The following is a 72,089-nucleotide window of genomic DNA, read 5'->3' on the forward strand; positions in this document are numbered from 1 at the left end:
TTAATGAACTTAATTCAGATATATAAACGATAGTTTACTCTACAACTGTTTTTGTACGCAAATACTTTATTTACTGGCAACGTTTCGCTGCTTATAAAATATGAACACTGAACATTGAACAACCCTTCAGAGTCAAATTTTTTAAAGTATGCCTACTTTCTTGACTGCGTTAATCAATAGAAATGTAACCTATTCAAAAACATATAATGAAATCAAAGACTTTTAAGAATCTCTAAGTATTTTTTTTTAAATATCTGATATAACTTATAAATAACAAACTAAACTGTAATTATTAAAATGGTTTAAGTTTTAATATATCTGAACTTTAAATTAAAAAAAACATATGTGTAATAAAACTATCTTAAAGTTTACTTAATGTAACAACAAATTACTGTTGATATTAAAAGTTTAAAGTAAGCAAACAACTACAAAAAGGTTTTAAAGTAGTAAGCTAAAATCATAAAAAATCAAACATTAAAGCTTGTACAATGTTATTTTAATCAAAATAGTAATCCCTATATTATCAAAATGCTTTTTTAATTTTCTTATAAAAAATGTCTATCCCAATATTAAACATAGTTTTTAACATTTAGAATATATTTTAACGCTATTGAACTTTATTTTTATCCCTTAAATTTGAGTAAAACTGCTGTATTATTTTCTCATTTAACCCATTAAATTGAACCAAGCAAACATAGTTGTAAGACAAAAGTTCTTGCATAATATTCTACTTTGAATATAGCTTATATTTTTGCATATATGAAATACACTTTATTCTATCTAATATTTCCTAATAATACGTTTCAAAGTTTTCTCGTTTACTGTACAGTTAAATACAATTATAGTTTTTTTTTTCTCCAGTCGAACAATCGACATTATTATTAAAGGTTTTTTTTTCGTTTTTGTATTTTAAAGTTTACATAAGTCCTAGAAACTTTCAAATAACTTTTATGAACGTAGAGTAATGTACTTTTGCTTAACTACCCTTTAAGGTTTGTTGCTTTGAATTTTTATGGTTACTTTCAAGTTTTTTAAGTTGCGTGCTCCTCTATAATTTTGAAATCTTAAAAAAAACCTTGACACGGCTCGCTATCAAATTTTCTTATTATTAATGTTTGTATAAAACAAAAATATCATAACTTATAGTTTTGTATAAGTAAAAGTTTTGCTTTATTTTTTTCACTATTGCTACAGTGAATAAAGCTTGTTTGTATCAAGTTTGATTTAGCTTGGTTTAAACAAAGTTATATAATTTTATTTAAAATAAGTTTCTATTATTTAGAATATATAACAAGGTAGATATCTGAGTTTACACTTTTTAGTAAACTTATAAATAACATTGTTTCTGCTCAACTACTGATAAGTTTTACTATACGTTATGTTTACTAAATGTTTTTTCTTCAAAGTAAAAGCTTTACATGTATAAGTTTCATTTATATACATATATATATATACATAGATGAAAATGCTAAAGTAAATAAGTGGTGTGTATTTTGATGACCATATGGTCTTTCTTTCAACTTAGTAGATTAAGCATCGTTTTTCTTTAATAAGTTTGTTAGGTGCGATTTTAACTTCGTCCTAAATAGATTGTTTTGTTTTAGTTCGATAAAATTAATTAAATTTTAAAAAAATTCTTAAGAAAATAAATGTGATAAAGTTATAGTTTGCAAAAATACTATCTGACTATTTTTTTATTTCTATGAGCAGTATTAAATTTAAATGTACTCTTATACTAAAATTCTAATTATTTTGTAGTATACAAACAAGTATATGCTACATTTTAAATCGATCAACTATCTATAAAGTAATTAGCTGTAATTTTTATACAATATCTACTTAACAACTAATGTAAGAAAACTGAAAAGCTATTTAAATCATGAGTTAGAGCCGGTTAAATCATGAGTAAAGTTGTTTTATTAAATTTTTAATATTAACTTTCTTCAACAAACTATTTAAAAGTTAGTAAAAATTTGTGAAAAATCCTAGATTTTTAGCTTTTAGGTAACTAATTTGTAAAAAGAGTTTTCCCGAAATACACATATATATTAAAAGTAGTCAATTTACAAAACTCAAGTTAAAACATCTAAAAACAGCTACTTTTCCAGTTTATTAATATTATAAGCTAATGATATTTAAGTTGTTTAAGCAGTGCTTCGAACTAAAAATTTTGATATTTGACATAATATTTTTTGTCAATTTTTAACTTGATTGTAATTTTTTTTTAATCAATCTATGAAATTTTCATAGCTTACTCTTGGTAGTTTTTAATAACCCGCATTGGTTTGCAGCCAACTAAGAAATACGTTTGACTTTTCTAAAAAAGTATATTATAATCTTTATTCTTTTTACTGAAATAAATAAAATTAAATTAAAATACATTTTTTTAGAAAAATCAAACGTATTTCTTAGTTGGCTGCAAACCAATGCGGGTTTGGAGCGGCCAAGTTACAACTAGTTTACGTTGAAACTTTATGTCATAATTCATGTTTAACAGCACTTGCACCCTTGCTAATCACCATCCCGATCAGTTTCAATGAGTGCGTACAAGCCAACAAATGTCGCGCTCGTTTGACTTCGTCAACTTGATTGTTTCAAATGCTGAAGGTTTGAAAATGCAGGTGGTTCGAGCGAGGCAAGGACAAGTTTGTTGTTTTTGCCTGATGGAGTGACCTCAGTGAGCAAGAAAGTTGAAGAAGTTAAACTGTGGCGCCGTGAGACGTTCATGGTTTTGTGTGTTGTTTTAAACACTTCACTTTTTAAAAGTCTTGGTTGTCTTGAAGCTCGTTGTTTTTACAATTTTTTTTGTTTTTCTTCTTTTTAATTTTTTGATTGAATCGGTTTCCGTGATAAATATTTAAAACTTTAACATGCATAAGAAATTCTTATCTAGAATAAATAGTTTAACTTTCCAAGACGTTTTTATATTTTTGAAAGAATGCACAAGATATCAAACACACTAAAAGTACAAATATATAAAAACACCTTGTAGTTGTCTACGAACTAGAATTTATTAAAGTTTACAACCTATTCAAAAACTATCAAACAACCATTTTAAGAGCAATTTTTTGAATAGTTTGGTTTTGGTACTGGTTTAAACTAAAAATTAAAACATAAATCACTCATTTTAAAAAGGTTTATTAATTTCGTTTAGCTCATCATCAGAATAAACTTGCTAAAAACTAAAAATATTATAGTGTAAATTTAGTTATAAACAGTAATTTTGAAACACCTAGCTAAAAATTGTTACGTCATAAAGCATAAAAGTCTGTTTAAAATGTTTAAATTAGAGTTGAATTATACTTATGAATTTGAAGTTGTTTGTAAAAAAAAACTGTTTAATACAAAAACATTTAAGATAGTAGAAATTTTACCTAAAAACAAATTAAATAAAAAGTACATTACAAAATTACGACAATAAACGACAACAATAATACTAAAAACACGCTATTTATAAAATTTTAAATTGTAAAAATCTCTTTGTTTGCAAGTTTTCGGCTCACGAGTTCTAATAAACAAAGATTCTAGAACTGAGAGATGGTAAGTGGTTCTCGCTCTAAATAGAATTTTGAACCTACTTTCCAAGTAGTTCTCAGCACATACAGGGTTGTTGAGGAGGTGCTCTTGGATAGATGACTGTTCACCTTTCGGCTTAATGTCGTCATTGAAAATAAAACTTTTTAGCTTTTTCGTGACATGCTGCTCTCGCCTGACATGTAAACGTTGAGATGTTCAACCTACGTAGTCATTTCCGCAATGACATTTAAATATGTATACTACATTACTTAAATCATGGAAAGGTGTTGCATCTTTCACAATTCCCTTAAAAGGGGGGTTGGTGTTGTACACAACACGTAGCGAAACGCTATTAAAGGAGGATTTTACAGCTAACGAAGCTTGCTTAGCCGGTCTTATTGAGTTTTCACCCATATAAGGAAGGCGGAGGTAGACTAGGCAATTTTTTATTTACAAAAGTTGTCAAAATATAAAAGAAAAACTATTTAAAAATAGTTTTTTATAAATGGAGTTATAAACATTTATATTTATCATAAACGAACATACTAAACTTACTTTTGTTGATTAAATTTGTTTACACAAACAGTTTAATAGGAAAAGACATTTAATTTCATAACATCTTGATATAATACAATATAGTTTTTAACAAACAAGCTTTTTCATGTCTAGCTAATTTTGTAATCATTTTTTTTTAATCCCTCGTTTATTTTTATGACTGAATTTTTAAGCATTGTAGTTTTTAACAATATCTTTACACAACTTCCTATGCTATGTTCAACATTTCAACAATACTCGACTTGAAATCTGCATATATGATGTGACGTTAGATAATAAAAATAACTTTAAAATCGATAAATATGTTTAGTTACACTAAAAACTCATTTAGTATGTTCTGTATTAAATCAATCGTTTAAACTTTTTTTATTAAAGGACACCATTATCAAAACAAAAAGTAAAAAAAAATGTTAATTAGAATTATAAAGCAAATTTAATCTTTATTTTTGTTTAAATATAATTTTATAAAACAAGTAATTTTATTTTTTTATACTGTATAAAGTGTTTTCTTCTCTTGAAATTAATATGGTACAATAAGATAATTTTAAGCAATATTTATTTTTGTAGTATGTACTAAAGCTTTAAACAATACTGACAATAAAATTTAAGGTAATAAAGTCTTAGAACATACTTTTAATGAAAAACAATTTTAGTAGAAAAAACTATTGCAAAAGCCTTGAACAAAAGTACAACTTAAGAATTTCTTAACTACTAAAAAATTTTAAATTACGAACAACTTGTTTACTTTCTAATTCTCATGGACTAACTCGGAGCCTTAGATTAGACTTTCTACAAGTTAGATTAGGAGGCCCTTAAACAGATTAGTTTTTAGACTTCAAAAGTTGACTACAGAGATTATTAAAACCACAACACGTAATAGAAAGGTGAGGCGTATTCGAAATTTTGTAATTGTATGTGACATCATATAGAAGGTTAGATAGTATATATAATGCTCTTATTTTTTTGTAGTATTTCAAAATATTTTTTAAAAGCATGTTTGCATAGAAAAACACTTGTTCTTATTTTCTTTAATCAAGTCTGACTTTAATACATTTAATTTTTAATGTGAAAAAGTATTTGTAAACATTATTGTATTTATAAATTAACTTTTTATTCAAACTTTATGTAGTGTAAAATACATTCATAGCTATTTCTTAGTTAAAAAAATGCTAGTATTACCATACTAGAGCTAAACCTTTTTTTTTGTAAACGAGCTAGGCAAGCTTAACAGATAAAATGTTTAAACTTCACTTTAAAATTAAATAGGTGTTGCAAACTTTAAATTGAAAATCCAACAGTTCAGTTTTAACTTAAACTAATTTTTTAACAAAAAGTTCGATCTTTTTGCCATGTCAAAGTATTTATCAAGTATTTAACTTAATGAATAATTAAATGGTACTGTACAAACACTTAATAGTTGTAAAAGTAAAAAAAAAAGGCTTAATTACAATCAGCGAATTTTTATAAAACCAAAATAAAATTATTTAAAGCTCTTTCAACCAATTGATCATTAGTATTTAACTAGGTTTATCTAGTTAACTAGTTTTAACTAGGTAACGATTATCAACCTCTTAATATTTATAACTGCAACAACTAAACGGTCTAAATAAAAAATAAAGCATTTTTATTCTTTTGACGTAAATGATTTACATAAGAATTACCATAGTAGTAATTTTAAAATAATATTGCTTCATTTTTTAACTGACGTTTAAACACGTTAACAGTTTATAAATATACATATAAAAGTAAGTATTTAAACGAGTTTTAGATATTTAAAAATCTAAATAAGTATAATTAGTATAAAATATTGAACATAAAAAATAAATTTTAACTACACTGGTATGGTAAATAAAGTTATATTAATAGAAAAATCCGATTTCCTGGGCGTACTTTAAACATCTAAAAACTTTTGTAGAGCACCTACTAAAATAAAACCCAGCATACTTTTTATGATTTTCTTCAAACATTAAATAACTGGAACCGTTTCAACTGAAACTTGGCGCTTGGCTACCTTTTAACACGCTTTTAAAAGCATAATTTTTTAGTATTTAAATTATTATTTTTTTTTCATCTCTACCTTATACGGTAACTACGATAGCAGAACGTATTCAAAAATTAGGAGGAAAAAAACAGTTATTTTGAATTTAGTTTTACTTTTTTTAAAGTTGTGCGAGTAGTTTTAAAAATAGTTTTAGCATAAAACAACAAAGTAAAATAATCTAGTCATAATAAGTAAATATATATGTTATGTTATATAAAATTATATATTTTTTTTTTATTAAAACAAATAGTAAACTTTGTAGAACAATCATCCTTTTATTTATGTTCAATTAAAAACTTTTAGACAAAACCTTCTTTGTTTTCAAGAAACGTTATTTATTTGCAAAAAGTAGAAAATATTGCTTAAAACAAACTATTTATTTCAATAACAAACATTTATTGATTTAGTAAGAATTTTATTTTTAAAGTTTTTTTTTAATGGACTAAATACAAAACTTTTAATTCATTTATAAAACTTTAAACCATTATGTATCAAAAAGAACACTTGTTTTAATAAAACAGTTTAATAGTTGTGTGTTTAATTTTTTATACAAACACTTTTTTGTTATTTTTTTAATACTATTCTTAATACAACAGTTTTGTGTAAAAACGCTTTGTTAAAACAAAATTTACAACATACTTGGAATTTTACTCTTTTAAGTTTAGTGTAAGAGTTTTTTTTTATTTGATGACCCATTCTAAACGTTTTTTGTTTAAGTTTTACATTAAGACTTGATTAAGCAACTTGTTTATTGTGTTACAGAGTTATCAAAGTCTTAAAGTTTTAATCTAATTATTAAAAAGTACTTTGCTGTTATTTCTATGGTTGGGTGATTAAGAAGCTTGGCTGAAACCTTTTTTTTATAGTGTCTCGTTTTAAAAGCTTATGCTCACGCTTAAAACAATAACCTTACTACATAAGTCTTTGTTCAAGTGAATTTTAGGCATGTTTTATGTGAGATTTGTTCTTTTTAAAAACAGTTTTTTGAATTCATGTTTTGTACGTCTAACACTTTTAAAATGTGTTAATTGTCCTTAATTTATGTAAATTTATTTTTTTCATATGTAAAAGCTCTTACTATTAATGGATAAGAAGATTTACGAAAATAAAATATGTTCATTATACTTATTTTAAAATCTACTAACGTTGAACAGCATAGTTGTTTAAAATACAAACGTTTCTAAGTTTTATTTTTATTACTTTCTTTTCCACACTGTACACTGGAATTTATTGGTTTTTAAAGTTTTATAAAATAAAAAGATTTAAGCTGTGTAAAAAACAGTATTTCTGTTACATTTAAGCAGTTTGAAAAATTTTCAAAAACGGTTCTTTTTTTTTTTGTTCTAGACTGAGTACGAAAAAGTATTGAACTAAAAGCGAAATTAAAGATTTTAGAATACTTGTTTTACTCAGCTTTTTATTGATATATACTTGATATTAAAATATACAATTTTTCTTTTAAACAAAACAAACAAATGGAAAGTTTGCTTATCAAACAAGCTGTATTGTTCAGCGTTGTTAGCTTTGAGGATATCATCATTTAAGGCAAGGTCCTACTACTTGGTAGTATGTTAAAGTAGTCAAAGGTTTTTGTTTGTTGTTAAAATTTAAAAGTATGTGAATATTTTAAATTTGATTAGTTTTACTTAGATTCAATAAATTAAGCTTAGTTTAACTTTTGTAAACTTTAGTAGAAAGCTTTATTTTGAAGGAAGATGTAAGTAAAAGTTTAGATTTTGTAGGTAGCGTAAATGTATCATTTTATTTTAGATAAAAGTCGTAACTTTTAGTGCTGTTAATTTAAAAAATATATAAGTTGAATTGATTTTATTAGCAAGCTTTATTTTAAAAACAAAAATATCTACTAAACTGCATAATACTTTTCTTTCTTTATACAGAAAAAGATTTATATAAGTAGTTAGATGGTTCTATTGCATAAATGTACTAAAAACTAAAAAAATTCTTGAAAAGTGTTGAATTTTCTTAACCTTTGTTTGCTATGGATTTTTTTTAACTAATTGTACTTTGATACTTAAGAAAAAAATCAAGAACTTGTTTTAGACTTTTTGTCGGAAACTTGATCAAATGAGATAAAAAATTTAAGAATAGTTTAAAGTTTTCCTTTATTTACTTGAAGAAGTTAAGGATTCAACTTAATTCTTTATTCTTATAAGTTTATAAACTGTTTTTTTTATTTGCTATGTATAAACGAGGTTTAACTAGTAGTACAAACAAAATAGGGTTAAAAAAAAATATTTTTTTTACCTAATTTTGTACAAATATGTAGAATGTATTTAGATGGCATAAGATCATTGTTGTATGATTTATAAGACTGAATTTGTACATAAAAATGTTTATATGAAAAGTACAACCATTTATGCTTTAAAAAATGTTTAAAATCGAATAAAAAACACCAAAACGCCGAAAACTACTTTGTTCCAAAATTTTATCTTGAAAACAAAGCTATTCATTAAGCCACATTAAGCCTCGTAACAACACGAAAACAATTTGTTAAGCATTCAATAGCAGCATCAGCGCACGAAATGCCACCAATGAAGAAGGCAAGCTTCTCCAACATAGAAAGGTCATTGACCGTCGAGATTAAGGATGGAAATAAAAGCGAAGCCGTGTGACTAGTCAATCGGAACTGGCGACACTAAACGGCTTAAGACCGGGATAATCCGCTCGATTTCAGCGGAATGCCGCAAAAGGTTAAACCGATCGACGCGTTCCAAGTCTCAGTAATTATTTGCCTTTTCTTACAACTTGAATATTTTATTAAAATCATGTAGTATTTTAAAGACGAGGGTGTTCATTTTGTTTTATAAATGTTCAAGTATTACTTTTTGTCAAGACATACTTGTCTTTCGTTAAAACAGTAAAAGCAACTTGATTTACAAAAGTGCAATCGATTATTTTGCATGATAGTGAAATACATGAACGTTAAACATTTTAAAGAAACTGCCTCGTTTTTAATTAGCCTAGTTCAGTTTTTTTTATCATTGTTATTATTGAATAAAAATAAAATTTTATAAAACCAGCATAATTTACTTAAGCAGATTAAAGTTTATATAGGTTTTAGTTGAAGACTTATTACTAGAGTTATATATGCTGTACATAGGTTTCCTTAGTATATAAAACCAAATATATTTTTTGTTGAGGTTTTATAAAGTTAAGATATTAACTAAGTACTTAAAACCATACTGCAAAGCTGTACTGAATTTTAACTTTTTCCGCTTTTCTATTGATTAGTAAAAAGTATCAGTTTCATCTACAACTTTACTACTAATTATATCATTATTAAACTTAAATATGTTTATGATCAAAAAATAAAGGTTTTATCAGTTTACTGTTTCTCTAACTTGAAATATCTACAAAATTTCTAATCTTTTGTCCTGCTTTGAAATGCAACGCTTTAATAAAATCTTACAGCTTAATTTATTTTTTAATCTTACATAAAAAAATATTTTACATTTATCAACACATAACTTATTCTTAGACAGAACAAACTATATTTTATACTTTAAGCATTCCTTAGACGGTTAATTTTGTATTATTAGTTTACAGTAGGTTTATGTAGTGGCAATACTTTAACACAAGCTAATATACTTTAAAAGGGGTTTTCAAAGTTGGGCGATATCAAGTTTTTGGTGGTGATTTAGACTATCAGAGGGGTAAGTGAAAGTAAATTGGCAAAGTTAGCTAGAAAAGGGGTGATTATTTTTTTAATTTCTGCAAGGAGGCGATTATTAAAACGAGGTTGGAAAGCACTGTTTCAAAATGTGCTTGAAATAAACTAATTAAACGAGAATGTTATCATTTAAAACTTCAAAACCAACTTTACAGATTTTTTCATAAACTAACGTTGCAACACACCAGACAAACTCACAAAAGATGCGGAACATCTTCATCACCTGCCTGCTCCTCTCCGTCCGCTCCTCCTCCTGCACCCCGCTCTCCTCCTCCCAGCTCACCTTCGAGGAGCACGAGGAGCAGCTCAGGAGGGGGGAGGTGGAGCACCAGGTGCATCCCCAGGAGCACGAGTCGTGTGACAAGGAGCAGTGCGCGTCGATAGTGTCCTACTGCCTGATACAGGAGATGTGCAGTTGCGACACCAGCATGCTCGAGAAGTGCGGATGCTGCAGGGGGTGCGCGGTGTGTCTGAGCGACAGGTTCGATCAGTGCAGCGACTGCGTAGGTTGGCTGTTTATTTGTTTAAATGATTTGTATTATAACTGAGTGAAAAAATTATTAAATTAAAACACAGTTAGTCTAACCATCGGATAGTTATTTTTGAGCATCGATCACTTTATCGTGATGAATAAATACTTATGTGATTGTCAGGCTTCTCAAAAACAAGTCGAACTATTACTTTGCTAATTAGACTGTCATTTATTTCAATTAATAGATCAACATTGTTTGCCAGTAGAGCAACTGTATGAGTTGGTTGATTATAGTTTTTTGTTCTACTTTAATCCTTTGAAACTAAATAACTTGCCAATCATTTTTATATTTTTTGTTAGAGTTTTTACAAGAAATTTTTATATCATTTTTACTATAGATACTAAAAAATTAAATAACATAGAACGACTGTGCCTGTTTCAGTTAGTTTAGACATCTTTCTATCTTAATTCGATACTTTTGATTGAGCTTAACCAGTAATTAAACGTTAAATGATGAAAGTTATCTTTTTTCTTTAATTTAAAATCTTAGTTTTAAAACTAATACCATACAATACTGTTATACTCCGTTAAAAGGTTAAAGGCTTTGGACTTTACAGTAGCATTTTAATAACAAATATTCATCCTTAGGGTTATTTCTTGCACTTGCTAATTTACTATTTAAACTTTTTGTCAGTAGTACTATTAGTCTTAAAGTGTTCTCTTAATTCCTAAATACTTTTATTTGAAAATGTTTTCTTTTTTTTTTACTTGAAACTATAGTGTATGTAACTTAATTTATTTTAATAAGTATGTTACTATTTTTAAACGAACCATTTCGTTGTTTAAAGTAAAAAATATAAAGCTAGTCCGGTATTTTTTAAGTTTCAAGTGAATAAGCACATAGTTTTTTTTTAATTTTTGTTAGAAAAATTAAAAACGAAAGAAAAAGCTTTGAATAGTTTTTTTATATCAAACGGGCATTTAATCTTAAATACGTCTCTTTTGAAGGCAATTTACAATTTTTAATAAAAAAGTGAAACATTAACTATTAAATATCTCTCTATTTTTCGTAACAGCTTCTTGGAATATAAATTATTAAAACATTTTCAACATGCTTTCATGCTTAGAAAGGTTCTTTTTGAATTATTTTATACACAATAACCCTGAATGAGATTATTGAAGTGTGAAATTATTTCTAAAAGCTGTCATGTTACACAAAAACAGCTTTTAAATTTGTGTAAACAGGTACTTTTCTTGTAAATACAAGTTAACTCAAGTGTACGATGAATACAGAGTAGCATACACAAAAGTCCAATTCAAACTTACCTGTTGATGTATTATGTTACTTCTTATTCATACTGTACAAACAAACTTCATTATTTGCCATAAACTTGTTTACACAGTTACAGCCATCGGTTTAATTTGTTGTGCTTATGCGTAAAGGTCCTCGAACAATAGTAATACATACACTGTTAAAAGTTTATGCTCGGTTACAAAAAAGTTTTAATAAATCATTGAATTAAATCTTAACTATTTTTAATGAGTAATTAAAATAAATAAGCAACAGATATATACTAACAGCATAAACAGTTTACTTTTTTCAGTTTAAAAAAGAAAACTTCGTAATCAAAAAAATGTTATGAGATCAACTGTTTTACATTATATAAGCTAATTTTTAATACCTTAAAAAAGTTATCTGAATCTGAAATTAAAAAACGCTAAACCATGTTATATACTTCCCTTTTCATTTGGTAACTAAAACAAGATCAAACATAAAACGTCTTATTTGCAGACGGAAATGTTTTATTAAAAATGAATTATGAAACAAATATTTAACTTTAACTAATTAGCAATACTGTCTACGTTATCAAAACTAAATCACCAAATAACTTTTTTTTTTATTGTAATATATTTTTTAGTGGACAGCAATCGATTGTTTTTAAACTATAATAAATTTTATAAGATAATTTGTTTTTTGAAACTTATATATAATCAAACTATATAAAACTTGAAAAACAAATAAAAACTAAAAAAATTTGCATTGTTGTTAAAATATTTCTGCTAAAAGTTGTCAAACATCTATTTAAAACTATCAATCAGTTTGAGTACTTCAAATAATAGTTTTAAAAAATATCAATGTGTGAATGTGTTTAAATATTTTAGGCTTTGTACTTTTATCATCGATTTTGCTTCATATAAAAACTTAAGTCTATTCTACTATTTTAAGTTTTCAAACTTTCAATTTGTAAATTGTAATACAAACAAGACATTACAAACTATTTTGCCAAGTTTCAAAGTGTACCTTAATGAACTTTATCCTCAGATGATACTAGTACTGAAATCTGTTAAATGATATTTTCACTAAAATAATTATAAAATAAAAACCGGGTTTATTCATAAGTAGTTTCAAATATACTATAAACTAAAATAGTAAACTTCTTATAACACTGAGTTATTTAAAAAAGTCAAAACATTGGTACACTAATAGAAAATATGTAACTCTTTTTGTTTTTCTTTACTTAAATCTTACACAAGTTTTCTTAAACTAAGGTTAATTTTTAAACTTTACAACACTCTGAAACTGTTCAACTGCTTTTGTTTTATTGATTTTTTTTTTCAGGCATACCAAACAAACAGACGTACAAGGAAATAGCTGAGAACGTACAGCTCGTGGAAATGAGCATCTTCAGCGAAATAGAGCGTCCCTCGCCGGCACTTTTCACCAAGTGGACCGACAGACAGTCATCCAGTTTGAACTACCAAATATTCAAGTACCCCAACGTGGAGCGACTCACATCAAGCTCGCACCACCACAGCAGGCATCACCAAAACGGTAAGTTACAGTCAATTAATATTTTCCTTATCTTTTGTTGTAAGCAAAACACAGAGAAGGTAGAAACATATGTTATTTTGTTAAACTTTTTTGTTCACATAACTTGTATTTATAAACTGACTGGTTAAAGACAAGTTCTGTTTTTTTTTACCTTTATAATTGAGCAATAAGTTATTGTCATGTAAAACTTTTTCAGTTAGTAGGCAAATACAAACATTTTTTTCTTTTCTGAATTAAGTCTTAAAGTATACTAGTCACAAGTTTTAGTTGTTCAAAAAACAGAATTTAACTTTTAAAACAAGTATAAATACTAACAATATGCTTGTCTGTTTTGTTCAATAGTTTATATTTATGTTATTAAAACTAATTTTCATATGGCTGAAAGTTCGTTTTTACTGTTTAAACAATATCATTATAAAAACCAAAAAAATATTTTATACTTTACTAATAGCTAAAAAAGTGCTCTTGAACCGCACAAACAAACCAGACAAACACTTTATTTTTTTTTTGTTAACAAGCTCACAACAATCAAAACTTTCAAACAAGCAGGTCCAGTCAGGAGAAGGTTCACCACGAGGGACTACGAGCTGGCCCTGAAGAACCTGAACCGGCACGCTGACGACCCGGACGCGGTGTGCACCGTGGCCTTCGTGGACAAGTGCCTGACCAGGGACAAGTGCCACAAGTCGTGCGAAGCGATGGGAGCCAGCTTCTACGGGTCGTTCCACCAGGGGTGCTGCGGGTGCTTCGGCCACTCCTGCACCTCCAACACCTTCCACCACGCGTTCCAAGCCAAGTGCAGGAACTGCATTTAGAATTTCAAACATTTTTTACCTTTTTTTTTCTAAAAATATTTGAAGGCCAGTGTCACGCGAAACTGTTAAAAATGAATAACTTGAACGATAGATGCAAAATATTTTAGTAAGAAAAGTATTTTGTTAATTTAAACAAGTTTTCTTTTGGCTTGATTCACTGTTTTCTTGGTTTTTTATTAGTATCGAATAACATTTTATCGTTAATTTTTCTGTTTGTAAAACTTTATTTTTGTTATGTGTTTAACTATATATTTAAAAACTTTTTAATTCAACACTATTCTTATATCTATTTTTTGACTGCGAAAAATGGGGCATTTGGGAAACAATGTAAGAAAATAAAAAAGTTGTAAAACCAATATGTACCTCTAAAATATAATTTGATGTAGTGTTTTGTTTATTATACGTAGTTTTAACTGTTTACTTTTGCCATTCATTTAGATTTTTTTTTTAACAACTACAACAACGAAATATGTTTTTCGGTTTTTTTCTTTTATAAATCATACTTTTCCAAGACATAGAAAAGACAACTATATTCAGATTATTTCAAAGTCTCTAATTGAATTTAATATTGTTCTTTGTCTTTGAAAAAACGAAGCATTATAATTTATAATGTTCACCTTCCTAAATTCAATACTTTTGTGAAAGACTTTTCTGTATTTCTGTAGCAAGTAAATGTAGTACTTAATCAACTTTTCTTTATTATTTGTACAAAACTTTTTTTACCGTTGTCATTAAGCTTTTAGTTTTTAAAAAATACTTAACTTAACTTATATATATCGACCTCAAAAGATAATTTACAAAATAACTTTCTCTAAAGATTTTCTTTTGATTCAATACATAAAACTATAACCTGATTATGTCTAGACTTGGTAGAATTACTTTTTTCTTCCATGCTTTATTAGTTGTAGAACCTTTGTTTTTTTTATAAATTTGACATATCAAACAATGGAATCATTAAATTAGTTTTTTTTTAAATCCTTAAAACTATTTTAATTTCAAATTTTAAGTATTTTGATCATTTAAGAGTTATATAACTATTTTTATTTGGTAAAAGTATTGTTGTTATAAATATATCGTTTTCAACTTTACATATAGTTTTTAGGTATAATACTTAAGTTCTTCTAAGTTAAGATCAAATGTCAGCAATGTAAAAGTTGAAAGCTATAACAACCATTCAAGAAATATATTCAGAGATTTTTTTTTTAATTTAGCTATTTAATTAGCTTACTTTCGCATTTAGTAGTCACTATTATAAAAGATAATTACCCATTTACCTTATTTTCTAAAATTTTACATGCCAAAACATGAATACTTCGAACAATTACAAAAACTATAAAAAGTGTATTCTAGTAATAAATTTAATTTCTATAGTTTCATAAATCAGCAAAAGTAGTCTATACTAAAGTTATCTTTATTTAAATGAGGTTTGTTTTAACAATATATATATAATTAATAAAACTGTGTCCTACCTTTTTTTAATGCTAAAGTATGATCATCTTTATACTGTACTTTATATAAAAATTAGTATCTTAAACAATACTACATAGGGTTTTATCTAGACTAAACTATGTGAAACAAAAACTTTTGAAAATCAATTATATTTTATCATTCTATAACTTAGTTAAAAATTTTATTGAAAGTACATTTTACAACATAAAAAGTTTATTTACATCAAAAGCATTCGCTTCAATAATCTTTGTGATAATGCGTATATTAAGATGGTGCACAATTAGTTAATTCATTTAAGAATAATCCTGTTACTGGTATTTCTTCTAAAAGAACAGAAGTATATAACTTAAGTGTTTAAAAAAACTAATTACTCGTCAAAAGTTTATCAATGAGACATAACATAAAGTATTTTTAACATAAATTTCTTTTGTTTAGTTTACCAGAATTTTTTAAGTTTAATTTGAAGATCGCTTGATTAGAATTAGTCTAATGTGAAATAAGGAACTTTAAATTGTTTATTAAAGTTTGATCACATAAAAAAGTTGTTATAGTTGTGTTAACTATTACTTATTTTTATTAAAACTTATTCTTAACAATCTTAAACTTATATTTTTCATCTCAAAAATAATACTTTATTTTAACTGTTTAATAACAAATTTAAAAAATTAATATTAAATTGTTATACTTTTATACTTTCACTGCTTACTTTCTTTAGTTTGATATTTGGATTAATAGACTTTTTAAGCTGAACCTAGAATTAATATTTAAGACAATTTTATGGAAATTAAAATGCTCATGTATAATTAAAAACTTTATCGAAACTTCAAAACCTTTAAAATGATAAATTGGTATTTAATCACCAAAAAAATATTTACATAACAATTTTAGACATAAAGCCTGATAAGCATTAAAAATATTTAAAAAATTATTCAAGATTAGAATTTTTAGTTAGTTAAAACATAATATTTAAACTTAATTTATCTTTAAATATTTTTCTAATCATTAGTTTACTGTTTAAACATGTCTATCAAAATACTAAAAGTGAAGCACAAAAATTTTTAAACGCTTTAAAAACAAGAAGAAAAACAGTTAGTAAGCTTCATATTGCCCATCTTTCATGTTTCTGCACAGAATAATGGCAAGAATCAATCCTAGTAGCTGAAAATAAGTATCTTTGTTATAATTAGCTTTTTAGGTTTGTTTATATACACTTATAAATCAATAAAAACTTTAGTCTTTTGGTGCACGTATATGTTTTACGTGAATGATGAAATCATGTTTCTTTAAGCCTTATAAATTTGTGATTAATTTCGTCACATTATTTCAACAAACAAAATGTGGAAATAAAAAAGATGCAGTTCAATTATGAATTAAAATATAATTGTTATAGAAAATTTTCTATCGAACAGTTAATAGAAATCTAAATCTCTATATGTATTTGTTTTAGATACACATAAAATTTAAAAAAAAACTTCTAAAGTTATTAAAAAGACAATGAATTTTGCTTAAAAGAAAAAAAAATTACTTTTAGTTGAAAAATACTTTTAAATACTAACAAAAAATGTTTTCACAACATTTTGGTCGCATGATTTTTTTCTTAACATTAAAGCTTTTTTATATAATTTGTAAGTTTGTTTTGATAAATAATTTTTAGCCAAAATTTACGCTAGCTCTTATATGTTTAGTATAATTAATCGTTCGGTAATTATAGCAGTTGTTAATTCTTTTTTTTGATAACAAACTAAATACCTCGGCAACAGCAACACCGACTATGGCACCTCCAATGCTGGCCATGTGGCTTTCCAGGTACTCAACTGATTTCTCGTAACATGGCTGTTTGATTGTAAATGTAATTACTAAAGTTGTATAGTAAGAATATCATAGTTTTAAGTATCTCAAATCTTCCCTTGGTTGTGTGTTGTTCTTCGTTATTTTTTTGTCTTTATCAAAATCGTTTTAAATAAAAAGTTTTTTATTTTCCAAAAATTCTACAAAGTTATAAGTACACGTTACATTGCCCAAAGTTGTATAGAAAACATTTAGATATTTAGAACGCTAGGCTCCTTTGTTTTTTAGTAAGCTTTACAGTAAGTTTTGCTTGCGTATACTTAAATGTAATTATGAGTAGTTATATTTAATGCATCTACCATTTGAGTTGCACTTATTTACATTATTGTTCTTGTTCAGTGTTTTTGGTGTCGTATTTTTCAGTGTTTAAAAATTAAGAGTATACATAAACTTTTGCAAACACTATTTAGTTATAAGTTTAAGTATTTTTTTAAGGAATTAAAGCATGTTTATGTATTTAAAATTACTATGAAGTTTTTTCTTCTTAAGAAAAGTTTAACTTTTCTTGAAAACTATTTTAAGCAATAATAGCCTTTTAATATGGTTTAAAACTTATTTTGATGATTTTTCGATGCGGGAATTTGTTAAGTAAAGGATTTGTGCTTTTGTCGAAATTAGTCATGGTGTTGTTCAACAATATATGCTTAAAAAAAGCTTAAAAGCACGAAGTGAATTCTGTATGTCCTTTGTTCAACGTCAAGTACTTTTCGTATAAGCATGCAAAGAACCTTAAAATAGTCTCCTCTTATACTGATTTAATTTGCATTGAATACAATTATAATCAGAAAATATGAATATGTTTGATAAAATTTATAGTGTTTACTTTTTATTTTATAACTTCGTTACTTTTATTATTTGTTTACAAAATATATACTTTATATATAGTACTTTTTTTTTTTTTAACGTTTTTTAAGTTAAAGGACCTTAGGTTTAAAAACCATAAATAATAAAAAGATCAAAATATTGTTTGGTTACAATTTTTAATTTCTTAATATTGATACTTAACATTTGTTTTCTTTTATTGTTGTAGATTTTAACTTAATTAAACTTTATTTTCGAAACTGTGAATACTCTACTATAATTTATACACCTAAATGTTTAAGATTAATGTTTTATAACATATATGTTCAAGCAAAAATAAAAAAATAGGCAAAAATAGCCTCTGTTGCCACTTCAAAAAAAAACGGGTCCAATATCACACAAATTAACATTATAGTAAACTTACAAAACAAGTTATAATGTCTAATACACGTGTTATTCTAAAAAAATCTATACTTCACTGACATTTAATTAGTCGTGTTATACTAGTAAGCATATAAGTCTTAGTAGTAGTAGTCTTGTTTAAACCGCACACGGTAGTTGCCTCATATATAAGTTAATGAACATTTATGTTCTTACAACGTAATCAATAAAGCTTTTACGCAACACCTACTCATAATCTATTCTTAAATTTCAGTAACAATAATTATTACTATATTCTAACGATCTCTAAAACTCTGTTTTAATATTCTACCAAAAAATGCAAACAGCGTTAAGTCGAAAATTATCAACTTTTGTGTTTTATATCTTGAACCAATGAAACATTAGTAAAAATAGAAACATTCTTCAGTTCAACTTACCTTAGTGTACATCGCTTTTCCATGCTTGTCCATGTTAGTACACTCCTTCTTGTCGTAAACCTTGCAATCCTCACCTGAAGTACATGTACACTGGTAAGCTTCGCTTTTGTACCAGTCCTTGCATCCTCTTGTAAACCCGCAGCATTTGAACTGTAAATATAAATTATAATTTAAAAATATTGCTGATGGTTACTAAAGGTTGAAACAATAAAAAGTACCATGGACTGAATAGACTTGAGACCACCGGCTTCCTTTGAAGTATCTTTCACGTCTTTTATTTTGCTGAATTTATCAAGCAAGTATTTGCGTACCTAAATTTTTTTGATGTAAATAAGTTATAAATAACTAATATATTAAGTAATTTTTTAAACTTTATAATTAAGTTAGCTATAAGAAATAACATACATATGCTGTTTTATTTCTGTACCTTAATTTTACTTTAACTTTTTATAGTTTTTGTTAGCTAAATTTTGTATAAAACACAAAACTATAAGAAGTCATTCATAAATATTGCGATGGTTATAGCAATCATTGTATTAATTATTTATGCCATTCTTTGCTTTACTTTTTTTCAAAGACAAATTTAAATTTTAATCTAAAGATAAGAAAATTTTTCTGAAATGCATCTAAAATTTCGAAACATGAAGAAACTTTATCTATTTTAAAAACATATAAAATATAGTAAAAGTTTTGTATATAACTCTGAAGTATATGTTTTTTTTTTTTATTATTTTTATTTCTTTATGGTTTAAATAATTTTGATGATGTTATATATAACATATATAAAGAGTAAGATTTACTAACCTTGTTATGTTCTGCCAGCATAAAGCATCCACAAGAAATTTCCATTAGCAAAATGATGGACAAGAAAAATATGTACTGTTCAAAAATTATGTTTTATCAAATTTATTCTATTTGATTTTTTATAGCTTTTAAACTAAAAGGCAGTGTTCTAAGTTAATAAAATAGTAAGTCAACTGTGTTTTACAATGGCAAATAAATATAATAAAAACTTAAGATTGACATATTTTCAAACAACATTATAAAACACATGTCGCATTCTAAAGCTTCATTATAGTTAGTGTTTGATGAAATTTAAAAACTAGTTTACATAATATAACCAACAATAGATAGAAGAGATCTTGATTCCCTGATTGCCCCACAGCAGCCCGCAAATCCTGCTATAAAAGACGTGGTTCCGACCGTCACCAATACTATTCCACCTTACAGAATTATATTCAGTTAGCCTAGGCATTTTATATAGAATTTTTATTGTGTATAAGACTTATTCTTAATATGCTGTTTGTGAGAGTTAAAACTGGTTAAAGAAGTAAGCTGGCTTATTAATATCGTTTTCTAAAATTAAAAAAAAATAGTTCGAGCAACAATATTTTTTTTTAAAGATGCTGAGAATAGCTTTATAAAATTTTAAAAACAATCTTTAACTCTTTGAATTGATATCTGCATTTTTCACTGTTTAGTTTGCGATCCTTGAATAAAGTATTACCTACAAAAAACATATAACGATAATAAAAATATCACTTGTTTCTAAAAGCATTTTATTAAGTTGTTAAAAATAGATTTATAAAAACGATCTGTTACGTACAATCATACTTTAAAAACTAACTTATTTTCATAGTCTCATGTCCAAGCTCTCCTATAACATCGTGAAACTTACCAGGTGCCAGAACAGCAATTCCAATGGCCATGAATGCTATACCTACCACCTGGTAAAAATAAAATGGAAATTTTTATACTCAATTGTGATTTTTCTTACAAATTTTTATCTTAAATATAAAAAGACTGAATATTAAAAGAACTGATTTTATTGTTATTGTTTTGGGTTATTCTTCATGTTTATCATTTAGAGATCTGAAATATTTTCTCAAATAGTTTTCATTTTACAAACAGATAAAACACTTCATACAGTAAGTACATCTAAAAAGTAAAACTTTAAAAAAAAAAATTCAACTTTAAGGAAAAGTGAGGCATAATCTTTAAATTATTTTCTTATAATCTTAGTAACTTTTTTTTGTTAACTTTCGACGTTTGTACACTTAATTTTACGAAACTACTTCACTGAACTTAAACCTAAATCGAACAATTTTATACTTGTTTATTTACGTAAACATTGACAATTTTTACACTTTTTGTATTTCAATGCTTATAAAAGCAGTGGAAAATCTGTAGAAACCTACTATTAATGTTTTAAGATTTAATAAAGTCAAACAAAATTCAATAAAATATTGATAATTACAAACCCAAAAAACGGTGTTGAATATAAAGAAAAGACACTTTCCAATGTTTTTGCAGCACTCAACCATTTGTTTATTTTGAATTAACAAAAATACTTTAAGTTCATTCAAATTAAATATAAATGAAAATTGTTAAAACAAAAAGTTTTAAACTAAACCTTATATTTAAACTGCTTGTTTATAACATAATAATATAAAGTTTAACACTGAATATCTGTTAGTTTAAAGTAATTAAAAGTATTATTAAATTTTTCTTTAACTGCCTGAATAATTCTTTAATGAAAATAAAACTTTATTTCAAAATAGTTTGTAGGCGGTTAATCTATTTCCTTTCAATCTTTTACCTAGAAGCTTTTGTTTATATTTTGTCGAACAAAAATAACAAAACACTTATTAAAAATAATTTACTAAGTAAAAATTTTGAAACTTATGTGAAAGCTGCAGTAAAACCAATTTTTTTAGCAATATATTTTTACATACATTTTGGTATGAAAAGGGGTAGCACAACAAAACAACAGTGCTTCTGTTTACGATAGGCGTTTTTATCAAAAAGTATAATAGAGTTATCGTATTTTTTTAAGTACGCAATTTTATGAATAAAATGTTAGAAGTAGTTAAAGAACGTTATAAAACAACTTGTTTGTGTTCTGTTCGATATATTCCTAAAAATATAGTCACAAAGCTTCACTTAAGTTTTATAGTTTTTTTTAATCTAATGTTATATATTTGGAGTATTTTTAACTTCCATAGCACAATTTATAAAATTTGATAAAGTTTATTTGTATTTTTCGTTGTAAATATTATAAAATAAAAATAAAAAAAATTCTCAACTTAGTGACAAAAAGTTTGGACATTAAAACTGTAGTACTAGCTTCTATCTAGGTGTTATTTGATAAATATTAGACTGTAAAAAGTTTCAAAAGATTATAAGAAAACCTTTTAAAAAAATTTGAACTACTTGTTTCATTTTCAGATCAGAAACAAAAATAGAATTAAATGTTTTTAGCTTCTTACGGAATCTTTTATTTTTAAAAGCTTTTGATTAGTATTTCAAATGACAAAAAATAAATTTATATTCTATAGATTTTGTAGCTTTTATTAATTATTATTTTCTTATTTTGTTTACTAACAACTATAGTATCAGTTATAAGAACACTTAGTACTTAGACCAAACTTTTTGAGCCCTTTTTTCTTTCAATAAACAACAGTATTTAACAAAATTCACAAAGTTTCATTAAAGTTTATTTACGTACTAGATTTTTCTTTAATTTTTTTTTAACTAAAATAGGAATAAAAGTCTCTTCCATTATTAGATTCAAAGATTACATAAAGTTTTCTCTCATTATTAAAATAAAACTTACTAAATACTCTAAGTTATTTTTATCTTTTTTTTTATGAATTATTATTCTTCGGCAACATTTAACTCTGTTATAACTTCGTTTTATTTTTCCTTTGGAGTCAAAGACAGCTTTCTAAGTTTTGATATATTTTTGTTAATCATTCTCATTTTTTATTTACATATTTTACTGATTTTAAAACTACATTAAAAGCTTGCAATTGGTGTAAAAAAGGAAAAACAAAAGTTTGCAAAGTATTATCTACAGGTTGTGATGAGCAAATTATTACTTAAAGATTACAATTGAAAACTTTATACTAAAATAAACTATATTTTTTTTTTACTTTCTGCAAACACAAGTACATACAAGTTTTCTGTGACTGATTAGAATAATTTTTTCAATAACAAGAAAAACCTACTAAATTTGTTGAAAAAATATAGTAAAACGTATAAATTTATAACAAAATAAAGCTTAGTTATACAGTATTAGATTGACTACTGAAAAACTACTATGATATTTTACAGTGAATAAACTTGGATAAATTAATATCATTAAATGCGAAATTTTTTTATTTGCAAGATATTTTAGACAATCTGTATTAGCAAAAGTTAAATAAAACTAAGATGTTTTAAGTACATAGTTTAAATATACATTTATTTTTTGCATTAACAAAAAATAAAAAGTATAACACAAAAATACCAAAATATTTAACCATAGTTTTTTTTTATCCTTTAAAATACATACTTTTATAGTATTATATTACACAATAATTAGCTACCTATACTTTTATAGTTTTTTTAATGTTTTGAAACTTGATGAAATGTCTAATTTATAAAGATTAAGACTTTAATATTTTTCTTTAAAGCAGTCACGTCAGATTATAAAAATAACATAATAGTTATTTTTTCATCAGTTTTATAATGTTTCACAGTACTTTCATTAATTTCAGGCAAAAGTAATTTTTATAAAAACATGAAACACTAAAATAAATAAACTACCTAAAATTAATGGGATATATCTATTTTAAAACGTAAATACAGTTTAGCTTTTAACACAATAGCCTAATACTTGTTCGCAACCAACAAAAAAAAAATCTGTTAAAAAAATTTAAATAAGAATTAGAAAACAAAAAACAATTTTTAAAGTTGTTAATTGAGGCAGTAGAACATTGATTAAAATAAAGAAACTTAAAAGTTTACAAAACTAAACGTAACACAAAAACTTTTGTGCGAGCTCGTACGCCAAAAAACTGCACACGTTGGCCGGGAAAGCCCTCAGCATGACGGGCACAAACCCGCGAAAAAGTCCCCTGAAACCTTCCTTTCGCACAACGTCCACAAACAGCTCCTTAATGTTCCGGTACTTCCCGTTAGGCGCCGTCTGAAACCTGGTCTTCAGCCCGTCGGGAACGATCGCCACCGACCAGAACATGCATCCGGCGGTTCCTCCCGCTATTATGACGTGCACGGCGCTGAGCTTTGAACCTTCCTCCTGATTTGCGACCTGCTTCATGGCCTCGTAAGCCGCAAAGTACACGCCGAAGGCGGGAACGTTGCGGCAGAGGGTCAGCGAAGTTCCTCTGAAAATCGATCTCGCTCCTCCTCCGCGGTACAGCTTCCTCGCGCAATCGACGGGTCCGTTGTAGACCTTTCTCCCGGAGTCCTGCTGTATCTGCAGCAAGCACTTGATTCGCTCGCTAGGTGCCGCTATTATCGAGCTGAAGAGGCCGGCGAACGCGCCGCACGCGAAGTTCTCCGAAAACACCAGCTTGTGGTTGGGGTCTTTGTGATAATCGATAATATGGCTTTTGGCGAGCCCGAAGCTCGAAAACAAGGTGGCGAAAATGGGGGCCCTCACCGCCACCGGAGCACCCATTCCCTTGTACAAGCTGCGGAAACCTTCGTTTCTCACTGTTTTTCTGAAGCAGTCAAAGGTGCCGGTGAACTCTGGTCTCCTGCCCCTGACCTGCTCTCTCATGGTCTGCAGCCTGACCTTGATGGTGTCGAGGGGCTGGCCGCAGACCACTCCGCAAGTTCCTCCGAAACCTCCCGATATGAAGTTTTTGTACAGGGGTTTCACCTCCTCCTGGTCTGATTCATTCGGAAGACTGTCCAAGCTTGAGTAGATGTTACTCTGTAAGTATTATAAGAACTTAGATATCAGATAGGTTCATAGTGCATATGAGTTTTTATAGATAATTTTTATAAAACTAGAGTATTTACTTTGAAATAAAATGATAGTCATATAAGTAGCTGTGATGAAAACTTAATTGCATTTAAATATTTCTTTATAACTAGAGTTTTTTTTTACTATCAAGTATCATAAGGTAACGTATATACTGAACTTTTTAAAGTTTAAAAGTTATTTAAGTTTTTTTTAGAGTTATTAAAGTAAACGAGTAAACTATGTTGCAATCTATACTACTATAAATTATTTTCCTAAATATTTAAATACAAATATTTTTTAATGCTGTAGCATAGTTGACTACAATTTTTAAGAAATAATTTAAGAAACATTTAAGTAATCAAAAACTCATTTGAAATTATCGATAAAAATATTTTAACAATAACTTCTAAAGTCTAATTTTTCATAAATTTACCAGTTGTTGTAGATTTTTACTCTGAATAAGTTCCTTTGAAGCTGATGACATTGCTTCTTTTTATTGCTATAGGTTGGAACAAACTCTATAAAATTACTCAAAAGTTTATATACTTCAAAAAGTATTCTACGTCATTTTCTTTTCTAAAACATTAGTAAAACAGTTTAGAATTTAAAATTTTTAAATACTTTTACTTAGTGTTTTAAGAACTGTGTAAGATTTTTTTTCTCTTTTTTAGTGTTATTAAAAACAGAAAATTTAATAAAAGTTATGCAAAAATTAAGAGTAAAAGGTTTTATGTATCTTTAAATAATTTTCCTAAAAAAGCATTGATAATTTGTTTTGAATATTTTCATAGAGCTTTTACAAAAACACCAAAAGCTTTTTCAAGCAGTGATTGTAAAACTTTGCAATAAACTTTTATTGATAAAGATTTCTGTTTTAAAAAAGGCAATTACTTTGTTGTTATTAACATTTAGAATTATGAAAAAAAAACAGCTTATCTTTACTTCTACATTTTAGTCATAACAAAAGTTTTTTTGTAAAAAGAAATACGCAGTAAGTTAGGTATACATATATTTCTTTTATTATTTCAATCATTAATTTGGTTTAAAACCGCATTAGAACCGTAGTATAAGGTATCTTATTAATTTTAACATGCTTATGAAATTAATTTATTTTTATAAACTGTCTCAACGTTTAATTAATATTTAAAAACTCATGAATCCTTTTATGATAATTTAGTTTAAGCTTATTTATTTTCAGACTGTCTGAGAATATTTGTATTTAAAACTTTTTGTTTTATGCTGTTTCTTTAGTTGATATTTATTTTTGTTTTCAAAAATCTTACGTTAGTTATGTATGTTTGTAAATATAAACATCTATTTTCTTTAAGTAACAAAAAGTATATACATTTTCTTTTTTTTTTTTTGTACAAATATCTTAGTATAAAAAAGTACGTTTAAAATTACAACCTGGAAATAACGTACAACTACTAATAAAACCAGTTTCTACAAAACAAATAATTTTTTTTGCCACCACTTACCTTTTTAAAATGATCATAGCTGCTTAAAATCATTCAAAAATTCAAAAAACTATATATTATACTTAGTTGATAACTTTTAAAAGAATCATTAAGTAATGTTGTATTAAAACTTGATTGCGAAGTTTACTAGTTCAACTGCTTTACATGCCTCAGGGTTCTAATCAAACTTAAAGCGTTATGTAAAATTTTCCGCTTCACTAGTCAACTATAGCGTGCGCAGATACCACTATCAAGCTCGTGTTTTTGTTATGTAACGTTGAACATAAAAGCAGTTATTTATTGTTATATATTTTTAAAATAACATGAAAAACTAAAAAGTGCTCTTATGAGTGTTCTAGAATTATATAAAAATCCTTAAAGTAATATAAAACTGCATTTTAGTTGTTTTTTCAGATTTTGAATGAGATAACACTAAATATATTTTATCAATTTGAATAAAAGAGTATTGCTTAGCTACTAAGACCGAAATTCTAAGTTTAATTTCTTAAGTTAAAATTTCAAAACTTTTATTGTAATTTTTTTTAGTAATTAAAACTTACCAAAAGCGAACTGTAAAATAATTTTAACAGTTAATAAAATGAAAACTACATTCAACACAGATAATAATAGTTCTACAAAATATATTTCCACAATATGTTATTATTATTAAAATTTATTATCACTCTGTTATAATTACTTAACAGATTTTACTTTACATTATGGTTTTACTCATATAGAAGCTTGTCTTATAACTTATTTTAATAATTTTGAAAACGTTAAACCATTGTTTTCTTTTGAATAGTTAACACTTTACGACAATAATCTAAAAAAGATAAAGAGAAAACTAACATGTTGCTAAAAAAACTTTGAAGTGTAAGAAATAATTTAAATTTGATATCATAAACTATCACAAAACTCCTAAATCATTAAAAAACAAATAACTAATCGCTTCAGCAGCCTAATTTTGGATATAATACAAGCAAAAATAACAGAAATATTTTTTTATCTACTCAATGGCACAAAGTAAAGAAAATAAAGTTTGAAGCAGGAGTCGGCAGGTATTTGGTGGTTGCGATGCATACTTAGAAAATTAAAATATTTGTCGGCCACAGTACTAGTTTTAGTTTTTATTCTTCATAAAAAGAATCCGAAATATCTAATGTAAGTTTCTAATCCCGGTAAATTGTGCTTAAGACCTTTTTGTTTTTTACTTATCAATCTAAACTCCTAAATATCTAGTGTAAATTTTATTTCTTTCACGGGCCGTGATTTACGTTTCGCAGGCCTCATCGTAAGTTTGATAAAAACATCCTTGCGTGCCGCAGCTTGCCGATTACTGCTTTAAAACCATGCACAAACTTTTAATTAGTAATTAATACCTAATGTATTACATAGAAAACAGTCGCCTTGTTTTTAGGCAAACGTCTATTATTTCAAGTCCGGCACTTCTGGTTTTCCGTTAAAAATAAACTGGTTTTGCTTGATGCTGATTCTTACGACTTCGCACAAGCTGGTATCCGCGTTAACTTTGTGCAAGTTGTCAATTATCGGATGAAACAAGTTCGGCCACCAACATACAGCCAGATTTCCTTCGTCCATTTTGTTGAGATTCGCATGATTGGAAACCCTGCAATAATTTTAATATAATTACTGCAGTAATATAATTTTGTAATGAATGCAAGAATTGTTTTTAACTGTACAAACTTGTAAAGATGGTTGCAAACGTATTTCAAAGTGTTGTAGTTCGCGGGAGGTAGCTTCTGATAGCTCCCTCTTATGGACAGAACTCTCGTTGAAGACGGAGGTATTTCTGTGCATTAAAAAAAAATCTTTTTTTATTAATATTTTTATAAGTATACATAAATAAAACATGTTAGTTTTCTTGTTATCGTAAGTGAGTAAACTGTAAATGATATTTTGATGTTTATATAAATCAAAAGTATAAGTACTAAAGTTTATGAACTTCTACAAAATTATACTGAATTTTTTATAACTTTCATTTAGCAATACAAACAACGCATTTTTACTAATACTAACTGATGTTTGCAAAACAAACACTTATTTTTTTAACAGTTTTGTTAAACTTATAAGTAGTTAAACTGTCTTTAAAAAATTTACAAACATAAATTTAGATTTAATTAATAAAACTTCAATTGTTTTCAGCAAAAAAAAGCAAAACAAATGTTTTATGTATGAATATACTTTGTTCAACTAACGTTTCACTGTTCAAAAAGTACAAATGTTTTTTAACAGTCTCAAAATCTAGTATTTTAGGCTACGTAGTATAGTATGTTTTATAGCAAATTTATACTCACCAATTGCCATTTTCAGCTCATCATGCAAATGGTAGGGTATGATTGGTTGAGGTAGATTGTTGTCACTGAAAAACCACTTCAGCGCTGCAGACACCACATTTCCTGATTTCTGACCGGAACGCCTTCCAAGGTATGCATCGAAGTCCAGTTTTCTATCTTACAATTTTATTTTGATTAAACTCAGTACATTTAATTATTTTTTTATCATTAACTTTTTAATTAAAAGTTGTTCTTTTTTCAGATCATTAAAAGATTAAATAACAATTATTTTTATTGTTTTGTTTTTAGTTTTTATTGACTGGACGCATGGAATATAAAGTGTTTTTATGCCATAAAGTCAAAACTTTTTGAAATACTTAATTTCTGATTTTATAGGTTGCAGTATAATAAACTTAAAGATTTCCCAAATTTACTTAAGTTTTTAAAGTTAAGTACTTAAGCGAAGCATAGTATAAAAGTTACAACATATATTTTCAAAACTTTATTACTTAAATTGTTCTATAAATTACTTATTTCAAAACAGCACAAAAAAAAAACATGTTTTATCCAATTCTAATAGTTGTATTATAATATTTTCAACTACTTATTTTTACTGCATTTGAAGCTAACTTAATACCTTGGTCGTACATGTTTATGAAAATGTTTCTGTCTTTATTGTTGGCAGGAATGCGGTAAATTCCTTCCTGGTCGATACCTGAAAATGTAAACAGTCTAATAATTTTAAAACCTTAATTGTTACTAGTTTTTTCTAAATTATAATAAACACTAGAAAGTTGTAGATGTTTTTTTCTCTCAACAGAATTTTAATTGCAAAGATGTTCAGAAAAAATAAAGCTTTAAAAAAAAATTGTAAGAATTAACTGAACATTTTAATCTTCATTTTTATCTAAGCAATTAGTAGAACAGAGTCTTGGAACACAAAAATGCTTGACCTATTTTAATACTACTGCTTTTCTTACTGCAATCAAATATATATTTAATAAATAAAATTTGTCACAACCAGAATTTTTAGTAAAACATAAAAAAGTTGCTAACAGAATCTGGGTTTTAAATTTTAAAACTTGGTGTTTATACCAATGGTTCACATGGGGTGAACCAGAACACATTAGTGTGCATAAAAGTTGTTTTATTGTACACACAAAATTTTCAAAGGTGAAAATCATTTTAATAATGACGTTTCTGCTATGTTTATTGTATAAAAAGCTAACTGTTCAGACCTGATAGGACTTAAGACGCTATTTATTTAAATTTTTAACTTAAAAATGGTGTTAAGAACTTTTATTGTGGCTCTTAAAAAAGCTAGAAGTAAGAAAATTTGTGTTTTTTAATTAAAGTTTTTACTTTTTACCGTTTGGTGCAAACATAATTTATTTTCTTGTAATTTACTGTGCTCAGCTGTAAAAATTTTTAAAACTGCTTGTTTATACAACAACCAACAATTGAATAATACGTTCTAAAGTTTTTATTATTTACATTCAACCTAAAAATTAAAATCAAATTAGACAAATACACAATTTTTAAGTTTTAAAAATATTTAAGGAAGTAAAAACATTTTTTTTTTTATCTTAAAATTACCTTTTATCCTGAAAATTTTTTTTGTGTTGTAAGTTTTATAAAAATTACATACCTATGTAACAGGGTTGATGTTATTTATAGTCTTTTATTTTTTTATTTTTGTAAAAATTATCAATTATAACAATATATTTATATATAGGTTTCAGTTTACAGCTATTTGTGTATACAACATAACGTTGAAAAACACTTATTCCATAACAGTTTTACAAACAGAATAAGAAGTTGTTAAAACTTACAATTTTTTTCCAAGTAATGTACACTTTTTTGGACGAACAAAGGCACCATAATTCGAGTTCCAAATACTAACTCTTCAACATTTCTTGAAAAATAATTGGAATCTTGTGTAATAACTGTGTCTTTTCTTGGTACCTTTTCGTTTAATTTTGGAATTTTATTTATATCTTCTTTTAATTTTTTCCTTATTTCTTTTCTTGCCTTTTTTCAAAAATTATAAAAATGCAATATTTTTTAATATAATCAGTAGTTATAATTTTTTTTTATATATCTTTAATTTAAAGAACTGGTCTGTTTAATCTTTGCAATTTAAACTTTACTTTTTTATAAAACTTGTTGCAATTTTTATTAAAAAAATTTTTTTGTAGCATTTTGACGTTTTTAAGTCCTTTAACACTTATAAAAACATACTAAAAAAAATTTAAGTTTTTTTTTATTGTATTTTTTATTAGTATAAAAGTGATTTCTTTACTCACTCGAAAAGCTGACTACGTCCATCTAGCAAAAAAAAACATAAAAATCAATATTACTTACATTAGCAATAATAAAGTTAGCATACATCTGAACTTGAAATGCCTTTTCTTCATCCATTTACGTGCTTAAAATTCAAATTAATAGTTTCTATATAGTATATAAATTGGTTAAAAAAAAATCTAGAAAAATTTAAATTAGCTTTGTTTCGACTTTTAATTGTTTACAACACAATAAAAAAAACCTAAAAACTGTACTGTCAAGCTAAACCGTTTTTAGATTTAAGATCTAAAGTCAACAACTGTCATATAAACTATCATTCTAGCAAAAGTAAATTTAATTGAGTTATTAAGGAAGTTGTTATCGCTGGCCAGTAATAAGTTATAATTACTATAAATAAGTATTAATATTAAATACAAAATACGTAAACGATGCATTTAAGCAAAACCATTAACACTTTTTTTTTTTCATAAAAAAAAAATTAAAAAATTGTAAAGTCAAAGTATCAAAATGTTCTACTTATGGTTTAAAGCAAATAAGTGACAAAACTTTTTCAGCAGTGTTTTTATTTTATTAGTGCTTGTTAACTGTCAAGTTTTCTTTACAACTGTTTTATCAACGAATCTATATTTCACTTCACAGTAAAACTATAATTTTCTGTGAACACAATGCAAATCTAAATCTTAAATACTTATAAAACACAAAATATATTTGAGTTTATACATCTAGATAAAGCTCTTTTTTATTGTTAAAATAAGTAGATCAGTTCTATGTACGTCATTTATAAAAAGCGCATTACAGTAAGCAATCGACGACAATTGTAGACGCCATAGTTATTACACTGCAAGTAAATAAGAAGTCTAAACGCAATTTTTTAAACAAATAATAATTCAAAAGTAAAGTTTGTAAAAAAACTTTTGTTTATAGTTTTAGAAAAAACCTACTTAAACCATGTTTTACTTTATAGCCTTAGATTTCTAAAAATTAATGTATATCTACAACTAAAAAAGTTTTAATAAGAAATTTAGTTGTATACTTAACTTTTTGTACTCGTACTATTTCTAAAAACTTACAGCTACTACTAAATGTTGTCTAAAATTGTAATTATTCATGCTAAAACGTGAGTCATCGCATTTATAAATGGAATAAATTATTTAACAATAAAACAACTTAATGTTCAGTAAATTAAACGATAAAACAAAACTTGGTTTTATTTTGATTAGAACAACTTATAACAAAAACTAAAACTGTTCTTTTTTTTTTAATTTCAAAAAGTTTAAATAGTTAGTTTAAAGTTACTATACATAGTATGATTTGTTAACAAATAAACACTTAAGTGTTTTTTAAGCAATATTTCTAAACCTTTACTGAATATACAAAAAAATGTTTGCAAATAATTAAATGTAAACAATAAACCACTTAAATAAAGGTAGTTATACATCTGTTCTATTTCTGAGCTGCAGTACAAAAGAACGCTTTTAGTGAGGAAATGAATATATGTTATCTGTCTATTGGCCTTGTCGAATAGTTCTTTATCGGTTTTAGTTTGTACGTAATAAAGAAGGACTAAAAACTAAACTATTTGTTTTTGTATATATATTCCTTATTGATTACCTAAAAATCAAAAAGTAAATTTACTAAAACAAGTTTTATCAAGTCTTTTTTTGCAATCACCTTTAAAAATAATATTTTTTTATAGATATATATCTAATAAGTTCTCAAGCTATAACTTTAGTTGTCTAAAAGTATTTTAAATTAATATACTATAATTAAGTTAAAGTAGTAGTGATTTCATTTCTAATTTTATGTATTTACAACTTTGTATACATCATAATTCATCTACTTAAAATGTATTGTTTAATCAAAAGTTAATAACTGTTTTAAACGAGTTTTATATAAAAAACAGTTAAGTACAACAAACTAGACAGCTTAGCTGTTTGTCTGACTTTTTAAACCCGATTTATAAAGATGATAGTTTGTATAAATGTAAAATTTTATTTTAATTTAAAGGCACACCGTAAAAACACAGCTTAAAAAAATTTTTCATGAAGTTTTATTTTGCAGTAAAACTAAAGATGTTTTTTTTGTTAGTTGTTTTCTGAAAATAAAACATTTTTATAGAGAACTGGTTAAATGCTATGTACAAAGTCAAAAGTTAAGTAAACTAATAAAGTATTTAAAGATAAAATTTTTGATATAAATAAAGTGGTGAACGTAACAATAGTATTAAATAAAATTTTTACATTTATACTAAAAAATATAAGCACTTATTGATTTGGATATGCATTGCTTATTACGTATAAATTAAATGTTTTTTAAAACTAATTCAAGCACGTTTTAATATTTGATAATAACTAAAACGTTATTAATAACAAGTTATCAGAAGTAAAAACGTTTGTATAAATAATTCAAAGACTGCAAACTCATTATTCAACCACAAACTATAACGATCACCATTTAATCCTAAATTAATTTGTTTTTGTAGTGCATATTGATGTTTGATCAAAACATTTACAACAAAAATTAAATAAAAGTAAAACTTTTAAAAGTTCATGTTTTTTATACTACTTTTACAGCTATTTTAATAGTTAAATGCATAAGTATAATTAAAGCTAGCTATTTTTTATAAAATACTGTTTTACTCAAAAATTTTTTGAAATTTATATAAATATCCTTTAAAATTAGCAAATTTAAAACTTAAAGTTCCAAATTTAACAAAAAAATTGAGTATCTAGGCTCATATTTTAAAGAGAAAATTCCTTTAGGGATGAATTGCTTGAAAAAATTACAAAAAAAAATATAAGCAAAATGTGAATAATGTTTTTTTCGATTTTTAATTTTAACCGCTATCAAAAATTTACCGCTCCCTAAAGCTTACTGCAATTACTGTATTTTAGTTTTTAGTATGCTAAACTTTGCCCATAGTTTTAATAAACTTAGATTTTTCGTCATTAAATTCTAAAAACAGTTTGCTTATTCTTTTTTTTTTGTTTTTGTTGAAACTATAATTCGTGATTTTTATATACTGGAAAAATACGATTTTAAAAATACTAGTATATATGTTTCATAAAGCTTTAATCATCTGCCAGTTTGATTTAAAATAAAAAGCACTTTACTAAACATAGATACAAAAGTTATGCAAAAAAACAAAAAACAGTATGACGTAATATTGTGCATTACAAAAATTCACTTCAAGTAGGCTCTGTAGAAGGTGTTCAAGTTTGAACAATAACCTTATTTTATATGTATATATATATATAATATATATAAATAACATATACACACTACTCGAGTCGCACACTACTTGGATACTTTTTCTTGGATACCTTTAACGTCCTGGACAAGACGTTAAAATGTATCCTTGGTGTGCGACTCGATAACCGAAATGTTCTCCGTGCACCAGCTTCTAAGACAAAATACTTGAGCGTCATTTTTAACGTCTTAACCAAGATAATTGTTTAAGTTACACCTTGTAACTGTTTAAGACATTACGTTATCAGAAAAGACTAATAAAAAAATTGCTCAAAATATTTGATCATAGGACCTAGTTCACAAAAAAACCTTCCGATTATCGAGTCGCACACCACTTGAATACCTTTAAACGTCTTGTCCAGGACATAATGTCTTGTCATAGACATTTACAGATGTAATTTATTTTTTAAATAAAGCAGTACTCTAAATTTATTATAAAACTGTGCTCCTTTTAATACTTTTTAGCATAAGCAAATCATATTGACAATAAAAAAGCTTTAAAACGACTTAGTTTTAAAATACTAAATTTTAAACAGCTAAAGTAAAGAACTATTAAAACTGATTTCGTCAAGTATTTGTTAAACACTGTATATGTAGCTTACCTAAGACTATATTGTAAAACTTGAATTTAATATATTTATAGTTAGTCTCACATTATTTTTAGTCTTTTTATTTTTTGTTTATAAAATTTATTATAGTTTATAAATAAATAGTTTAAAACTTTATGAATGTAATAAATACGTATATTTATAAATATTAAAAAAAATTATAATAAACTTAAAACTAGTTAAAGATCAACTAAAATAATAAGTAAGATTCAGCAAGATACGTTGTAATAAAATTAGCTAGTTAAAAAAAAGATAAAAATATGATATATAGTATCTTAATGAAAGCTTTATTAAAACATTTGAACTTTTGAACAACCTCTTAAAACGCTATAAACAAATTAAAATAAAATTTTGTACTCATAAAATTTCGTACCAATTCTTTTAACATGTTTCTGTTTGTTTTTGATTTTAACCGTTTTGTAGAAAACAAAGGACTTTATTACAAATTTATTGTTAAATTTCAAATTGATAGTTTGTTTACTTAATTTAGATTTTTTCTCCGAAATTTTATGATACATATAACTTCCTAACAGTTTTAGTCATAATCATGCTATTTATAAGACTTAACGTTGTAAATTTGCACACATAACCTTTTTAGATACATATCAAAACAATTAAAAATCAAAGACGTTTATGTAGCGGGTTTGCAAAAGATTTAAGTTTAGTTGAAAAAAGAAAAGAACAAAAAAAAGTTTAAAAAAAGAATTAACTTAAGTATTTTGTTTTGTGGTACAATATATCACGTGTTAAAAAAAAAGTATATTATAACCAAAAATTACTACAAAAAAATTAAAAAAAACACTTATGGAAATCATTTAGTTAGTTTGACATCAAATTATAAAAAAATTTTTGCAGGGTTTATGCAAGTCAACTTAAAAACGAGAACAATATTTTTTTTCCGGGAATATTTTTTGATTAATAACCAGAAAAGAAAAAATACAGTACTTTGTTTTTTGCTATAAAAATTATCTTGTGTATTGTAATCAATTTCTGAAAAAAAAAGTTTATTGCTAACAAATGACGAGCATAAAGTTAATTTTATAGGCAAATTTATTAATTTTTCAAAAAACATAAAACTTTAATGTCAATTATTTTCCTTATCTTAAAAGCTATCTAAAAATTTTTTTTTTAATCTTAGAGAACGCACCTTTGTCTTTAATTTAAAAAAAAAATGTATTTGGTTTGGGGCTGGAACTATTTCATGGGGTCCCTCCAAAAACAAAAGTTTTTTTTTTGTTTTTTTTCATCAAATGGTATTTAAACCATAAATAAATATTTTTTCTTTATATTTTATTTTCTTTTTCCCTTAGTTTGCATGTTATTAAAACTCTTAAATGTTTATTTTATAAATAATAATAATATCTTTTACGATTTGGCCCCAAATCAAAATGTAGTATATTACACTATCGTTTGCCTTGGCCATTTCCTAGATAAAAAATTGATAAAAGGAAAAAAATAATTAATAAGAATGTGAATTACATCAAATTTAATTAAAATAAAATAATTTAATTAAATTTGTTGTAATTCACATTCTTATTAATTATTTTTTTCCTTTTATCAATTTTTTATCTAGGAAATGGCCAAGGCAAATGATAGTGTAGTATACATCACTTTGATTTGGGGCCAAATCGTAAAAAATATTAATATTATTTATAAAATAAACATTTAAGAGTTTAAATAACATGCAAACTAAGGGAAAAAGAAAAAAAAAATTAAAAAAAAAATATTTATTTTTGGTTTAAATACCATTTGATGAAAAAAAACAAAAAAAAAACTTTTGTTTTTTGAGGGACCCCATGAAATAGTTCCAGCCCCAAACCAAATACTTTTTTTTTAAATAAAAGACAAAGGTGCGTTCTCTAAAATAAAAAGAAAATTTTTTAGATAGCTTTTAAGATCAGGAAAATAATTGACATTAAAGTTTTATGTTTTTTGAAAAATTAATAAATTTGCCTATAAAATAAACGTTATGCTCGTTAACAAATGTCGCTATAAACTACACAAGTTAGTAGAAAATAGCCATTTTCTCTACTAAAACTTGTTAACACGCAATACTTCAAATGATGACTATAGTTTGTTGAAACATGTCATTTAACACCTTATGGAAAGATAAGAAATACTATTGGATATAAAAATTCTATAGTTTTTATATATTTTTTTTGAACTTTAAAATTCAATATAATTTTTTATAATAATTATACCCTGCTCATAAGTTGTTTTTTTTTCTAATCTACTTAAACATATAGAGGTTTGTGCTTCATTATTTTCCAACACTTTGTGGTTTTTATATTATAGTTTATTGAAGACATAAAAATCACTCAAAATACTTAGTCCTAGGACCTGGTGTACAAGACTTTTTGTTAAGGGATTAGCCTTGTGAGTGATCTCTAAATAGTGTGTCACAAAGGGTTTCTTTGTTTATTTAAAAAATAGTTTTTTGTTTATTTAATTTTTAGATAATTAAAATCTAAATATTCATGTGACAGGTAAAATTACATATGATGTAATACACTTGCCATTTCCCAAAATCGTTTATCATTGCAAATTGTAAAGTGATTTTTATACCATAAAAAAGTTGTAAAATTATTATGTAAACATTTTTGTACCCTAACCCACCTTAACAAAAGTAACTGGTATACTTTTACCCTAAGCCCATTAAATTAAAAGTTTAGAGTTTGTTCCTTTATTATTAAGTTTAAGTTGAGATCGGATAGTTATATTAATTAAAATGATTTGTTTTGAATTCTATAAAGTTAAAAACAATGTTGATAAAAATTTTTGAAAACTCTTAAATAAAATATTTATTGCTGAATATCAAAGTACAAATTTGTTTTGTATGAAACAGAATAAGTTAAAAATAAAATTTACAATACCAAATTAACTAAAAATTTTAAAATCTACTTTCATGAAGTTTTGATAGTATCAGTTATACAGAGTTGCCATACAGTCAGGAAATCAGGAAAAGTCAGGAAAAACTAAAAAAAAATACAAAAGTCAGGACAAAATGGAGGTTTTTGAAAAAAAGTCAGGAATAGTCAGGAAATTTGAAAAAAAAAGTCAGATTTTGTCAGATTAATTTACAAAATTCTTTATTTTTTAAAGCCTTCAAATAGTAAAAAATAATTTAAAATCATTTTAAGTCAGACTAAAGTTGCAAAATTTTCCTAGAAATTTACAAAATTATTTAATTTCCAATGTCTTCATCTGGTATAAATTAATAAAATATCCTTTGTAAAACTGCAAAATTTTTCTCTTAACATATTGAACAACTACCCTACTTGAGCAAACAGTTTTTTTATGCTCTTTAGTATTGATGATTTGTGGCAAGAACACTTCCATAGTGAAACTGTGATATATACACAGAAGTTTTCTTGCATTTCTTTAATTATGTGATATCTATTATGCAGTCTTTTTTGACATTGTACCAGAGTACCCAGCCTGTTGTTGCCTTTATGCGTGAGGACATTTCGTTTTGGTAATTAGATTGTTGTGCATCATTATGAAAGACGTAATTATTATGAATCTCAGCTTAAAAAGTTATTCAAGGTTGAATTAAATGATCAAAGCTTCCCTAAAACTTGCCCTTGATCTTGGTTATGCTGCAACCAATTTGCTTGCAAATTTGAGGAAAAAAGACCTTGTTGAGGAACAAAAGATCTTAATATTCAACAAAGAATGTACCTAGTTCTACATTATTATTTGTTCTACAAGCTGTTGAAAATCTCCGGAGCAGAATGGCTATTGGAAGTACAATTGTAAAAAGTATGTCATGCCTAAATCCGCATAGCCTTGAAAAATTAGGAGCCACAATTGTTGTTAAAGGTATTGCTAACATTGTGCACTCCTTAACATAGTAAAAAATGTGCTCCAACTCTGAAGGTGATACTAGCATTGAACAATTTAGAACTTTGGTAAATTTTCCAATGAATGCATTAAAGTTAGAGAGCTTTAAGCAAAAGGAAGATTGTTTGGACTAGTTGTATTTTGAAACATTAAAATTTCCTGCCAAATTTTCTCTTGGAAAGTTGTTGCAACCATTATTTGTGTTACATAATGACCAGGCTGAGGTTGAACTAGGGTTAAGGGCATAGGGAGGGGTAAACACCCTTTTTTGGTTTTTGATCTTATTTTATATAGTTTTTACCAAGCTACAAGATGATTTTTACAGATTAAAAAAATTCAAAATAATTTTTGAGGTATAGGCAGTCAAAGTCGGAGCCAACAATAGGATCCTTATGGGAGGCGCAAACTAAAACGGCAAAAATAGACTATTTTACTAAAAATCTATCTTCTCCTACGTTTTTTGAGTTAACCACCTCAAACTTTCAGGAAATGTTCCTTGCAGTATTTAAAAAATTCTGTCGGAAGGAATTTTGAAAAAAATAAAAATTTTATATAAAAAATAAACAAAAAAAACAGTTTTTTTTTGTTTTTTTGTTATAAAATTTTTATTTTTTAATTTTTTTAAATTCTGTTCCGACAGAATTTTCTAAATACTGCAAGGAACATTTCCTGAAAATTTGAGGTAGTTATCTCAAAAAACGTAGGAGGAGATAGATTTTTAGTGATTTCTAGTTATTTGCTGTTTTAGTTTGCGCCTCCCATAAGGATCCTATTGTTGGCTCCGACTTTGACCGGCTATATCTCAAAAAATATTTTGAATTTTTTTAATCTGTAAAAATCATCTTGTAGCTTAGTAAAAACTATATAAAATAAGATCAAAAACCAAAAAAAGGTGTTTACCCCCCCCCCCCCCCCTATGCCCTTAAGTATTAACAAAGCTCTGCTTGAAAACAGTATGAAATGAGAAACTATTACATCCAGAAGAAGAGTTAAAGATTATATGTATGCATACAAGCTAGAACTGTATCAAGTTAGAAAATACAACTATTTTGTTGATAGAGCTGTTTATTGCAAATACATCAATCATACACAGATGGTTCAAGTGATGTAATGGAAGTTAGATGATTGAATTCATCAAAAAACTGTTGTTTTAACCTATTTCAAAAATAAGATTGGAAGAGTTATATAGTTTCAAATGTTTGATTATGTATTTTAGAATAAGTTTAACTTAAGAGTTTAGATTTAGAAAAGTCAGGAAAATTTTAGTTTAAAGTCAGGAAATTTTTCTCAGCTTGATCTGTGGCAACCATGGTTATAGTACTGTGTCCAGTTGCAACTTGTGATGACTTATAAAGGAAAAAAGAAACATAAGTTACCTTAAATACAGTTATCTCTTACTTGAATATTGAATTTTAGTTTTAGTTAGTACTTTTTTTAGGGAAATTAAAGTTAAATTAAATAGAAACTCAGGATGACTTAAGGCAGTTTAAGGTCACTCAAGACAGTTTTTGGTGTCTCATGATAGATTTTTGACTCAAAGAGAGGAAATGCGACAGTTTAATAGATAATCACTACAAATTTTATTAAAAAATAGACAAAAAAAATTTAAGTAAAGCCTGTTGACTACTGACTATAGTAAACAGCTTTTTTTTTAATTAATATGTTTAAAAAAAGAGGTACTTTACATTTAATTCATTTTTTTAATATTCTAATTGTTTTTAGGTAAGTTTATTTATCAATTTGACGTACAAACCAAACTTATCATTTTAATTAATTAAATTATTTTCAAGTACACAAAAAAAAAAGTATATCTCTAAACACTAATTATATATTGTGTCTAAATACTTAAATTCAATTAAAATGCTTATGCTCTAATCCAGTGGTCTTTAAAGTGTGCACCAGTGAACACTAGTGTACACGAAATTTATTTTTGGGTGCATAAAACTTATTGAGTGCACAAAATTTATTTTTAGGTGCATGAACCTTGACTTGAAAAATTATCCTTAAATTTGAAACTTAAACTAGATATTCTAGAGTTTGCAATGAGGAGCAAAAAATAAAAGGTTGTTTTAAAGTGTATTTAAGCTAGCTTTAAAACGTAAAATAGATATTACCATAATTTCTGAAAGTTACACTAGATTTGGGTTTCCCAAACTGGGCCATTTAAGAAATTTAGGGGGCCATGAGGTCATAAAAACTTACACTAGATATTCTGAAGGTGATAATGAAAAAAAAAAAGGTCTCAAGTGTTTTGAGTGGTAGTTTTAAAATTTCTACTATACAATATGGAAAAAGCTTAAGAAATCTAGGGCGCTATAAGCCGTAAAAGGGGGAGCTACAAAGTTATAATTTGAAACTTACACTATATATTCTGCAGTTAATGATGAATAGCTAAAAAAAAGTCTTAATCGGTTTTAATGGTAATTTTTTGAAAGATTTTGCTGGAGAGGGCCATAGCTTAACAGAGCATAATTATAATGGGAGCCTTTTGAACAAAAATTTTTAGAAACCCTGCACTAGATATTACGGGAAATTTGAAACTTATACTAGATATTTGCACATTAGGGTACAAAGATTTTTAATTTTGAAGTTTAGGGTGCATAGATATTGATTAGCTTAAAGATCACTGCTCTAATCAACCATTAACTACTATTTATTTTCACTATAAATAAATCTCTGCAATTAAATACTTCTCTTTTTTTTGTGTCTTTAAGTTTTCTGTCTTTTTGCACCTATAGCTTTCATTAGTAGTGTTGCTGTTATTTTAAGCATTAGACTTGTCTTAAATCCCTATTGTCCTCAACAAAATCACTATTAGTGATAGTTTGGTCATTTAAAAAGATGAATACTGTATTTATAACTTATACTTAATCTGTAATACTTAATTTTTCTATTACTTATACATCTATAAGAAATAAAAACAAGTTTCCTAGCCAGAAAAATAATCCTTGTCAGTTCATTAATAACACTCAAATTTCTTGACCATGCGTAGTTACATATGACATAGCTATGTTGCAACTGAATAATATTTATTTACAGGTAAAAATATTCAAGCAATGTAAAAATTATTGAATTTAAAAATTTTTTAACTTGTTTATTTTACAAAAACAACGCATTTACTTTTATTCAGTTTAAAGTTATTTACTATCCAGTATAATTGCCATATTATTTGAATTGTTTTACAAAAAAATTACATGGTATAAGTAAAAGTTAGTTTTTTCTTAAGTTCAAACTTGAAGTAGTGTGTGTTATAGATGACTAAATACAGGGCTGCCACACAATCATGCTAGCTTGGGTAAACTGGGCTAGGTTGTTTTTTTTTGGGAAACTTATGCTAGCTTTTTTTTTCTGAGCTAGCGTTGGTTAAGCTATAAATCTTTTAATATTCTATAGTTTAATCATTTTCTACTTTTAATTTTTAAAATTCTACAGTTATTAGGTTTTATGCCTTACTAACTCTATTTAAATGTATCAATGTTATTTTGTAAGCATACACTTGCAGTCCTGATTTTAGTGATTTAGAATAAAGTATATTTAAGTTAAAAGCAGTGGTTCTTGTAATCTTTGATTTTTTTTTAATTGTAAATCATTGATAAAAGTTTTTTTAACATTAAATAATTTAATTTAAGCTGTTTAATTAATAAAAGATAGGTTCTTATGAATTAGTTATTTTTCTAATTAGTCGCATGATTTATTAAAAGTTGTTAATAACTATTTAAAATAGAACAAGACTGGTTTTGCATATATTTTAAAATGCATTTCTGTAAGCACCAAAATATGTATTATATATTAATATAGTGTAAGTTTTTATTGTTTGTATATTTTAGTAAGATTTCACTGTAAAAAGTAATCTTTCTCTAGCATTAATATTTAGTAAATTTTTCAATCTAGTTTTATGCTTGATTTTAATTTTAATCTTTATTGGATAAACTTTTCTTTAATTTCAATATACTTTTACTCAGATACTGTTTTGATAGGGTAGGAGTTTAAAATGCACAAAGGGACACTTTTGCACAGATTGAAAATTTGTATAAATTATTTTTTTTTATTAATTTTTAATTTTTTCTTACTATCACCCTTACCCTTGGTCAGTAACTTTATTTTTTGTTTTTTTTTCTTAGTTTATTATAATTTTTTATCTAGTTTTTTTAATACGTTTTTTGTTACTTATTTTTAATTCTTACTATTACTTTTGCCTTTACTCTCAGTGGGTAAATTTTTTTTTTTGATTTTTTATTAATTTATCTTTACCATTTTTTTACTCTCATGCAAAAATGACCCATTAAAAAAAATGTGTCCTTTTGTGCATTTTAAACTCCTACTCTATCAAAACAGTATCCAAGTAAAAGTATATTTAAATTAAAGAAAAGTTTATACAATAATGATTAAAAGATAATAAATCCTGAGATTTTTGATTTTTTTTAATTATTCTAGTTATTTTCAGTGTGACCCCTGTTATAACATATTTTATAATTATTATTTTATTGATTAAAAACATACCAAGTCTTTTATTCCAAACAACTATACTCAACAAATTTTCTTTAGTGTGATACATCTTTATTTTGTTACAATTGTATCACACCGATGAAAATTTGTTGAAACATATTTGTGTTGAATAAATAACTTTTTATGTTTTTGGTCAAGTAAAAACGAAGGCTAATCTTCAATATTTTTTATTTTGAGTTGGTTTGTTTCATTATTTAAATTTTGATGGAAACACATTTTAAAGTTTGCTTGATATTTATTTTTAGATTAAGTCATTGTTATCTGTAAATAAGTTACAGCTTTTTTTTAAATTTTTAGATTTTAAATTGATAAAATATATTACTTAAATATACTTAAATTTACAATTAATTGATAATCTTTACTTTTATAGTAAATAAATATTTTAATTCTTTTATTTAAGCTTAAAACGTTAGAGTAAACACTTTTTCAATAGACTTGTCTTTTACAAAGTTTTTAATAACAAAATATTAAAGTAAATCTCTGAACTAATATAAATTAAGCATAATTTATTAAAAAAGCTATGCTGACTAAATTAATCTACAAATTAAAATAAACTTTTTAAATTTGAGTAACATCTCTTAAAATTTTATTCATAGAAATAACATCCTTACTATGCTTTAGCCCTTTAGTAAACTTTTGTAAAATTTGTATAATTACTTCAGTTTAGTTATTCATTTTATTTATACAGTTAAGTATTTTAATATGAAACTACTTTATTTGGCGCTCCTCTCCTGTTTCCTTTTCCATCAGACCCAAGGTGTGTACTTCTACATTGGCGAGAAGGAAACCAAATGTTTCATTGAGGAACTCCCTGAGGACATCATGGTCACCGGAAAGTACAAGGCCCAGTTCTACGACAAGCAGACCAAGGACTACATTGACTCGCCACCAGGAATGGGCATGCACGTCAACATCAAGGACCCGGACAGCAAAGTCATCTTGGACAAGGTGTACGGGTCTGAGGGAGCCTTCACCTTCACCACTCACACCCCGGGCGAGCAGCACATCTGCATCGGGTCCAACTCCACCCGCTGGTCCCTTTTCTCCGGCGGCAAGATCAGAGTGTACCTCAACATCCAGATCGGAGAGCAGACGGTGAACTACAAGGAGGTGGCAGAGAAGGAGAAGCTCACCGAGCTGCAGCTTCGCGTCAGGCAGCTGCTTGACCAGTTGGATCAGATCCAGAAGGAGCAGAACTACCAGAGGCACAGGGAGGGAAGGTTTAGGAAGACGAGCGAGGATACCAACCAGAGGGTCATGTTTTGGGCCATCATCCAGGTCGTCCTGCTTGCAGTCGCTTCGTACAGCCAAATGCGTCACCTCAAACACTTCTTCCAGGAAAAGAAACTGGTTTAACTCTGTGGTTTTCTGGAAAAATTGTTGGTGGGAGTGTTTTTTCTTGATGACGTTAATTAAACTTTAAATTTTGTACTACTATTCTGATATTGTAACTTGTTCTTTAGATATTCTATTGTGCAATGAAATACTGAAACTTTCCATATTTAAGATACATTTTTTTGGTTTAAGGTTTTAATGTTATTTAAATTCTCTTATTTACAAACTTGTTTTTATAGAAAATTTCTTTTTAAAAATTTTAATTTTTATAGTTTGAAAAAAACTGTAAGTAACAACATTGTTTTTTTTTTAATTTATAGTTATTTTAAAGCTGAAAATCTATAATAAAATTATTTTACGTATAAATAACTTAAACTATCTATTTTATAACCCAGCAGTCAGTTTTTTAGTTTATCCTTGCCTTATTTCTTACAACTTAAGTTTTAAAATTGTATGAAATTAATTAATTGACATCCGTCCAAGATAACAATAGTACTATCTCACTAGCATAAAGATGTTTCTTATTAGAAAATTATAATTTTATGTTGTCTTTTAGTGTGTTCTTCAGTCAATACATAGTTTAGCTAGTTACAAGACTTTAGTAATGTGTAACACCTAACAACGATTAATTTTTGTAATAATAGTTGAAATAGCTTCTCAATAAATGAATTGCAAAGCATTTTGTAATACCTTAAAAGACAATAAGTGCTTCATTTGTGTTGTTTTAGTAAAGTTTGAACAGTTAGTAATTTACTGCACAACTTTGTAAACGGTGTAATATATAACGTTTTCTCTTAAATATTTATATAGTGCTTTATAGATTATAGATGCACATAAATAGTGTATATTTTTTAGGACGTTTGTGTTTTATTATTTAACTAATATTATATTTAGCTTTTGTAAATAGTACGTTACAAATAGCACAATATATATAAAGAGCTTATTCAACTTCATGGAAAAAAGGTAAAGTAAGGTTTAGCATTAATATTTAGTGTCACTTTGAAATATTTGTCATAGTTAAGTTTAGCTAGTATTTATTTGTTGTAGTGTGCTGTACTTGTTGTTCTAGGAGTTTGTGTTATCAGTATGTTTTAGGTAAAAGTATACAAAACTTATGTCAAAAGAACTACGTGAAACTTTCTAAATTTTTGATAAGTCGAATAATCTAAATAATTTAAGCTTAGTTTAATTTTTATAGTTCTAACTTTCTTTATTTTTTCCTCTACATAAATTAATAAAAAGTTATTAAGACAATTATTTATCTAAAGATTTCTGTTCAAATTCACATAGTATTTAAGAAAGTAAATGCATTTTACTTCTATAAACTGTCCTAATATGCTATAAACGGGATAACGAATTGTTTTATTTAAACTATTTTCGATCAAAAGACCAACCATAGATAGAGTACTACCTAGCACAGTTGCCATTTTACGAGTCCTAAGGTTCGCTAATGAGTTTGTTTTCAAAGCAGCGCAGTTTAAATGAAGTTACTTTAAACTTTGAAATTTTTTCACCTAGAATTTTTGCTCTTGACTAGTCAAGACTAAATGTAAGAAGATCTAAATGTAAGAAAACATTTTGCAACAAGTATATTTACAAAAACTCAAGTTACGTTAATCTTGCTACTAGGGATACCACTTCCTAGTTAAATAACTTTTATATCTTAACAAAATTAAAAAATACATTTGTTTATTTGTTTCACTAAATGTTTGCAACTGTTTTAAATTAGAATTTACCACTTGTAAAGTTGATTATAAAAAACAAGGCTAAATCAAGTTCCTTATACATCCTAATTTTTTTTTAATGAAATTACTTCATCCAATTTCCATGAAAATGTTAAGTCGTTTTACCAATGAAAAACCAGTATAAATTATCTCTTAATCAAATTAGTTCTGTAGAAGCGTGTGAAGTAATTTGCTGATGGCAAAAATATTGATGATTAGTAAAACGAAATAAGTTTGTAATTTATTTTAAATCGTTTGTAAAATATGTTTTATGGTATTTTTAAACAACTTTTATTCTACCAGTTTAAATTATATTAGAAAATAAAAATATCAGCTTTAATCGTAAGTATGAATTAGTTTGCAGTGCACAGAACCTTTTTAGTAGTTTACTATGCACAGCATTGAAAATATTAAAAACTGCTGCCATAATTTGTAACAATTTTTCGGCCTGAAACCTTATATATTAAAAAAACTTTTTATTGTATCAATGCCATATACAACACACCTTCAGTCAGTAATGACGTTGGAAAATAAAATGTGTTAAAAAGATCAGTTTCTAGTGAAATAAAGTGTAAATTAAGCTTCAATTACTCATCAAGCATAATTGTTGATTACTATTTTACATTTTTATAAATGTTTTGGTTTTCGACATTGATCGATTTATCTTATGTCACTTGTTTGAGTTTTTAAGAAACCTAATGTTTTTAAGTTTGATTTTTTAATACACTAAAATATTTAACTGTTGCAGGGTTCGTGCGCGTCAGGCTAAATTAGGCTAAATCAGTTTTTTTGAAAAAAGTTGAAAAACGTCAGGCTAAATCAGTTTTTTTTTATTTAAAAATACGAGAATCTCAGTTCAAATGCTTCAAAATTTTTGATTAAAAAACAATTGAGAGATCTTTTTAAGATCAAATTAGGATGTGAATTTATTTCTAAATAAATCTTTACTTATTAAAGACAAAATCGATCAGTATTTGTAAAAATAAATGCTTAAAACCTTTTGTTGAATCTCTAAAAAAAATTAAGAATCTTTATTATTTTGTTTTGAGTAGAGTTTATACGTCATAATTATAAAAAATCATAATAAAAATACAGTTTAAACATTACAGTTTAGTTCAACAACTTAGCTGTTTGTTTAAATTTGTTTACATCAGCTATGTTTTTCAGAGCTTGATTGGTTAAACTGTTTTAATTTTTAATCTAAAGGCTTTATACCAAATACTTTTTAGATTAAAACTCTTTACAGTTTGTTCATATATTTTACTGTTTGTTTAAAGTTATTAGAGATAATCACAACACTAAAACTTAGCTTTAAGATATAAGTAGTAAGTTTTGTGGGAGTACAAATTTTAGGTACAATTCATTTTTCTTTACAAGAACAAAATATTGAAGGTTTTTTTTAATTTAAGTGTAAGCTTTTTAAATCTGATATTACATCAACAATCACTGTATTTATTTAGAGTTTAGGATTTATAATTATGTATCAATTTTAAGTATTAGTCAAAATACTAAAATATACATTTTACTTTTTTTAATACTCGTGTGTAAGCATTTCATTTTAAATTTTAATAAAACACGACAATGCACGGCCTTTTATTATAATTCTTCTGGTTATAATGTTTTTAATTAGTGCTTTATTAAATTGAACAATTGTTTTTAGTAATATATATTAAATTTTTACACTAGTAATAGATTAGATATAACACTTATTTTAAAACATATCACTGAATTTATTATGTTAAGGACATATGGGGGGTCAATCACCTTTTTCACAATTTAGTCTTATTTTATTGAGTTGTAACTAAGCTATGAGTTCCTTTTTACAGATTTTTAAAGCTAAAAATATTTTTGAGATAAAGCTGGTTGAAGTCGGAGACTACAATAGTACTAATCAAGACCCCCCAATACCTAAATGACTGCTAAAGGGGATTTTCCTTACTTTGAAAAAATGTCAGGCTAAATTTGTCTCAGTCAGGCTAAATGAAAAAAAAAATCGCGCACAAACCCTGCTATTGCCTAAAATTGTTAATAAACTTTTTGAAAAATAAGTTTAAGAAAAAAATTTTTTTTAGTTTCATTTATATAATTTATTTTTCTTCCTAAAAAAATTATGTCTTGTTAACAATGCTAAAAGGCAACATTAGATAATCTTTTCAAGTAAGTTCTTTATATTATGATATTGGAATTTTTTTTTAAGTAACTAATTTAAAAGTTTCCTCAAATACTAAATCAACTTTACATTTTTCTGATGAGTATACTGTTAAAGCTTTCTTAACTGTTAAAATAATCCTTTTTATCACATTATTAATAGTTTCATTTTTATTTACTCCATTTTGCCATTTCTTAAATTATTAATTGGTGATGGTTCATAAGGCTTGATGTGAAGAAGATAAATTTTTATGGCCTAGATTTTTACAAGATAAAAAAGACTGTTCCACTATAATTTATCTTCTCCCAATTTTTTTAACCAATTTTTTTTGAAGTTTTATAATAAGTTTTTTTTTTCTGAAAGTTTGAGGTGTCTAGTTCAAAAAATGAAGGAGATGAATTGATAGATTTTAAGTGAATTTTTAAATTTCTGAGAAAATTGACCCTGAAAAATTTGCACTTCATTGAATACCAAGCTCACTTAAAACTGAAAGTGGCCTTTTTAATTAATTGTGTATCAAACGCTTTGTTTATTCCTAATAAATTATATTTTTAATGTACAAAAGTTGTAAAACAAGTTAAAACTTACATTTGATTTAAAAGAAAGTTTATACTTTTCTTTAAGCTGTTTCAAGGTTGTAAAATATTGAAAATTTTCATTCATTTAAAGTATTTTATGTACTTTGAAGAAGATTTTCATTAATGTTTAAATGTGATGCAACATAGCTTGAAAATAAATATCAAATTTTTAGCGTAATTTTTTATTACTTTTTAAGTGTTAACACAGAAAATTAATTAAGAGATCATGTGTTTTAAAATGTTTTTTTTTTTGCTTCTGCGACAAAAACAAACAGAAGTACAACTTTGTTATGTAAGCACCATTTAAACTATAAAATAGTTCAATATCCTGTATACTAAACAATTCAGTTCTCCCTGTAATCTACCTAATAATTTTTGAGTAAGTTCGTAGACCAAAATGTTTTACCTGTTTGCAAATGTAAATTTTTCATTTAAAATTAGCCCAAAAGTTTGATTCTTCTTTTATACTATCTACAATTTAAAATGATAAAAATAAATATTGGTTTAAAAACTAACAAAATGAAGTTATTAGATTTTTACAAAACATAAATGTTGTTGGTATTGGAGGTATTATACCTTTTATGTTAAATGTTATTTTTGCTTACTAACTTTATTATAGAAAATTAACATACAACTCCTAAAAACTAAATTTACATAGTCGACGAAGTTAGTTTTTTGTACAGACTTGTTGTGGCTGTTTAAATAATTCAAGAGTTTTTTAATGAAAAAGTGTCTTAGCAAAATTTATATTCAAGTCATTTAATAATTCAAATTTTTGTTCGAAAATTAAAATTAGTACATAAGTGAAGATTTTCAGTTTCTTAGTATTATGTAATAAAATGTTATAAAATACTTAATGTTGATGTTATCCTTTTTTTTTATGTAAAAGACTTTCAAAAAATGTTGTTTGTATATAAGTTCAATTTTTAATGATAGATATAAGTAATAACCTGAGTTAAAGTTCTAATACAGTCCTTGTTTGAAGAGTGAAAGATTTATGAGAAAAATAATTTAAATATCAAATCATAAGCACTTTCATTTAAAGCAGTTAAAATATTTCAAAAATAGTGCTTAAAAACAATAGAGTTTTAAGTATATATATTTTACAGGCATGACCATAGGTTTTTTCGTACAGCAAGGTCCCTTGATTACAATTTTTAAGCATCTGAATTTTTAATTTTTTTATTTATTCTTCAATAAGTCTATTATTTTTTTTTGTAGAGTAGCCTCTTATCAACCGTTTAGTCATCTTTTATTCTTAAAGTATTATACCCTCCAATTTTGGTACTTTATTTCTAAGAAAAAGAGAACTCTCAGTAACTTAAACTGTTATGTTACACTACAACTTTTATTTGAACTGTAGGCTATAAAATACGGGTAGGTGTAAAATGTGCACCTACGCAAAGGCACACTTTTGCACGAAGACACTTTTGCACAGGTTAAAATTTATAATATTTTTTTATTAACTTTAAATTTTTATTTATTCACTCTTACCTTCGGTAGGTAACTTTTTTTTCTTTTTTTTTATCAGTTTATTTTTCATTATATGTTTTGTTTTCTTGTATTTTTCATAAATATATTTTATTAATTGTTATTTTATTTCACATTTTATTTATACTTTTATCAGGGTTGCCACATACTCAGGAAACTCAAGGAATTTTCAAATTATAGAAAATTTCAGGGTAACACAGGGAATTTTTTTTTTCAACTCAAAGAAACTCAGGGCAGTTTTGATTTTTTCTGAAAGTTTCAGGGAAGTTTTAGAATTTTTTAAAAGATCTCCGGTTAAATTTTTTGTAGATCTAGAATGAGATTTAGTTAATCCAGTTCTAGTATGTTGTTCAAAAAATTTTATTTTATTTATTTTTAAGTGCTTATTTAGAAAATTTTTAGCCTTGCGACTAGTTCATCAATATTCTTAGAATTAACATTGAAGTGTTTTTTTTTTTAATTTATATTTATCATGACTAAAGTTAAACAAAAACAAACAGTTTAGAGAAATGAAAGTTGTGGTTGACTATGCATTGAAAAGTTCTAATAAACTTTTTATTTTTAGTTACTTATGTAGTTTAATAAACTGTGTTGTACTATAAATCCTTAGTTCTTAAATAAAGTTATTTGTTTACAACTACTTGTTTTCAGTAAAAAAATCAAAATTAGTGTATAGATTAGTGTTGTCTTACTTTTACATTAGAGGTTAAATTTTTATTTGTAAACAATAACAAAAGTAGCTGTAGTAGTAATTAATTTTTTTATCTAAATATTTTAGGATATTTAACAGTTTTTTGGAAATGTTAATTAAAAAATCTCTTATGTATGAGTAAAAAACAGTTTAAAACCTTTTTCTAAACTTGACTGCACCATGAAGATTTTAAGGATTGGTTACTAGAAGATGTTCTTAAAGAAAATTTAAATGTAAGTGGTGTGGTGATAATACAGTAATTGCATTATCAAACAAGGGTATCAGAACATTGAAATGTCAGAGTGTATTGACTCTAAATACAAAAATAATGCAATCACTTCATACTATGGTGGGGCTTAAATCAACAAGTTTATCAGCACAGCTTCTTCGATAGCTAATGAAATTTATTTGGCTCTGAAGTGTACTAAAGAAAACTGGTCAGGAAACTCTTGTGAAAAATTATAATATCTTATTCACTACCATGTTTCCTGACAGTGAAATTTCCAAAAAGTATTGTATGATTAGAACCAAGTATTCATGCATAACAAACTTTGGCATAGCATTTTTTATTAAGTGTTTTGAAAAAACAGTTTTGTGCTCATCTTTTCATTCAATATTATTTGATAAATGTTTTAATTAAGTTTTTCAAAAAACTCAATTAGATCTTGTAGTACGATACATAAAAAAATAAGTACACAAGCAATTTTTTACCTCAGCATTTTTAGGGCACTTTACTGCCAATAAATTGAAAAAAAACCCATTGACCGTGATTCAAGGCTTAAACCCAAAAAATTTGATCCAAATTTCAATGGATGGACAAAATTTCTTTTGTTATTAAAGAAGAAAAATGAGCATAAGGTATTAGTAATTTGTGCCAGAAGCAAAAAAAATGTTAAGGATTTGAAAAAAACTCAGGGAAATTTAAGGAAGTTTCTGGTCACTCAGGGATAATCTTTTTACTCAAAGAGTGGAAATTCTGTATTATTATTATTACCCCTAACCCTTTCCCTCCGTCTGTAACTTTTTTATTTTTTTAAAATTTTTTTTCGTTTTTTCTTACTATTAATTGTTATTATTAAGCTTCTACTTTTAATATCACTCTTACCCCTAACCCTCTGTCAATTACTTATTTTATACATATTATTATTTTTTCATTATATATATTTATTTTTTACACAAAACATCCTTCGTGCAAAATAGTCCCTTCAAACATGTTTGACCACTGGTGTAAAATTGACTCAGTGAAAAAATGTCCCTTCGTGCAAAAGTGTCCCTTCGTGGGTATTTGACATCTACCCATAAATACATACACACAATAAATCTTATATCTGGCATGTTAAGCCAGAAGAAGGATGTATATTGTACAATGAATAAGTTTTTTTGAAAGATGCAATTTTAAACATTCCTTTATTAAAATTCTAACACATAAAGTTATTATGCTTTTTCTTCAATTTTTTTTTTGTTATTATCATTCACTTATTTAGAAATCGTTTAAGTATGGAAAATATGATACTTAAAAAATGTCTTCTAAAAATAATTATTCTTTTTATAAACTTTTTACACTATCGAAAAATATTTTGTGAAAGTCTTGGTTCTCTACAAATCTACATTAATGAAGTAGATTTTTAGTGAACTTTAATTGTCTAAGAAAATCGCTATGAAAAGTAGCTCTTTGAAAACAAAAACTTGTAACTTATTTTTATTTGCTATATCTGTTGTTATTTTAGTATTTACCTGAATCGGTTATTTCTATAGAGTTATAAACTTAAGTTTTATAAAACACAAACAGAAAATGGACCAAGTCCGACTGAAGCCTTTCGACGTCGTCATCTTCTGTCTCACCATTCTCATCTCCCTTGGCATCGGCGTCTTCCACGCGTTCAGGGGCCAGCGGCAGCGGACCACCAACGAGTTCCTGATGGCCAACAGGAGGATGGGCTTCGTCCCCGTTTCCATGTCCCTGCTGGTCACCATCATGTCGGCCGTCACCATCCTGGGCGTCCCCTCCATGATCTACCAGTTTGGCACCGGCTACTGCGGGTTCACCCTCGCCTACTTTGTCTTCATACCGGCGCTGGCCCACTTCATAATGCCCGTCCTGTACGACCTGAGGCTGACTTCGGCGTACGAGTTTTTGGAGATGCGCTTCTCCTCGACGCTGAAGCTGTGCGGGACGGTGTCCTACATTTTGATGATGACCGTCTACATGGGCGTAGTTCTGTATGCGCCCGCCCTGGCCTACAGCGTGGTGACAGGGGTGAACGCGTGGGCCTCGGTCATCACCCTGTGCGTGGTCTGCTGCGTTTACACTTGCATCGGAGGCATGAAAGCGGTCATTTGGACCGACGTGTTCCAGGCCAGCGTCATGTTCCTGTCCCAGGTGCTCGTTTTGTTTCTGGGAGTTGGCAAGCTCGGGGGGTTCGGGAACGTTTTCGAGATAGCGGCAAACAACAGCAAAATAACTCCTATGAGCTTTGACCCCTCGCCGCTGACAACGCACTCGTTCTGGGCGGTGACGATCGGGGGAACATTTCTGTGCTTGAACATCTACGGCACGAACCAGTCGGCAGTGCAGAGGTTCCTCTGCTGCAAGTCGAAGAAGGAGGCGAAGATAATGATCTACCTGAACCTGCCCTTCCTCATACTCGTCATGTTCCTGGGCTGCTCCATCGGGCTGGTCATTTTCGCCCAGTTCAAGTGCGACAACCCGCTTTCGGACGGAGTGAAAGCCGACCAGCTCCTGCTTCACTACGTCGTCATAGTAATGAGGGACTTCACCGGGCTGGCCGGCCTCTTCACGGGGTGCCTGTTCGCCGCCTCCCTATCGACCATCTCCTCCTGCTTCAACTCCCTGGCGACGGTGACTCTGCAAGACTTCGTTAAGCCCCGCTTCAGGACGATGACGGACGAGAGGGCGACGGTGGTGGCCAAGTTCCTCGTGTGCGTCTACGCCCTCTTGTGCCTGTTCGTGACTGTTCTCGTCTCGCAGGTGGACAGCATCCTGAAGGCGGCCTTGAGCATCCTGGGCATCATGGGAGGTCCGTTGCTGAGCATGTTCCTCATTGGCATGTGCTGCCGGCACGTCAACTCCAAGGGCATGCTGGCAGGCTTTCTCGTTTCCATGGCCACCACCTTTTTCATTGGCTACGGCGCCCTGGCGTACAGAATGACGCTGCCGCCGGGGCCAAGTCCCCCAGTTCAATTGTCAAAAGATTGTCCGATGTTGAACAACACGATTTCAGCTGGTCCGCCAAAAAATTACTACACTGGTTTCTACTCGCTGTTCAGGGTGTCCTACATGTGGTACAGCTTCATCAGCTGCCTGGTTTCCTTTGTCGTCTCCAGCGTTGTGAGCTTCGTGTGCAAAAGCGACGAGATCGTCGACGACTCGTGCTTAATTTACTGCATGCGGAAGAAGTTGCGACCCTCCGACAGCGTCAAGCTTTCCAAGAGCAACTGCGAGAGCGAAACGAAGGAAAACCTTATTCTATGAAAATTGTTTGACATTTTATTAATTAATGTATTAATTTTGCTGCTCTTCCGTTTTCCTTTCATATTTTGTTTTGTGCGACCTAAACTCAGTAATAGTGTCGACTTTTTAGGTAAGTTTTGTTTGTAATTGCTAATCAAGTTATTGCTTACACAAGCGTGTGTTTTAATATTGCACCGACAACAGATGTAGCTTTTCACAGTTTCAAATTATGCACGTTTTAACTTTTAGTGTCTTCAAACCTTTCAATACAAAGAAGTTTTTTTTTCAGTTTTTTTTTTACTTTGCTTTGTCGAGCTGTATTAAATCTACCTAGCTCAATAATTATTTTTCATAATAATACATAACACACTAGAGGAGTTTTATGGAACTCTTTATTAAAGTCGATATACTTATTTTTTCGTATTAAAATAACTTTAAAACAAACTTAATTGTGTATATAAAGTTTTCAAACTTTATTGACTATATATTTTTTATGTGTTTTTTTCCTTTTGCTTATAAAATATTGTCTCGTTAAAGGTACTTCATCTCAAGTTCTGTGATTTCGTTCTGACTGTTTGTTGCATGGCTATTCATAAATATTTCTGTACTAAAATGTTTAAATACATTACTGATTTTGTTGATTACACATTTAGCTAGCTTTTGTTTTACTGATTATGAACTGATTTTTTTAAAATTTAATTCTCGTGTTTTTTGAATATAATTCTAATCTATTCCGCCCAAGTTAATTTTAGTTTTTGTAGAAAATTTTTGAACTTCTTATTTTATTTTTGTTTTCATTGTATGTTAATGTGTGTTGTAGTTAGTGTTTTTGATTAAACGTTCAATATTAGAAACTAGTTTCTTTTACTTTGTTATGGTTACACCATACCAGTAGCGTGGTACTTTGGTCAGGGGGTGCGCAAATTTTTTCTCAAAAAACCTCTAAAATTAAAACTTTTGTAACTAGCTATAAAAAAACTTTTTATAAGTAATATAACTAAAATAAATTTATTAAGTAAAACAAGTTCGTTAACTGTTTTAAAAAATATTTATATATTACAAAATTAAACAATTAAATAAAAGTATAAATTTCATCAGAATTACTTATACTTGCAAAAATGTTAACTTACTAAATAAGAATTGTTTTTATAACTTATAGTAAACTTTATATCTTTAAAAATTAATATATTCAATAAAACGAAAGTATCTGTTTTATTTACGAAAAAATATCAATCTCTTTAATATACAATACAACAGTGATAACAACACCTCATTGCACATAAATTTAATAAAGTTACACAGAAGTTAAAATAGACCAACTTTATAACTGTTATTACAACTTTGTAAAATAGTTAAAAGTATACTTTTTAAATTTAATTCACTTGATTGTATTTGTTTAAGATAAAAATCACAAACAAAGTTTATTTCTCATAGGCCGACACGCTTATCTTGTATGTTTACAAAAATAAAATTCGGAAAACTAGCAGTAGTCTTAACAATGTAGCATAAAAAAAATTTGTAAAATTTTTTAATTTTTCTTTAAGCGTGACGTATTTTTGTAAACTTTTTGTAGAAAAATAATCTGCCATAAGGTTATACTACAGCGGTGCGCTATATTAATTGCGTACTGTTTGAGTCTAAATTCTTTTGAAGTTAATGAACTTATAAAATTTTTCCTTATGGAGTTTTTCATCAACATCGGTGCGCATTTGCAATTACGCATCGAATCAGTATATTAAGTAATAACATGTACTTTCCTAACTTGTCACTAATTGGTATTCAAAATTTCGCTTAACTTTTTCAATACTAGATAAACATAGTTGAAAAAAGGCAAATTAAGCAGAAAAAATAAACTATAAAGGATAAAGATATTACATTCTTTTTTTTACAATTTTCTTTTTTTGGGTTGCACGCATGCGCCAGTGTCCCCCCACGCTACGCCCCTGCACCATACCAATATGGTCCTAAGTAAAGCTTACTTTTGTTTTCTGCTATTCTATACCTTTGTTATGTTTAATACAAATTTGTTCACATAAATTTTCAGATAAATGGTCATTAAATACATTTTTTTAAACTGTATATTTTAAATGCTATTGGTATTGAAAATAAAATAAATTTACAAACAATAAGACACCAAAAAGTGTAAGGTTAATTCAGGGTTTTGCTTTAATTTAATAAATTTTCATTTTACTAAATGTTTTCTATGTGAATAATTCATTAGCGTTTTGTCTACAAATGTTAAAGCAAATAAGTTATATTATAAAATAGAACAAATAAGTATTTTTAAATATACTAAAGTTGACACCTACGATTGTAGTAGGTCTGATTCAAGTATAATTAACATTTTTTAAAATAATTAAGGATAAACTGGTGTATAAAATATACTTATAATTGGTTTTACTAAATTCTGTATCTCAATTTTAGTAAACAAGATATATTATGTATTGTATTTAAGTTTCTTTTACAAAAAGAGTTTAAATTCCATATGTTTAGTACAAAGCTATTAAAGTTAAACTTTTGGAAAGTACATACTTAACTATTTTATTTTTAATTATGCACCTGAAAAAGTACAGTTACGGATTCTTAAACATTGAAATTTTTTCAGTAATAATACGTCGGTCTCATAGAACTATGGGATCTTTGACTTTAAAAGATTCGTATGAATTATAAATAGTAGTAATTTTTGTAAAAAAATCGTAAGATAATAATCTACAAATACATTTATTGAAAAAATCTAACAAATAATATAGAATATGCTAATCTAAGTATAAAAACTAATGTTTTTTAAATAAGAAAGTTTAAAAAATTGTAAGTACAAAATAAAACTTGTCTATAGAGAACTTTTTATAATTAGCATACTCTTTAAAAAAATAAAACATGAGTGGTATAGTTTTTTTATTTTATGAAACATAAAAAGTTTATATGTCAGCCAATTTATATTTTTAAGCTGCTTGTTAAATTAAAAATTTTATAATATACCAATATTGTCGTGTTTGGCTTTGTTAAATTAAATAAGGTTTGTCTTTCAAATTTAAGTTTTTTATTGTTAAAAAATATTTTACTGTACCTCAATAACCAAAAAATATTTTTCTAGACCATTTAATTATGACCGTCGATTTTATTTGATACTTATTAAGACTGTTTTGTGTTGAACTAACTTTGAACAAGTAGCGTTATTTATGACTAAGTATTCTTCTTATCAATATTTTTTTAATTTATTAGCCATCCATAGGTTTATTTTGATAATATTTGTCATTCAAAAAGTTACCGACCTTTTAGAAAGTTTTACTAAATATTTTATTTGATTAAAGGTGATTTAATTAGCTAAGTTACGCTAAATTTGTTTAAAATTTATAACTTTTGTAACAAGATGTTGACCATATGTTAGGAAGTCAGAATAATAGATACGAAAATATTATTAAGCCTAAATAAAAAAATTAGTGATCTACCGAACCCAAGATTCGAACTCGGAGTCCTAGTTTCAAAATAAGACTCGGATTCGGCCGAATCCGAAATTTTGGACTCGGTGGGCCACTTTATACTTTTTTAATTTTCTAAATTGTTTGTCAAAAGTTAAATGTAATGTAAAACTAGTTAATGATTTCATGCTTGAATGGGTAATAAATGGTTTTTTACTTTTATAACAGCCTTATCAATTTTGATTTAGAATTTTGCACACAGTATAAATGTATGATATATTATTTTTGAAATAATATGATATATTATTTTTGTTAGACTCTCAAATAAAATTAAGTAAGTAATTATGGCGTTTAATCTCAGCTTTTTGGATAACCGCTCTTATTTTTTCATAATATGTTTAGTTTTTTTATGTTTGCTCGTTGTTTTGAACTACTGTATTATTTAAACAAAGAAAAAAAAATGCAACTTAAGTATGTAAAATTAAAGCAGATGCTTGAATACTTTATCTATAAATTTTTTGTTAATATATATTTTTTTTAACTGATAATTTTAAATTATGATATATATACTATATCTTAAAACATTTTAATACTTATTTTAAAGACAATGTTCTAAAATTAAGAAAATCTGTTAACAAAAATACCTTTACTAATTAAAGAGTAAAAACAATTAAATCAAATAATAGAACGTTTCATTTTTATACTTAGCAGAAGAAAACATTACTTTAATATTTATTTACTAACATGTAACTGGTTTTTGTTTTCTTGAAATTTAGCCGAAAAACGAATGTTCCCCAAAAATTTCCTCTTTATAAAACAATTATTTTAGTAAAATTTAAAAAACATAAAAGATTCTATAAGTTATTACAATTATTTTGAGCAAAGGCACCTTAGATTTTTATTACATAGGGAAAAACTAAATTTCGTTTACTTTAATAAAGAAACTATTGTCTAAGAGTTTTTTTATAAATAAAATAATTTAAAAAAATAAGAAAGAATAACTGTAAGTGTTTGTTTTGTTTTAAGTAATTAATAAGGGAAAAATAGTAAAAATATTAATTTTTAAGACTAAAATTACTTTTTTTAGTTCCAATCAAAACAAAAGTCGGTGGTATTTCTGTTCAAACCTTTAAATTAAATTATAGAAACTGTTAAATTTTCAAATTAAAGCATATAAACATATATTCAAAATGCAGCAAAGTAAATTGCTATAAACGTCTATATGAAATCCTTTGAAAAATGATATTATTGTCTGAACGATTTGGAATAGAGAAAAAAAAAACTTTTAACACGATTATTAATACTGTAGCTATAAACTTTGGTATATATATAACTTATTAAGAAATTATTTGTAGTGTAAGAACTTTAGCTGATTACTTTTAATTTTATTGCATTTAAATTACAGTTTTTCTCCGGTTTTTTTCAATAGCTTACTTAAAACTACTATTTTTGATTTTTTATATTTGTAGAAAAAAAATTTTCTATAACCAAAACAGTTACAAAATCGTTAATTACATTTATATTCAAATTCACTTATCTGAACCCTAATAAAAATTTGATTAAAAATTTTGAAAAATTAGTATTTTTGTTAATTTATGAATGTTTTATAAAAACTAGTGTAAGGTGCTCGTTCAATAAACTTCTGTACTTATTTTGTTTTTATTTAATATGATTATTTTGTTTTGGATAAAACCAATTATTTGCAAATTTTTTGTTAACTTTATAAACTTTATTATTCTTTAAAAATCGTTGTAACAGATTTTCGAGGTATGTAGCAAATAATTTTAATTAAAATTAAGTATTAAGCTTAATTACATCTAATAGTTTTAGGTTTCTAAAAGAGATTTTACTATGGGTGTAATTTTTGTAAAAGTTGGTTTTATTAGTAAAAACGTAAAGTAATTAAAACAATTAAACCGGTTAGGTATAAAATAGGTTACAAAAACAAAAGCTTTTATTTACTTGTATTTTCATTTCGTTAAATACAATGTTGCTTAACAAGGTTACAAAAAAAAATTGTATTTAAGATTTAATAATTTTATGCTACAAAATTATGATTTTGTTTAGTAATCAGTAAGCTAGCAATCAGTTTTGATAAAAAATTAATTCAATTAAAATTTACTTTCCCATCATATGTCTGTTTTTACAGTCAAATTTCGTATCGAAATTATAAAATCAAATACTTGTTTTCATTTAATTTTAAGTAAACGTTTGAGTTCATGCTAAATATAAACAGAACATGACTTTTTATTATTATTAATTAGCACGTAGAACAATATTTCATCAAAACTAGTAATTTTGGAGTAAAATGATTTCTTCAAAGTACTTTTCAAATTATAAAAAACTGTAATTAATGGACTACTAATTGGTAAAGTTTACCGAAAATTTTATATGAAGAATAAAGTTAATATGAACAATAAGTTATATGACAAACTCAAGAAGTTTTTTTTTAATTTATAGTTGTTAAAACAAAGTAAGCAAAAAGTTACTACAAGTTTTAATTAATCTTTGCAACTTATGCTGCCACTTTTTTGCAAAGAAGAGAATATTACTATATTTTTTATAAGCTTTGTTAAAGTGATATTTTTATTACATCTAAAACTCTTAAAAACCTAATTCCAAAACTAAGTCAGCTAAAATGAAAATCAATAAACTAAAAAAAAATATAACTTTGTATTAATTATAAGCTGGAACATAAATATAGGTCAATAATTGGCAACGTACGGTCCGCGGACTGAATCCAGCGTACCGGGAAAAAATTCTGAAGTACGGCGTACTGTTTAGATTAAAAATAACTTGTGCAAATGAAATATATATATAAGTTATAACAAAGATATTCAGTATTTTTTTTTTTGGTTTTATAATATTTCTTTAAAATACTTGGCCCGCGAAAGACTTATCTGATAAATCTGACACTCTATTACTATAGGTAATATGTTATGATTAGTAAAATAGTTATTTTTGAAGTGCAATTTAGCAATAATGATTTTTCAAATTTCAATAAAACTAAACCTAGTTCCAGCTGATCTTGATTAAAGAAATATCCTGTTTCAGTAGATCACTTCAAGCAGCATAGTATAAAAGTTTAACTTAATTTTAGTTATATTTTTTTTCAACTTAAAAAAAACTAATAACGCATGACAGATATATTCCATGACAGTGATGAGAATACTCGGTGTTCGAAACCAGACACCATAAAGTAGTTTATATTTAGGGAAGTAAAAAAAAAACGAAAAAATGACTTTGTTAACTTAAAGCATACTGTTTTAGCTGTTTTATTGATACAACCATTGATATACAATCCATTTTTAAAATTATTAGTTCTCGTTTTATCAGCTAACTTATAAGTTAAACAACAAAGCAATTTATCATTTTAAATCTAGCCTTGAATTTTTAATACTATATTTTTCTTTTACGAGTTTTTATAAATATTTTTTAGTAGTTTTGTTTAGTTATCTGGTTTCTGAGGTTTATTTTTAACTTTGGTACTTTAAAAAGTTTATTTAAAGTTTTAAAAATATAAATGTCAATCATGTAAAGATAGAATATACAGAAACTTTTTAAGATTTATTTTTGCTTAATTCATTATAATATAGTGGTTTATTGTTTTATGTTTTCTTAAAAGTTGTATAAAACACAAAGGAATTTTATCTTTAATTGTAATTTTTGATAATATTTTTTATAAGAATAAGCTTTATAACTTTGCTTTAAAAAAACTTAAATAAGAGACTAACGTTAACTTCATGTTAAATTACATATAAACTTCTGAAAAAATAAATACAGATTGTTATTTATTTAGTTTCTGAAACATATCGGATTACTGGAGTGGGTGTTGCTTTTAATTTAAGCTTTTATAATAGCTGAGCTTTCAGTGAAAATTTGCATTAAAAAAAATCAGTTGAATAAAAATATATTGTTATTTGGAAAGAAAGTTCTATAAGTACTGAAAGCATTAATGCATTAATAGCTGGTAGTTTGTTGTTTACTGAAGTAAGTTTACTTTATACATTTTTGATAGTTTTTACATAAATTTGTACATCTTTATGATTCATTTACTTTTTATTTAAAGCCTTAGTTTTAATTATCAACAAACAACTATTTAGCTTTTTATACGCTTAAATAAAGGACGATTTAGTTTTTAAGACATAAAATAAAACAAGGTTTTTTGAATGACAAAGTCTCTATGAAGCTCGAGTATAAATAAACTTCAATTTTATTGAAATTTATTTTCTATAATATAAAAAAATTTTATTATTTATTTATACACATCTAAATGAATTTGAAATAATTATATTTGTAGACTTTTGCTATATAAAATATTTCAATGTTTTTCATTTATTAGTGTAATTTTTGTTATCTTGTATAATAAATTCAAAGTCTATTGCATTTCCTCTTGTTTAGTTTTTATTAGTTGTAATATTGTAGTGCTTTTTTGTTTTTGTTTAATTAACTTATCAATAAATCGTTGTAGTACATAGAGAAAGTTTTACAACCTAAATTTGTTTTTAGATACGTAAAAACAAAACAAAGTAGTATAGCAATGCAAAGTTTAAAGTTTTACATTTTATGCGGCTTCCTCTATTTAAGTGTGATGAGATCGGAAAGTTTAAATTGCTACAGTGGAGTGTCGAGCAACGCTTCTTTTAAAGCAACACTACCGCAAATACTAGAAGTTACTAACAAAACGTGTGGTAAAAATTTTAACAGATGCATGTATTTCACGGGATTTCTAACTAGCCATTTATCAAAAAGTTGGTTTATTTATATCAACAAGTTGTTTTAAGTACTACAAACATACAATCTGAATACTATATACTTAAATTGATTAATTTTCAAGCAACACTTTTTAAAACTATTAAAATATTATAAAACACTGGAAATTAAAATACAACAAAGCAAAATAACCTTTTTTTTAAAGTTGTAGTGTTAAATTAAGTATAACAAAAACAAATAAAGATTATAAATAAATAAATAAAATCATACATATAAAGTCTAATACACACTAAAAGTTTATTTTTAAAGTTCTTTAAAATTTTACCTTTTTTTAACTGATATAGGGCAAGTTTTAAATGCACGAAAATAAAAGCTTTTTTTAGTTCATTGAATGTAAAAATTATATGAACAATTTTTCTACTTTTTGTTAGTGTCAAATATAAAGTATCACAGTAAAAAATTGCTTTTCTTTGGTTTTTTGTTAATGTGAGAGGGGATAAAAAAAGCATCAAAGATAAAAATAAAATTTAAAAAACTTAAAAAACGTTTCAATAAGCTTATCAAAATTAAAACTTTGTTAGCAGGAAGTTTCTTCTCAAAAATAACATTAGGAGGTTTGTGTTCATCTGAAATTCCTTGCAAAGATGTAACAAATTGTGAAGAACTTATAGAGTATGACGAGAAAAGTACCTTTGCACTTGGTAAGGTTACAAGATTCTACGTATTCAGGTAATTTTCATGTACTATATACTTATGTGTGTGTGTGTTAAAATACATATATTTAAGATTAAAATCTAAAAATTTACTTTGTATATGAAGATGTTGTTTTAACAGAAGTTGCACAATATACTGCTGTGACACCGACCTATGCAACTACCCGGATTCAAGGCATTTACGCAGATCGGCAAGTGACTTACTCTATTCAAAATTTACTTTTTTGAGCTCATTTGTATTCATTTTATACATGTTATAATAACCTTTATACTATAATTTCATTATTGAAAAAAATTCTGATGTAAAAAAACATTCAGTTTTTTGCAGTTTTTTAAACTTTTTATCTCTTTTTTTAAATGCTTTTGTTTCAGAGTGTTTATTTTAGATAGCTTAAGTTTTTATAATTTTAATTCGGAAAAACTTTTGTTGCTAAAAAAAACAAAGCTTATTTGCTTACAATCAAGCAGTTTAAAAACAACTTTTCTACAACAATCCATATTATTCAAAATTAAATGCATTTAAATGCCAATATTTTATGTATTTCTTCAAGTAGTAAGAAAATATTAAATAGAAATCAGACAAATTGACAAAAAAGCTAAAGAAATAACATATGCTCTTTATTTTTACTTTTTCAATTATAATTAAAAAAAACAATTTACAATCTTTAAAACAGCAGCGTTGTAAAAATTACTTATTATTAAGTTTTTTCTATAACTGTTCAGTTTAATTATGTTTTGAAATCTCCTAGTCCATTCTTTTCAGATTTTATTTTTATAAATTTTTTGATTGAAGTTCTACATTTAAAAGTTGTTATGTAAAAAGTAAATACAGCGGAATTATAAGATCTTTGTCAGTTTTTTATTAATAAACTCAATTTATTTCACAATTGTTTCAGGTTTATTTGACCTGTATAAGATTATTTTATCTCACTATGAAAAAGTACAATTTTTATTTCGAAAATATGATACTGTTTACACATTATAGAGTATAAAATTCATTTTTTTGATTATAACTAAAAAAAGTTATTAAGTTTATAATGTAATGTAATCTCTTAGCGTAATCAATAAATTATTTTTCTCTTAAAAAGATGACTAATAAACTATAAAACATTGCTTATAGTTGTTTAAATAAGTTGTTTCATAAAGTATAGTTTTTAAAGTGAGCATAAAAGTAGAAAAAGAAATATGATCAAATAGCTTTTATAATAATAACTTACAATACGTATTAGCATGTGGGTTTTTTAAATTTAATTATAAATCATAAAACACTTTGTTGCTTGAATGTTAAATTATTTGGACTTCATTTAGGTCAATAACAAAAGAGATTAAATATTTGGTGTATAAAACTCTTTTTAAATTAGAGTTATTAGTTTGTTTTCTTATATAATAGCAATTTTTTCAAAAACTAAAAGTATTACTAACCGTTAAAACGTCCTTCATTAAATTTAAACAACTTGATGATATCATTAAAGTCGAAATTTTTTTAAACAACTTTAGCTTTAGATCAGGGTTTCCCATACTTTTTTATAAAAGGCCCTCTTAATGAAATTAAATAAGCTATGGCCCCCTCCAACAAGATTACTCAAAAAACTACGATTAAGAACGCGAAAGACTTTTTTTTTTGCTTTTATCATCAACTCCAGAATATCTAGTGCAAGTTTTGAAACTACCGTTAAAAACAGCTAAGACCTTCTTTTTTTAAGTTTCAGATTATGAACTCATGTCCCCCCTGTGGCCCCTTTACTGCTCATGTTTTTGGGGCACCTTAAAATTATAAAACTTTGTGTACACTGGTGAAGACCAATGGTCTAGTGTAAAGTTGTACTTTTTCCAGAAAATTTAGTTTTCGTTTCAGAAATCTCTAAAATATGCCTAAGACCAACATGTTTACTCACAAACTCCGGTACAACTAGTACAAGTTTGAAAATTTTCCAGAACATCTACTGTAAGTTTCAAAATGAAATTCGTTCACCCCTACATGAGTTTCGTGCACCCCAACAATGTGCAATGTGCATGGCTGTTCCCGTATTTAATTACGTATTTAGTTCAAAAAAATTATAAATAATTTACTGATATTTTTGTATATAGCATTAATTTTAGAAATGTTTAACAACAATTTGAATTATATATTAATCAAAGTATATCAAACGTTTTATTTTTTATTTTTTCAAAATATTAAAAGTTTGTTATTTTAAGAAGCAGTACATTAAGTATAACTGTACACTTAAGTACAAACAAAATTTATATTTCTTAAAGTTTTTAAAGCTAATTAGTTTTTTTTAAATCTGCTTATAGCGATTTTCTTTTGTAGAATAAGTCTAAATTTCACACAACTTTATGCTAATACTCATTAAAACTACAAAATACCTGTTATTAAAATACAATTTTTTATTAAAACGGTTTTTTATAAGTTTATATATTCCACATATTTTATATGTGGAATATATACACATATAATATATACATAATATATACACATATTTTATTCTTTTGGTTATATTTGCGCAGTACTTACTTGTTTTTTTACAAATAGTAAGCTAAACTAAAATAACACTGGAGTCACAAGTTTTGACATTGAAGTCTGTACTAATAGTTACCATATAAAAAAAGACTTTTAAAACTCTGAAAAACATTAAAAAAAATTAGAAAACTACTAGTTATAAATTTGTTGTTGTTGTGAAACTCTCAGTAAAACTTTAACTTTTAATACTTTTTTTGTATTTGCTAGAGCAATCTACTTTAAGAGCTAAAGTAAACTGCTTTTAAAGTTTTTATTTTATATAACTCTTTTTAATAACAAAACTTAGTCAAATAAATTCAGAGGTATACTTTTCTAATGTAAAACAAAAAAAAAAAGCGAAAAGTGCACTTTATCTTTATAAATGAACTTTTTTAAAAGACCAAAAATATAAGAGTTTAGTAAAACGTAGAATAGCAATAAAATTTGCAGTTTCTTTCTTATTAGTAAAGAACTTAACTAAAAATAATTTCAGCCAGAGTAAAATATTTTCCAGCGAATTTTTTTAAACAAATTACAAACTTGTCAAACAAATGATGAACTGTTGAATATGATTTTTTTGAGCTAATTGATAAGCAACTGTTTACTAAAATATTTAATTAGACTTTCTTATACAAATTAACAGTTGAAAACTAGGTTAAAGTTTAAACTAGGTCAAGCTCAAGATGAAAACATAAATGAGAACTCACGTGTTTTTTTCATGTAAAAAAAGAAGCTACATTAAGCTACTTCGCTTTTTCACAGTTTAAAATGTTGTTTATTGAAGCAGTTAATTGGTTTTATTTTACTTTTTTATGCTTAAATTTAGAGCTTTATTGATATATAGCTGTTAGTTTTGAATTTTATGCTGAAATTCTTTGGTTTTGTTTACGTTCTATAGATTTTTTGAGTATTTTTATATCTTTCGTTGTAAGCTTTTTTAATTTTCTATAAAAAAAAAATTAATTCAAAAGTTTAGTGCTTACCTTATCTTTTTATTTCAAATTTGACTTAAGTCTTATAAAGAAGTATTTATAAGTAAGTTTAGTTTTTATAGGTATACTTTTGAAAACAAGTTGTGCTCAAACAACAGCCAAATATTTGTTTAATAAACATAATGAGATTCAAAAACATTTAAAATATTTCAGAAGCTTTATAAATATTTCTTTGAATTTGAGAAAAAAAATGATGTGTATAACTAAACTAATGCTGTTTCTTATTGCTTGTTTGTTATCTTTTGGTAAGTTTATACTTGTTTAATCAGCAATATGTTAAAATGATGTTTTTTATAGATAGAACTTGGTTAAAAACTAACTAAATAGCTTCCAACTAAACTGTGTTGGATAAATTAAAACATTGTACTTTATATCTAGTCTTAGAACGATTTCTACAAAAGAAATAAAGTTAAAATTTGTTTTCAATAAAGTTCTGATAACACTTTATTAGTTTTAAAATATATGACTATCTAGCACAACACTTTTTAAGTTATATTTTTTAAAGTGTGTTATCATTTATTAATCTCACATTATCTACAAGTTTTCGAACTTTTTTATCTTATCATGACACTTTTGGGTAATGATACTGTTTTGCTATAAATAACAATGTTAAGAAGAAAAAAATTAAAGACTGTGAGCGTTTCACTGAAAACTCTTATGCATCACTAATTTAGTCATTTTAAACATTATTGCCAAAACTAATGTCTTTACATTTCCCATTTACTTAAAAATTAAAAATAAGCAAATATTTATCTTTAAATTCTACTAAGCTGTAACAAAAATTATTATTTATTTTTACTCAACATTTATTAATTTAAAATCAACACTTTTTTAAACTTAACCGAATTTAAGTTTGATTACATTTCAATAAATCTGTAACCAGATAAAAACTTTTTATCATTTACACGATTTAACAAGCAATAATTTTAACATTTTTGAATTTATATGTGTTTGTTATATATTACAAAAAAAAGTAATTTTTTTTACAATTTAATTTTTCCATTTTTTTATTCTTATTAAGAAACACATAGCGTTTTTTTTTTACGTTAACAATTCTGAAGCTTATGATTTAAAATAAAAATAAGACAAAACAAGAACCTTTAAACTTTTCAAAATCTGTGAAAACTAAAAATTCTGGAAACTATATTATGTGCACACTAGAATAAAAAAAATTTTGAATTATTACTTAAATTCATTAATTCTAAGTTCAAAGTGTGTTAAAATAAAGAAACGTATTAAAGATTGTTAATATATTTTATAATTAGTTTTTTATAGAAAACGACAAACAAAACGTCTTTCAAAACATTTTTTTATTTTAAAAATTTATTATGCACAGTTTAATATTTTCTATGCACACCGTGAAGACCACTGAGTTAAAAAAATATTTAAAATATATCTTAGAAACAAGACTAGTATAATGTTTTTTATAAAACAATTTAGAATCAAGCTAAACAGTTGTATAAAACTTTCATTTATGAACGACATTGAAGAATAAGTTTAAAATTCCACAGCAATTTAGTTACACTAACACGTTAACTGTTTTTTCAAAAAAAAATTCTGTAGTTTAAATTTTTTTGTTTATAAAAAAATAGAGGTACAAATGTCAATATAAAAAACAGAACACTTTTATTCGAGCATTTTTTTTTACTAGCAAAAATAATATATAAATATCTACCATATAGAAGTATGATTAAAATATTTCTTATTCAACGACTGTCACTTAAGCTAACGCCGTTTCTCCCAAAAAGATCTTCAGAGCTTTTTAAGTAACAATAAAATGACACGAAGCACACAAAGATATATAATGAGATCAGGTATTGAGAAAGTATCAGTTACTGTGTAAGCTTAAGTGACAATCGTGAAATATCTTTTTTTACAATTAAGTAAGCTCTTATATATTGAGTACTCTATCTCATTCAGTTTTATAACTTTGTATATAAAAGTATATAATAAACTAAACAACCAAAGTTGTAAAAAAAACTGTAGCGATATATTTTTAACAAATAAAATTTTAAGTTATTTTACGTACTATCTTTTAGTTGTAATTTCTAATTCTCATGTACATGATGTTTAAATTTGTTTAAAAAAACACATAGAGGTTCAAAATACCAAAAAAAAATTACCTCTATAAACTATATTTTTGTTAATGAAACTGATAAAAAATTTAAACAAAATATGTAAAACTAACGCATGATGAATTATTATTTTCAACTTTTACGAAGTAGATTAGTTAACATAAATTAAACTGTGAACGTAATTTTTCATTTAAATTAAAAAGTAAATACTTATAATATACAACTGTCACATTGACCCAAACAAATGCCATTGTTAAACATTTCCTAAAAAATGTATAATTACTATTTTTATACAAAGTGTTATTAGTATAAATGCTTTAATGAAATTAAATAATTTGTACAGCTTTAAATCAATGTTAAAACAACATACTAAAAAATATCATTTGAATAAAGCTAAATTTTTAATGTTAAGCACAAAAATAACTATATGCAGGGTGACACAAATAATAACACTCATTACTAAACTTTAAATATATTTTGAAGTGTTATTTATACTGTCAAAACTTAACCTACTTAGTGAAAATGCTTTGTTTAGAACTAAAAAATCTAAAGTTTATACTACAAAAATTTTTGATTTCATAGCATTCCAAAAATATGTTCGAAATGAGTTTCTTGGCTCTGCAAGTACTTTAAAGTCTTGTGGGCAAAACTTTCGATAATTTTATTTGTCTGAGTGTGATTGTTGATTACCACTTTATTTGGTAACTGTCACATAACTTCTGAAATTGTTCTACCTTCTGTATATTATTGCATGACTAGAACTTAAGGAATCAATACTATTTTTAGCTGCTATTATAACAGAAAGCTTTTGCGGATAGACTGCTGCCAAGTGTATTCCTTACCTAAAAATATATTTTGCTCGGTAGTCGATGGGATCTCAAAGAGAAAACTTTTTATACTTATAAACATATAATATTATATTTAAATCTGCAGAACATAAAGATTTGGTTAATATTTGAATCTTTTGTTACTTCGTAACCTTGTGTTACTATATATTTTAAAAAAAAATAGAAACTTTTCCTTTTTTTTTATTACATTAGTTGAAGTATCAAATTATATTCAATTTTTTATAGGCTATTTTTACAACTAGATGCTCCAAATTTACTTACGTGCATGATTAACTTTACTCTACATAAAAGCAAAACTACTTTTAGTCTATTACAACAAATTAAAAATTATATTTTATTATTATTATCAAAAGCAAACTAGAATGTAATCAAAAAAATGTAAACTACTAATCAGCTTAGTAGAAATATTTTAGGAAAGTATTAAAACAACTCTTAAAGATAAATAAAGCAGAGCTATTTATGTTATAATAAAACCTTTTTTAATTTGTGTAGTTTAAAAGAATTAAAAAAATGATAATTAGCACACATAAACTAATTAGACTGTACAAACTTGTTAAAGTATCAGAAATATATAATGTACTTAAATCTCAAACTAAAACTATTAAAAATTGAAGAGTTAGAGGAAAATTTTAAAGATAAACTGGACATTAGTTTTGATTACTAAAAATACTCATTCATAGCTTTTTATGAAATTTGTCTTTAAATTAAGTATTTAAAATAAATAAGATTTGAAAATATTTTTACTGAAAAAACAGCATCCTTTTTTTTTATACATTTTAGAATACTACTTATCCGAGAAAGATTTTAAATAAATAGAAACATTTGTTTAAACAAAAATAATTTATATTATAATAATTCAACAGGCTCATCTGAGGGTATAACTAAACTTCAGAACCAAAGAGGGAACAAACAAAGCAATGAGACAACTAATTGTTAGTCAAACATTGTTTATGAATCAGCTTTATAATTCTTTAAAATAAACTATTTTGAAAAAAATCAAGAGCAACTGATCTATGTCAGCTTAATTCTCAACAAAAGCAGTGTGCAAATAATTTTATTTTTAACAATATCTAGTGCACAATTTTTTTTTTAAGTTTAAGAACTAATACTTTAAACTAAACTTGTCTGCTATAAAAATAAGTTGTTTTTTTTTGCTAAAATTAGTTTTTACAAATTGATTAGTTTTTAAATTCTTGATGTAAAAAAAACACCTGTATTATTAATAAAATTTATAATACTAATCATTTAACAATCTATAAAAACAATAGACTTCAATAAAACCAATCAAGTGAACAAAAAACCTGGGGAGAATAAACATGTTAATACAGAAACTAATGGTTAGTTTGTTATGTTTAATTTCTTTTTCTTTAATTCAAGGTTATGAGTTCTTTGTCTATAAATTATAAATAACATCGCCTAACAGCAAATTACATGGTTACATTTCTAGGCCTAGTTAATTTCAAAATTTAATTGAAGTTTTTTATAATATAAAAAGTATCTTATAGTATACGGTGATTAGCTTTTCTAATTGACTAGCCAGATTTACCACAAACTGTCTCTTAAAGGGGATGTTATTGTTAAAAAGCTTTTATGAATCTGCATAATTTTGAAAGGGTGTACCATAAAAACTAAAAAAACTTTACAAGCAAAACTGCAATAAACAAAGATCTTTAAGCACTGCTTTAAATTCAAAAAAAATTAAGAGCACTATTCCAAATATTTATTATAGGAAATATCAAATTAGTTTGTTTATTCAGCTAACAAATACATCACACGACAGAAAACCCTGTTGGTGGGTGAACAATGTACAGGGTGCTTTTTAAATGGCCACCTTTAAATTTTCAAGTAGAAATAATTTTATATTTAGGAAACATCAAAAAAATTCTTTGTAAAATTTTTGATGATTTGAAGAAACATAATGAAGACAAAATTAACTTTTCCGAACACAACCTAAATTTAAACTGTATGGGGCCTTAAAAAATTCAACCTTTAAGTTTTTGACTGAAAATTTTTATACATTTAGCAATTATCACAAAAACTATTCTGCAGAATTTGAGAAATTTTGAACAAAGTTTCACAAAGCCCTTTATTTATTTTCTGTATTTTTTATCTTTTTTTTGTTAACCTTAAATTCAATCAAAAAGTGCCTCAAAGAAAATTTCTTCAATTTGTAATCAACTAAAATTTTGTACAAAAGGTTTTTATAAGGTAAGTGTCAGTTTTGAATGAAGGGTCACTTTTGCATGAAGAAACTTTTGCAAGGGTCACTTTTGCAACTTTAGTACAATGGGTCTTTTTTACACAAAGGGGTAATTTTTGCAAAAAGACACTTTTGCATGGTGTCAGTTTAGCATGGGTTGAAACATTTTTATAACATTACTGTTACCCCTTACTTTTATTCAATACTTTTCTTTTCTTATCAATAATACTTTTTATTTAATTAAGTTTATAATCCATTTTTTACTATCACTGAGACCCCTAGGTCGGTAATTGTTGTTTATTCAGTTATTTTTCAATTATTTTATTTACTT

General features: G+C 26.1%; 5 protein-coding genes and 1 pseudogene across 6 annotated transcripts; 3 read left to right on the top strand and 3 right to left on the bottom strand.

The window, feature by feature from the left end:
• The first annotated feature begins 9,963 nt into the window (after window positions 1–9,963).
• LOC145840408 (twisted gastrulation protein homolog 1-B-like) lies at window positions 9,964–14,827 on the top strand. Of its 2 annotated transcripts, none has more exons than XM_082947659.1 (3): window positions 9,964–10,310; window positions 12,896–13,108; window positions 13,655–14,827. In XM_082947659.1, exons 1-3 carry the CDS (start codon window positions 10,007–10,009, stop codon window positions 13,921–13,923), a joined length of 786 nt encoding a protein of 261 aa, XP_082803785.1. In that variant the 5' UTR covers window positions 9,964–10,006; the 3' UTR covers window positions 13,924–14,827. The 2 variants fall into 2 exon arrangements, with proteins under 2 accessions (XP_082803785.1, XP_082803787.1); XM_082947661.1 differs by having other exon boundaries at window positions 13,658–14,827.
• Window positions 14,828–16,076: 1,249 nt separating this feature from the next.
• Window positions 16,077–21,183, bottom strand: LOC145840854 (CD82 antigen-like). The gene is made up of 8 exons (XM_082948195.1): window positions 21,101–21,183; window positions 20,467–20,566; window positions 19,965–20,062; window positions 19,644–19,718; window positions 19,058–19,150; window positions 18,840–18,989; window positions 17,122–17,205; window positions 16,077–16,530 (listed from the first exon to the last, which is right to left on the bottom strand). Exons 1-8 carry the CDS (start codon window positions 21,161–21,163, stop codon window positions 16,462–16,464), a joined length of 732 nt encoding a protein of 243 aa, XP_082804321.1. The 5' UTR covers window positions 21,164–21,183; the 3' UTR covers window positions 16,077–16,461.
• Window positions 21,184–23,250: 2,067 nt separating this feature from the next.
• Window positions 23,251–26,204, bottom strand: LOC145840321 (mitochondrial carnitine/acylcarnitine carrier protein-like). The gene is made up of 3 exons (XM_082947541.1): window positions 26,076–26,204; window positions 25,031–25,115; window positions 23,251–24,564 (listed from the first exon to the last, which is right to left on the bottom strand). The coding sequence occupies exons 2-3, from the start codon at window positions 25,079–25,081 to the stop codon at window positions 23,635–23,637; spliced, it is 981 nt and encodes a 326-aa protein (XP_082803667.1). The 5' UTR covers window positions 25,082–25,115; window positions 26,076–26,204; the 3' UTR covers window positions 23,251–23,634.
• Window positions 26,205–27,482: 1,278 nt separating this feature from the next.
• On the bottom strand, window positions 27,483–30,676 carry LOC145841544 (rho GTPase-activating protein 5-like). The gene is made up of 5 exons (XM_082948901.1): window positions 30,655–30,676; window positions 28,986–29,063; window positions 28,370–28,525; window positions 27,759–27,864; window positions 27,483–27,681 (listed from the first exon to the last, which is right to left on the bottom strand). Exons 1-5 carry the CDS (start codon window positions 30,674–30,676, stop codon window positions 27,483–27,485), a joined length of 561 nt encoding a protein of 186 aa, XP_082805027.1.
• Window positions 30,677–43,550: 12,874 nt separating this feature from the next.
• On the top strand, window positions 43,551–45,087 carry LOC145840865 (transmembrane emp24 domain-containing protein 4 pseudogene; annotated as a pseudogene).
• LOC145840864 (sodium-dependent multivitamin transporter-like) lies at window positions 45,086–55,029 on the top strand. Its single transcript, XM_082948205.1, has 2 exons — window positions 45,086–45,156; window positions 52,616–55,029. Exon 2 carries the CDS (start codon window positions 52,619–52,621, stop codon window positions 54,317–54,319), a length of 1,701 nt encoding a protein of 566 aa, XP_082804331.1. The 5' UTR covers window positions 45,086–45,156; window positions 52,616–52,618; the 3' UTR covers window positions 54,320–55,029.
• Window positions 55,030–72,089: the final 17,060 nt, after the last annotated feature.

The sequence above is a fragment of the Thalia democratica genome, chromosome 7, assembly GCF_965202585.1.
Source record: "Thalia democratica chromosome 7, ktThaDemo2.hap1.1, whole genome shotgun sequence".
In the NCBI taxonomy this organism is placed as follows: domain Eukaryota; kingdom Metazoa; phylum Chordata; class Thaliacea; order Salpida; family Salpidae; genus Thalia; species Thalia democratica.

Excerpts from the sequence above, each read along its gene's own strand:
- LOC145840408 (XM_082947659.1), top strand. The coding sequence starts at position 10,007 with ATGCGGAACATCTTCATCACCTGCCTGCTCCTCTCCGTCCGCTCCTCC. Across the intron at positions 10,311-12,895 it reads TCAGTGCAGCGACTGCGTAG|GCATACCAAACAAACAGACG; the intron begins GTTGGCTGTTTA and ends TTTTTTTTTCAG. Across the intron at positions 13,109-13,654 it reads CAGCAGGCATCACCAAAACG|CAGGTCCAGTCAGGAGAAGG; the intron begins GTAAGTTACAGT and ends CTTTCAAACAAG.
- LOC145840854 (XM_082948195.1), bottom strand. The coding sequence starts at position 21,163 with ATGGTTGAGTGCTGCAAAAACATTGGAAAGTGTCTTTTCTTTATATTC. Across the intron at positions 19,719-19,964 it reads CAAGATCTCTTCTATCTATT|TACATATTTTTCTTGTCCAT; the intron begins GTTGGTTATATT and ends ATTTTTGAACAG. Across the intron at positions 16,531-17,121 it reads TCGGTGTTGCTGTTGCCGAG|CTACTAGGATTGATTCTTGC; the intron begins GTATTTAGTTTG and ends ACTTATTTTCAG.
- LOC145840321 (XM_082947541.1), bottom strand. The coding sequence starts at position 25,081 with ATGTCATCAGCTTCAAAGGAACTTATTCAGAGTAAAAATCTACAACAA. Across the intron at positions 24,565-25,030 it reads GTAAAAATCTACAACAACTG|AGTAACATCTACTCAAGCTT; the intron begins GTAAATTTATGA and ends TAATACTTACAG.
- LOC145841544 (XM_082948901.1), bottom strand. The coding sequence starts at position 30,676 with ATGGACGTAGTCAGCTTTTCGA. Across the intron at positions 28,526-28,985 it reads CATAAACATGTACGACCAAG|ATAGAAAACTGGACTTCGAT; the intron begins GTATTAAGTTAG and ends TAAAATTGTAAG. Across the intron at positions 27,865-28,369 it reads TGAGCTGAAAATGGCAATTG|AAATACCTCCGTCTTCAACG; the intron begins GTGAGTATAAAT and ends TTTAATGCACAG.
- LOC145840864 (XM_082948205.1), top strand. The coding sequence starts at position 52,619 with ATGGACCAAGTCCGACTGAAGCCTTTCGACGTCGTCATCTTCTGTCTC.